This window comes from Hypanus sabinus, chromosome 9 (assembly GCF_030144855.1).
Source record: "Hypanus sabinus isolate sHypSab1 chromosome 9, sHypSab1.hap1, whole genome shotgun sequence".
In the NCBI taxonomy this organism is placed as follows: domain Eukaryota; kingdom Metazoa; phylum Chordata; class Chondrichthyes; order Myliobatiformes; family Dasyatidae; genus Hypanus; species Hypanus sabinus.
Window position 1 is genome coordinate 125,904,022 of NC_082714.1, and position 72,089 is coordinate 125,976,110.

Sequence of the window (72,089 nt, forward strand, 5' to 3'; positions counted from 1 at the left end):
AAAAAATATAATGTGTAGTGGATACAGCTCAGTCCATCACAGGTAAAGCACTCTCAACCATTAAGCAAATCTGCAGGAAACTCTGACGCAGCAAAGCAGCATCCATCATCAGGGACCCCTGCCACCCAGGTCATGTTCTCTTCTTGCTGCTGCCATCAGGAAGAATGTACTCAGGACACACACTACCAGGATCAGGAACAGTTATTACCCCTCAACTATCAGACTCTTGAACTAAAGGGGATAACCACTCAACTTCACTTGCCCTATTATTGAAATGTTCTCAGACCAAATTGAATCACTTTCAAGGACTCTTCATCAGATATTTTCAATATTTATTGCTTATTTATTTATTATTATTATTATTTCTTCCTTTTTGTATTTGCACAGCTCGATGTCTTTTGTACTCTGGTTGAACAACCAGATTGGGTGATCTTCTATTGATTCAGTTATGGTTATTATTCTATAGTTTTATTGAGTATGCCCACAACAAAATAAATCTCTGGGTTGTATATGGTGAGATATGCGTACTTTAATAATAAATTTACTTTGAACTTTTAAATTTTTACATGTTTTTCACATGTACAGTGAAAAACTTGTCTTGCATACCATTAAACATAGAAACATAGAAAAACCATAGCACAATACAGACCCTTTGGCCCACAATGCTGTGCTGAACATATACTTACTTTAGAAATTACCTAGGTTCACCCATAGCCCTCTATTTTTCTAAGCTCCATATACTTATCCAGGTGTCTCTTAAAAGACCCTATTGTAGCCACCTCCACCAGCATCACCGTCAGCCCATTCCATGGACTCAACATTCTCTGCATAAAAAGCTTACCCTGACATCTCCTCTGTATCTTCTTCCAAGCACCTTAAACCTGTGCCCTCTCATGATAGCCATTTCAGCCCTGGAAAAAATGCCCCTGACATACAATCAAAACCTCTCATTATCTTATATACCTCTATCAGGTCCCCTCTCATCCTCCGCCTCTCCAAGGAGAAGATGCCAAGTTCACTCAACCAATTCTCATAAGGCACACTCCCCAATCCAGGCAACATCCTTGTAAGTCTCTTCTGCACCCTTTCTATTGTTTCCACTGTTACATGACCACAGTTTCGATTCTTGTAAGTGTCAGGTGATTTTAGTTTCGTTTACTGAGTGTGATGTACCTGTAGTCTGGTATTGCTGGAAGCTCTTAGTTTTGATTCCTGGGACGTCATGTGATTTGCAGGGAATGCATGATTTTGTCTCTGTGAGCATCAGCTGATGACATATCCTCAATGCTGACTGTTGTGGGGAATCGAGTCGCAGTCACAAGGACAGGAGTCATTAGAGTCAAATGAAAGGGACTGAGAGTGAAGACTCCAATGAACCTAAAAGGAGTGGGTTAGTTGGCAGCACTCTGTGCATTTCGAATTGTGACCGTCATTTCGTGAAATCCATATGTGGTTCGTGGCACCACTTTTGGTTAACCCTTGCATGGTCTCGGGTGTTGTGCAGTGGCCATTCCGCTGAAAGGGACAGTCCCTGTCAGTTACGTTGGGAAATCTTGCTCTTTGTGGACTCTTTGGAGACTCTTCAGAACATTATGTCATGGGTGGGAGTAGGTGCAACTGCCACTTCACTTACCCAGCCTCAGAGCTCCGTGGACTTCAGGAAAGGTACTCTTGCTGCTACAAACATCTGCAACTGTTCCTTTGCCACTGTGAGATTGCTTCACCACTGTATTGTGTACCTCCAATATCGTTTCTCTGCTGTATTTTGAATCTCCGTTTCTTCAAGAACCACCTCTTCGCTACATTTTGAACCTAAAATTCTCTTCTCTTAACTACCCCGTGAATCACAGAAACTTTTTGAACTACCATTCTAAGATTGTGCTGGAGTAAGACTTTATAAAAAATTGTTTCTAAGTTTAGCTGTTCAGGAACTATAGCTGCATAGCACTGTTAACTTCTGTTTAAGTTAGTCGCTTGTTTAATTTTCTATGTTTCTGTGTGAGTGTTAATAAATTCCGTTCTTTTTCAATAATTTCCTGACTCCATTCCATACCTATTCTTGCTGGTTTCATAACACCACATCCTTCTTGTAGTGAGGTGACCAGAACTGAGCACAGTACTCCAAGTGGGGTCTGACCAGGGTCCTAGACAGCTGTAACATTACCTCTCGGCTCTTAAACTCAATCCCACATTTGATGAAGGCCAATGCACCGTAAGCCTTTTTAACCACAGAGTCGACCTGCGCAGCAGCTTTGGGTGTCCTATGGATTCAGAGCTCAAGATCCCTCTGATCCTCCACACTACCAAGAGTCTTACCATAGGACCATTCATAGACATCCATCATATGCATTTACTATAAGATAAACTAATAACAGAGTGTAGATTAAAGTATTACAGAGAAAATGTAGTGCAGGTAGACAATAAGGTGCAAGATTATGAAGTTTGTAGATTATGAGGTCAAGAGTCCATTTTATCACATTAAGAAACCATTCTGTAGTCAGAAGCTGTGCATTATGTTGGTGTACATGATGCTTTCAGGCTTTGTATCTTCTGCCTAATGGATGGGGGAGAAAAGAGTTTGTCTTGGGTGAGTGGGGTCTTTGATTATGCTGGTTGCTTTACCAAGGCAGTACAAAGAGTAAACCAAAGGAAGGGAGGCTGGGTTCCTTGAGTGCTGTGCTGCATCTACAAATTTCTGAAGTTTCCTGTCATCACTTGCAGAACAGTTGTCATACCAAGCCATGATAAACCTAGATAGGATTGTTGCTATAATGCATCATTAAAAATTAGTGAAGATCAAAGGGAACATGCCATATTTCTTAGTAAGTAGAGGAACTCATAAGCTTTCTTGGCAGTGGCATCATCTTAGCTGGTTCAGTTCAGGCTGTTGGTGATGTCCAGACTTTGGAACTCGAAACCCACTCAACCTTGACATCATTGATGTAAACAGGAGTGTGTGCAACACTGCTCTTCCCGAATTCAATGGCTAGCTCTTCTTTTTTATGCTGACATTGAGTGGAAAGTTGTTATCATGTCACCATGAAACTTAGCCCTCTAAGTCCTACCAGTTCTCTGACATCGTTATTTGAGATACAGTTTTATCAACAGTAGACCTGTGGATGGAGTTAGAGCAGAATATAGTCACATAGTCATGAGTGTATATAGGGAGTTGAATAGGGGGCTGGTGATGCAACTCCCTGGGCACCATTGCTGAGAACACAGTAATCATGACAGAGTTGTTGCTGCTTCAAATTCATATTCATTCATTTATCACATGCACATTGAAACATACTGTGAAGTGTATGCTTGTGTTAACAACGAACACCACCCTAAAGATGTCACGAACATTCACATGCATTCTGATGCCAAAATAGTACACCCAGAGTGTTTAGCAGAACAACACAAGCAGCAACAACAAATTCAGCTATAAATCAAATAGAAACAACAGCAAAACTAACCCCTTTCTTCACTCCTACACAGACAATCTTTCAAACCCAGGACAGACCACTGTTCAAAATCCAATTCCCCAGGCTTCTCCTTGCTGATTGTTGTCTATTCATCAGGAAGTCGAGGGTCCAGTTGCAGTTGTTGAGTCTCTGTCTTGAGTATGCTTGGCATTTTAATATTTACTGTGGAACTGTAAACAACAGTCTAACATAGGTATCTCTGCTATCCAAATACTCCAGAGATAGGTGTAGGGCCAGGGAGATGGTGTCTGCCATAGATCTGTTTTGGTGGTAGATGAATTGCAGTTGGTCAAGGCTGTCTGGAAGGCTCATGTTAATGCGTGCCATGAACATCCTCTCAAAATACTTCGTGATGCTGGATGTCAGAGCACCAGGCAGTAATCATTAAGGCACATTTCCTTGTTTATCTTTGGCTCCAGGAGGATAGTTGTCTTCTTAAAGCAGGGAGAGGTTAAAAGTATCTGTAAATGCCACCACAAGCAAATCTGCGCAGAAACTAAGGACATGCCCAGCGGCATCATCTGGGCCATATGCTTTCAATAGGATTACCCTTCATACGACTGATCTTAAAATCACAATGGTGACAATGGGTACAAGTGCATTGGAGGTTGTCAGAGTGGGTGGTGACATTCCAATTGTCCTCTGTTCAGAACGTGCATAGAATGCATGAATCTCATCAGGAACCTGTTGTCAGGCCAGCAAAGCTGCCTGACTTTATTTTGTGTTAAATATTTTCAAGTTAGACACAAGATTATTAGCGTACAGGCAGTGCCTAGATGAATAGATTATCACATACCAGCTATAACATAGTTATAACTGCATATATAGAGGAAGTTCCCTCAATGAACTCTGTCTCTGTATAACATCTGTAGTAAGAGATTCCAAAAACTTCTGGGATTTGCAATCCTTAGGAAGTCTTCTTATCATAATTGTTCCTTTTGAAAGTTTTATCTCGTGCTCTTTAGAAGTCCTTAGAACAAAAGGAAAGCTAATCTTCCTCACTGGCGATGTTGGAGAATTGCTTTCTTTATTCGAATCATAATAGGCAGCCCCACCTTTTTCTAAACAAATGAACATGGGAAATTTTAGGAACAAAAAAAAGGCTTTTTTTTGTACCATTTGATCTCCATCCACATGCATCAAGCAATGCCTTCTTTCTCTAAAATCAAATGTAAACGCTTTCTGAAAACCATTTAAAACAACAAATGACATAAATTTAATTGTGCTCCTAGAAACAGCTGCCTGAACATTCATACTTGTCAGTCATTGAAAAAATAGCATAAAAACTTTGCAACCTTATGAAAATAACATTGATGCAGCATGCCGCTACTTATGCTATGCTGCACGTAGGCACAGAACAATAGAAGTGTGTGACCTTGTTGATCTGTATCATGAGCTCCAAGAGGTGTTGAAGATACTGCAACAATAGAGAACATTATTAATTGTTGGAATTCAATGCAAATGCACTTGCCAATTAGAGAATTTGTGTCTGTGGACACTGTTGCAATGGTGACGACAGAACTTCATTTTATTCACCTCTGTCTATAGACGTGGTATATTGAATCAAAGTGCTTTACTTTACTATCTATCTGTTATTTATCTATCTCATGCTTCTCAGGTTTTGGATTTCCATCTTGTTTGATAAAATAAAAAGACTTTTGCATCACATGGAGCTAAACACTACTATATACTTTTATAGAATACGTACACAATGCTGGAAGAACTTATATACCTTTTTTCTTTCTGTGCTGCACTACAACTGAAATTCACGCAAATGCAGGAGTAACTCAGGAAGCAACTACGAGGAGAATAAAGAGTCGACATTTCATGCCAAGACTGTTCAGCAAATTATATGTGTTGCTCAAGATTTCCGCAATCTGCAGGATCCCTTGTGTTTTTCTGTCCTGGCTATTGAAGGTAATAATCATGTTTGTGTCAGGCTTGCTCCTGATGACACCTTCCAGCCTGGTCATGCAGGCATCGCCACCCAGCTAATAGGATTCACCTGACACTCATCACCTGCAGCCTTTTTAACGCAGTTCAGAATCAGAATCAGGTTTATTACTACTGGCATGTGTTGTGAAATTTGTTAACTTAGCAGCAGCAGTTCAATGCAATACATAATCTAGCAGAGGAAAAAATAATAGTAATAATAAATAAAATAAAAATACTACAAAAATAAACAAGTAAATCAATTACAGTATACGTATATTGAATAGATTAAAAAACTTGCAAAAATCAGAAATACTGTATATTAAAAGAAGTGAAGTAGTGTCCAAGAACTCATTGTCCACTTAGGAATCAGATGGCAGAAGGGAAGAAGCTGTTCCTGAATCTTTGAGTGCATGCCTTCAGGCTTCTGTACCTCCTACCTGATGGTAACAGTGAGTAAAGGGCATGCCCTGGGTGCTGGAGGCCCTTAATAATACACTTCTTTCCTGAGACACCATTCCCTGAAGATGTTCTGGGTACTTTGTAGACTAGTACCCAAGATGGAGCTGACTAGATTTACAATCCTCTGCAGCTTCTTTCAGTCCTGTACAGCAGCCCTCCTCCCCCATACCAAACAGTGATGCAGCCTGTCAGAATGCTCTCCATGGTACAACTGTAGAAGTTTTTGAGTGTATATGTTGACATACCAAATCTCTTGCACTGGAAGAAGATAGTGCCAGCAAACATCGCGACCAAGGGCAGCATCCTTCAGATGGTTCACAAAACTACTTCTTTCACTTCTGTTAAATCTTTTTAGTTCAACTGTTGTTCTGCTACTGTTTGCAGGCCGATTGAACAATCAGGCACTTTGCTGTCTCTGAGTGAGTTCCACAAGGTTTCAAGTGAAGTTTGCAGCCTCTTGCCCAAGAAGCCTGGAGATGGGTTACAGGCCCATCATCAACTCCATTTCTTGCCAATCTCAACAATTATGTCAAGGAAGATTGAAGCCAATGAGGGTGAGAGCAGAAGGAGAGTGCTTGTTCAGCACTGACTGTCTGCGGGTGACCAGTTCCTCTCTCCTTCTTGCCTGCTACTCCCAGAGAAAGGTGTCTGAGGTCTCTACTTGTCCCTGTCTCCCTCTCACCTGTTGCTCCCAGAGGAAGGTGTTGTTTATGAATGGTCTATCTCTCTCTCTCACTCGATGATGCCAGAATACATGGGCAAGGTTTAATTGACATGGTTAGTGGTTGTGTAGTTCACGTTATGATGTGTTTTTGGTTCCTGCGTGCTCTATATTTCAAAGGTTTAAAGCAACTTTATGTCAGAGAAATGTATACAATATACATCCTAAAATGCTTTTTCTTCAGAACAATCCACAAAAACAGAGGAGTGCCCCAAAGAATGAATGACAGTTAAATGTTAGAACCCCAAAGCCCCCTCCAGCTCCCCTCCCTCCCGCGTGTTAGCGGCAGCAAGCAATGATCCCCCTCCCCCCATTGGCAATAAAAGCATCGGGACCTTCCACTGAGCACTCAAGCTTGGGCAAAGCAATAGCAAAGACACAGACTTGCAGTTACCTCAAAGACTTAACGTTTCACCCAGTATATGACATACCACAGGCACTCTCTCTCCCTAATAAGGGAGAAGGAGGTGTCTCCGTTTTCCCAGTAAGCAGGGAGACATAACAAAAAACGTGTTGGTTTACAATGTTGAAAGTCCATTACATCACTTTTTTAAAGCTCTGTGACCAAAGATCTCAAAGATTAAGGGTCTCCGGGCACACAATCATAGATATTTTGAATCCCAAAACGACACATGAGTCTCCTGCCATTTCAATGGCCCTCGAACCGCCCACCTCCAGAGTCCCAAGATCCCAGGCTTCCAAATCCAATCTGCATTCTTAGGCCGAGCCCTTGGCGTGCCGAACAACAATGGCCAGTTGTTAAACCCCAAGAGTGAGTCCCATTCCTGCAAAAAGCCGAAGACAGCATGTAGCTCCGGGTCAAGGTCTTCAAAAGAACCCTGAAAGGGTAAAATCAAGATATTCAGATGGAAATAGAGCTGTTTCTGAAGATGCAAGTAAATGAGTTGCTATTTGTGTTGTGTTTAGTTTCTATTCGCTCTTGTTTTGTGCATGGCCCCCATTGCTTGTTATTTTGTGATTTATTATTAAAACTATCATTTCAAACTATCATTAAAACTATCATTTCAAACTATCATTAAAACTATCAACCTAAATCATCTCCCCTACATTTCCTGACAGTATCCCTTTTAGCCACCTTATCGACCTGTGCTGCTGATTTCAGGCTTTTCTTTAGAGCTGTAAAGCAAGGTTACTTAGGACCTCAGTACTGCTTATTCATGCAATCATTCATTGTGTATATCTTATCATTATTAGCTCCTCTGAAGTACAACATCCCACATTTTTCAGAATAAAATTTTATCTGCCATTCCTTCTTCATCTTACCAACTCATTAATATTGTCCCTTAGCTGAAGACCATCCTCTTCATTATTAACACAACCATCAATTTCTGTGTCATCAGAGAATGCCTCTTGTTTTTCACACCCAGATCTCTAGTAGATATACCTAACTGCAAGGATCTTTTACTGACCCTATTGTCCTCTGCTAGTTATTGGCTTCCAATCAAAAAAATAACCTGCAACTAGAATTTTATACCTCTCTATCACCATACTGATTTCAACTCCAGTGTGCATGGATCCCATGGGAGTTTACTTTTTGACAAAAATTCCATTTGTGATTTCAACAGAGGCCTTACTGAAGTCAACGTAGTCAATGTCAAGCACACCAGCCACATCAACTCACTTTTGGCACATAGCTACAAAAATTCTCCTCTAACACACACAGAACATGTAGTCTTAGAAACGATTGTTAATAATCAATATTAAATATATCTTTCCATAGATGCTCTCTGACTTGCTGATTTCCTCCAGCATTTTGTGTCTGTTAGATATGCCTCAATATGTCTACTGGGTGTTTTCATAGACCAATAGTAACAGGGACATCGAGGAGCAGATAGTGAGACAGATTCTGGGAAGGTGTAATAATAACAGGGCTGTTGTGGTGAGAGATTTTAATCTCCCTAGAGCAACAGGTTTAGATGGGGTGGAGTTTGTTAGCTGAGTTCAGGAAGGTTTCCTGACACAATATGTAGATAAGCTTACAAGAGGAGAGTATGCACTTGATCTGGTATTGGGAAATGAACCTGGTCAGGTGTCAGTTCTCTCAGTGGGAGAGCATTTTAGAGATACTGATCACAATTCTATCTCCTTTACCATAGCATTGGAGAGGGATAGGAACAGACAAGTTAGGAAAGTGTTTAATTGGAGTAGGGGGAAATATGACGGCATCAGGCAGGAATTTGGAAGCATAAATTGGGAACAGATGTTCTCAGGTAAATGCATCGCAGAAATGTGGCAAATGTTCAGGGGATATTTTCGTGGTATTCTGCATAGGTATGTTTCAATCAGCAAAGGAACCATGGTGTACAAAGACTGTTGAAAATCTAGTCAAGAAGAAAAGAAAAGCTTACAAAAGGTTCAAACGGCTAGGTAATGATAGAGATCTAGAAGATTATAAGGCTAGCGGGAAGGAGGTTAAGAATGAAATTAAAAGAGCTAGAAGGGGCCATGAGAAAGCCTTGGTAAGCAAGTGTAAAGAAAACTCCAAGGCATTCTACAAGTATGTGAAGAGCAAGAGGATAAGACGTGAGAGAATAGGACCAATCAAGTGTGACAGTGGAAAAGTGTGTATGGAACCGGAGGAGATAGCTGAGGTACTTAATGAATACTTTGCTTCAATATTTACTACGGAAAAGGATCTTGGCGATTATAGGGATGACTTGCAGTGGACTAAAAAGCTTGAGCATATAGACATTAAGAAAGAGGATGTGCTGGAGCTTTTGGAAAACATCAAGTTGGGTAAGTCTCTGGGACCAAACGCGATGTACCCCAGGCTACTGTGGCAGGCGAGGGAGGAGATTGCTGAGCTTTTGGTAATGATCTTTGCATCATCAATGGGGACAGGGGAGGTTCCAGAGGATTGGAGGGTTGCTGATGTTGTTCCTTTATTCAAGAAATGGAATAGAGGTAGCTCAAGAAGTTATAGACCAGTGAGTCTTACTTCAGTGGTTGGTAAGTTGATGGAAAAGATCCTGAGAGGCAGGATCTATGAACATTTGGAGAGGCATAATATGATTACATATAGCAGCATGGCTTTGTCAAAGGCAGGTCGAGCTTTATGAGCCTGAATGAATTTTTTGAGGATGTGACTAAACAAGTTGATGGAGGTAGAGCAGTAGATGTAGTGTAAATGGATTTCAGCAAGGCATTTGATAAGGTACCCAAAGCAAGGCTTATTCAGAAAGTAAGAAGGCATGGGATCCAAGGTGACATTGCTTTATGGATTCAGAGATGGCTTGCCCACTGAAGGCCAAGAGTGTTTGTAGTGGTTATAGATATATTGCATGGAGATCTATGACCAGTGTTGTGCCTTAGAGATCTGTTCTGGGACCCTTTCTCTTTGTGATTTTTATAAATGACCTTGATGAGGAAGTGGAGGGATGGGTTAGTAAATTTGTTGATGACACTAAGGTTGGGGGTGTTGTGGATAGTGTGGAGGGCTGTCAGAGGTTACAGCAGGACATCAATAGGATGCAAAACTGGGTTGAGAAGTGGCAAATGGAGTTCAACTCAGATAAGTGTGAGGTGGTTCATTTTGGTAGGTCAAACGTGATGGCAGAATGTAATATCAATAGGTTGGGGTAAAAAGTTTGTATGTTTTAAACCATTAGGTGGTATAAATTTTCTTGTATCTAATCCAGAAAGGAATATCAGGAGGGCCATACTAGATAGGAATTAGCACTTAAGATTCAGGTGAATATAAACCATAATGAAATGTTAAGGTTTAATGAAGAATTGTTTGTCATAAAAGGAAATTCAGCTTCTTGGGTACAGCTTTAGAAAGGCTGATGAATTGGGAGTTCCACTGAGACCAGAGGAATCTCTTCTATTAATGAAGATGCATTAATACAAAGAAATTATATTTGTCATTTGGTCTTGTGATCTTGAGGGCTTTGGTCTTGAGGGAGTTTGAAAATCTCGTTGATTTCACTCTATAACTTCTTGAGCTACCTCATCAACAACATTTCACTCAACGCCAGCAAACCAAAAGAGTGATTATTGACTACGGGAGGAAGAAACTGGAGATCCGCGAGCAGTCCACATTAACAGAATGGCAGTGGAGAATGTTAGTAGCTTTAAATTCCTTGGCGTTAACATAGCAGAAAGTCTGTCCTGTGATGAGCATGTAGTACCAGCACAAAGAGAATACCTAAGTCAGGATGCTGTTTATTGACTATAGCTCAGCATTTAACACCATCATTTCTATGGTGCTGATCAAGAAGCTACAGAATCTGGGCCTCTGTATCTTCCTTTGCAACTGGATCCTCAACTTCCTAACCAAAAGACCACAATCTGTATGGATTGGAAATAACATCTTCACCTCACTGACAATTAACACTGGTGCTCCTCAGGAATTTTTGCTTAGCCCACTGCTCTACCTTTTCTACACCCATAACTGAGTGGCTAGACATAACCTAAGCAGCATCTGTAAATTTGCTGATGAGACAACTATTGTTGGCTGAATTTGACAAAAGGGCATACAGGAGGGAGATATACCAATTATTTGAGTGGTGTTGCAGCAAAAACCTTGTATTCAATGTCAGCAATAACAAAATGTTGATTGTGGCCTTCCAGAAGTAGTAAGGTGTCAGTACCTCTGAGGACCTAACTAGACATAACATATTGATACAGCTATACAGAAGGCAAGGCAGCATCTATATTTCATTAGAAGCTTGAAGAGATTTGATTTCTCAACCAAAGCACTCAAACTTCTGCAAATGTACCATGGAGTGTATTCTGCATTACAGTCTGGTATGGAGGGTCTACTTATAAAATCAATCAACTCTATCATCAATACCAGCCTCCCTAGAATCTAAAACATCTTTAAGGAGCAGTGCCTTAGAAAGGTGGCATCCATCATCAATGATACCCACCACCCAGGACATGTTATTTTCACACTGTTACCATTGGGAAGGAGGTACAGAAGCCTGAAGGCACACATTCAGTGATTCGGGAACAGCTTCTTCCCCTCTGCCAGCCAATTTCCGAATGGACATAGAACCTATGAACATGATTCACTACTTCTTTATTTCTGTTATTTTGCACTACTTATTTTAACTTAACTATTTAATAGACATGTATATACTTAATGTAACTCAGTTTTTTTCTCCATATTTATTTGTAATTTATTTTATTGTACAGCTGCCATGAAGTTAAAAAATTTCATGACATAAGCTGGTGACATTAAATCTGATCCTGATTCTGAAAGAAGGCATCTATTTTCTTAGAAGTTTGTGTAGATTAGGCATGTAACCAAAAACTTTGACAAAGTTGTTTAGGTGTACAGTGGAGAGTATCCTGACTGGATGCAACAGCATGGTCTAGAAATGCCAATGGCCCGGAATGGGAAGTAGTAAACACAGCCCAGTCTGTCCTCACTATTGAATACACTTACATGGAATGCTGCCACATGAAAGCAGCAACCATCATCCAGAGCTTGTATTCTTATCACTACTTTAATCATGCAGGAGGTACAGAGGCTTTAGATCCCACACCACCAGGTCAGAAACAGATTTTACCCTACAATCATCTGGTTCCTGAACCACAGAGGATAACTTTAATCACCAGAACACTGATCTGATTCCACAACCTAGAGACAAACTTTCAAGGACTCTTTACAACTCATGTTCTCAGTGTTATTTTTCTATTTGCACAGTTTGTCTTCCTTTGCACGTTGTTTGTTTGTCAGTCTATGTTTCTGTACAGTTTTTATAAATTCTGTTGTATTGCTCTTATTTTTTTGTAAAAGCCTGCAAAAAACTGAATCCCAGGTTGGCATATGGTAACATATGTACTTTGATAATAAATTTGCTTTGAACTTTGAACTTTTGAAATGCAAGTTGTACTTGAAGAACAGCAAATAGGATTTTCACTCTTGTCAAAGGCATGGAAGAGATCCATGTATAATGCTTTAGTAATACATTGTGAACAATAGAGATTGTTAGCTGAGAGGCCATGCAATCTGATGGAGTTTAATGAATGTGGAATGAAATCATCAGCACTAAAGTGATTAGGATTGGACAATAATAGAGACATTACTGATGTGAAGCAGAAACAGAGTGAAGAGACAAAGCCCCAAGGAACCCCTGAGTTAATGGGATTGGATTTAGAGGATCAGTCATCAGCCATTGCTCAGAAAGCCTGATGTGTGAGGAAAGAGATACTTTAGCTTATTTATTTTCCATACTTACGCAAATGAAGATCCTTGCTAGAACAGAGATTCAAATTACAAGTGGCTTTTTAATCTTGTGTGTGAAACATTGGAAGTCAGATGGTTAACCTTCATCTTAGGTCATAAAATACAGTTGCTTATTTTAGTTAAAAAACAATTTGATCTTTCCAAGCTGGTTAAGAATGAATGTAAACTCTACAGGCTTGCTGTAACTAGGTTCATCAGTTGCTGGGTAATGAAACCTCAACTTAATTAATTATTAGAACATTTTAATTATTCCTGAAATTTGCTTTTTCACTCTAAATTGATAAACTATTCCATAGCTGCAGCTATTCTCACCATGAAATTTTATCCATAGCATAACTATTTCTCATAGAACTGTTTCAAATCGCATGGAAATGGATTCCAGAGCACTTTTCTAAAGTGCCACATAATCCCAAAATCAATTTTACCTAGAGTAAGTAATGCATAAAATTATTTATCAGTAAATTATTTCTTTATAATTAAGCATGTTACCTGGCCCAAATGAAAATGTTGTCCTAACCGTGCTGGAGCTGAGTACATCATACACATGACACTCAAAGAGCTCAGCAGGTCAGGCAGCATCTGTGGAAAAGAACCCTCCATGGTGTTCCCTCAAAGATGGTGCCTAATCTGCCGCATTCCTCCAGTGCTCAGTGTGTGTTGCTTCAGCTATCCACTATCTTTGTTGTGTTTGCTGATCTGATGAGACTCTGGGCCCGGAGATAGTGTAAAGCTGGGACACAGAATAAACCTTTATTCAACAAACCACACTCCACAACTACTTAAGGCCCAAAGAGCATTCAAGATGCTGTCAGGAGCAACAGAAAATCAGAGAAAGTCAGCCTGGAATTGGTTGACAGATGACCAATAGGTATTATTTGCATTTGATTTATTGTAATACCTCCCTCTTGAAAATGATTGCATATAGGATTTGAGCCGATGGTGGATTTGGATTGGGACAACTAGGTTGCACTGGCAATCAATCCATTTTCATGGTCACAGGCTGTCACGTTCTCAACAGAATGTTATTTGCACCGGGTTGGTTCAGTTGGACTGTGGATGATACGGGGGTGAGTGGATGTGGAGAATCCCATCCTCACTGCCAAGTGTTCAGTTTGTCCATTTATAACAACTGATGAGATTCTTTTTTTTTAACTTTTTTATTGCATTTTTAAATGACTACAAAGTATGAAAAAACAATGTATATAACCCTTACCCCCTCCCCTTAACCCCTCCCCCCTAACTGCCCTATAGAAAAAAAAAAGAAAGAAAGAAAGAATGCCTGGTTGTTGGAAGATCTCCACATGCTCCATGGAATTCGTATATTACACCACAAAAAATAAAAAAATTAAATCCAAATTTATCGGATCAGTGTTTCCGATGTAACCAGGAAACTGGTACTTTTTTACATTCGACATGGTCTTGCTCTAAAATTCAACCTTTTTGGACAAATTTAAGACTTTTACTGGAACAAATTACAGGAACACAATTTCCTCATAATCCAATATTATTTTTACTAGGTGATATTGAAGGGATAAAACCGAAACTCAAACTAAATAAGTATCAGAAAGAATTTATAAAAACTGATGAGGTTCTAAGCCTGGAGAAAGAATGAAGCTGGATCATGGAATAAGCCTTTATTCAGCAAAACCACTCAACCCAAATCAACAGTGCAACGAGAGCATGGCCATTTAAAGGTCCCAAAGAACATCCAAGATGTTGTCTGGAACAATGACCAATCAGAGAAAATTAACTTGGGATTGGTTGACAGCCAACCAATAGACATTGATTGCTTTCAGCTCTCTGTACAATCTACTGTCTGTGTTGTGTCTGTAACTTGGGAATTATTTATAACTAAACCAGACTAAATGTTACTATTTACGACATCATACCTTTTTTTTCAGGGAAGCTCCACATACCACTCTTTCATTTGACAATAACGTGGAAGAGTTTCAATTTCTTAGCAGTATTTCACAGTACTCCCTCAGTGGTCTCTGGGATCTGTTGGATTTTACTTTGATGTCCTTGAAGCTTCCCAAGAAGTTCTTGATGAGAATGGGCAGAGTTCAGACTGCTGCAAACTGAAATTGCTGCCAGGATGGATGGCTATGTAGTGCAGATAAGTATGTCGCTGAGGAAGTGAATTAGTGCCCTAATGAGAAAGGACATCGGTTTCTTGAATCTGTACAACACATGCCATGTCAGAGGTCTGAGGAGGCAATAGTCAGATAATTTGTTGCCACCTAACTTGCATTCACGTTGATTGAAACTCCAGATCCAGAGCTCACTCATCAGTGTTTGGTCCCTGCTCTCTTTACTCTTCTCAAAGGTAGCTCACAGCACAACCTGAGCAGTACTCCATTCATGGTGAAGAGAAGCGTAAGCAGGGTATGTTTAGTGAACGATGGTGACACAGTCTCTGCTGCTGCAGAAACATCTGGGTTCTTGTAAGCTAGTTTCTTTCTTTTGGAGAACAGTCTTGTTGTGGATAGGAATGTTGTAGATGGATAAAGGCCAAATGAGAATTCTTTGGTGGGCACAGTGGTCAGTATGGATGAATTAGGCCAAATGACCTGCTTCCATGCTGTAGGACTACATGACTCTGTGACTGCGTGATATTTCTCTGCTCAAGCCGGAGACAGATCCATCACTCTGACTGTTGAGAGTCACCAATGAGAGCCATAAGCTGCTGATAGATAACCTTCCCCTGCCTAACGAGACCAGCAGTCTGTTCCTTTTTGCAGCTCCATCAGAATACTATTTTCTAATGAGGAGATCAAACTACTCCCTGATGGCATAAACCTTTTCTTTAGAGCTTCACCTTGCTCTGGTGTGTCACCTTCCATCTGAGCTTACATGGAAGCATCAAACCCCTCTGGGCTCTCTGACTGTGTCACCTAGATGCTGTGTGACAAGATTATCATTAGCGCCTTTCAGAGAAATGTGGATGCCCTCCCGTGTGGAGCTCAATGTCTCCTAGCTCTACCCATCCTTCTTTGTGAACACAAGGATGGATTCCTCCACACTTGCTCTCACCTTGTGCTTTCAACTGGGTAGGCCCGACAATGTCATGCATGTGCTGCACTTATATCAGCCTGGTCATAAAAAACCTCCTTACTTAAACCCTCTGAGGCAGTACACATGCAAGGCCATTCTTTCCAATGTCTCCCTACACCGGGTGTTAGACTGAAGCCGGTGTTACACCAGTCTGTCAGGGGTAACTTCAGCTCATTGACGTATAATCTCTGAAATGATGCTGTGGGCTAACAGAGAAAATGAGCCTATGGTGGTGTTAATCATCATCATCCACCTTCTTCTTTCTTTTAGACTGTTTCCTCACGGTTGATGGCTGGAATATGCTGCCGGGCAAAGTGATGGAAATGGATAATGGAAACAGTGTTTAAGAGGCATCTAAGCAGATGCACAAGCACCCATGGAATTCAGGAATAATCTGTAGGTCACATGTGAACAGCTATGTAGTTTAAATTGGCATCATGGTTGGGACAGACATTGAGAGCCAAAAAGCCATGTCTTGTACTGTACTCAATGCTCTATGTTCAGTGGGGGCGGGGAGAAATGTACACCTCTCCTGCAGTGATAAAATGCAAGAAATTTTCCCCTATAATTTGTTCCCCAGACATCTTTCTGGTGTCACAGTAGCTCATGTGCAGTAGAAAGTGTTTGCATTTCCCAAATTAAACCAGACATAATGATAGAATAATAAAGCTCAGAAATAGGCCTTCCGGATAACTTGTCCATGACAGCCATAGAGCTCACCAGCTGAGTGCTATTTGCCTGCATTTGGCTCTAAGCCCCTCCTATTGATGCACTTGTTGAAATGTCTGTTAAATGTTGTCATTGTACCTGTCTCAGCCACTCTCTAGAGCTAATTCCATATACTCACCCCCTTCTCTGTGAAGAAGTTGTTCTAAGGTCTCTTTTAAATCTTTCACCTCTCAGCTTAAAGCTATGCCTCTAAAGTGATGGAGCAATATTAGTGAGCATACTTAGCAGATTATGTTTAGTTTTCCCTCTGAAAATGTTTTGTGCCTTGCTGGTCAATCAGATTAATTGTTTTTTTTCTACCATGGTGAAACACAGGCCCCTTCTCTTTTTCATTATCCTTTTTGTAGAGTGTGATATTTGCATGCAGAGTGGGTGTTTGTGTGTGTATCTGCAAATGAGAAGCAGCGCACACTTCACTATATAAGTTATGAGTTCATAGGTTTCCTGAGGACATTGCTCCTTGGTTTGGCTTTCTAATCATAGAAAAGATAACTGGAGATAACTACAACCACCTTGTGGGAGGCTCTTCATATGGATGCTCAAGTCCCCAAAGGATTCCCTTCGGCTGAATCCGGGACTTTATTCCCACTTCCTTGAAGTCTCTCCTCCTTTGCCTCCACAGAGTGTTCTGCTGTAAGCATCATGATTGCTGGATAATGCAATGAAGCAGTAGCACTGAATTAAGCCTTGTCTCATAAGGAACTTCCCAGGTCCATGATTAACACCTCTATGGTGTCAGCCACCCACCTGTTTAGAAAAGACTTTCTTTTTGTTGTTCAATTTGTGGTGATTATTTTTTATTTGCGAGGATATATCATTGGAACTAAATGCAATAATTTGCACTCAATATCAGACCAAGGAATTGATTGTGGACTTCAGGAAGGGGACATCGAGGAAACACACACCAGTCCTCATCAAGGGATCAGCAGTGGAGTGGGTGAACAGTTTCAGGTTCCTGAGCGTCAACATAACTAAAGATCCAGGCATAGCAATTTCAAAGAAGGCATGACTTTGACTATACTTTATTAGGAGTTTCAGGAGAATTGGGAGCGGTCGTTAAAGACAATCAAAAATTTCTACCGATACACTATGGAGAGCATTCTAACTAGTTGCATCACCATCAGATATGGAGGGGCCACTGCACGGGACTGGAAAAAGCTGCAGAAGGTTGTAAATTTATGCCAGCTCCACCTTGGGCACTAGCTTCCACAGCACTGAGGACACCTCCCAAATGTGATGCCTCAAATAGGCAGCACCCATCATGAAGGACCTCCATCACACAGGACATGCCCTCTTCTCATTGTTATCATCAAGAAGGATTTACAGGAGCTTGAAGACACACCATAATGTGTCAGGAACAGCTTCCACCCCTCTGCCATCAGAATTCTGAATGGAATATGAACCCACATACACTAACCATAATTTATACTTTTTATTATGTGTTGCAATGTACTGCTGCAAAACAACAAATTTCACAATGCCACCAGAGATATTAAACCTGATTCTGATTCTGTTCTGCAATAATGTTTCAGCACACTAAAAATAAGTGAAAAATAATTTCTAGTCTAACGTCATTACTGCAGGTGAAGGAACCAGATGTCTTGCAAAACATCTTCAACTGACTTTTAACTGCAGAGCAGTGTCATTCTTCCACCATAATCATTTTCTCCCTCCGCCCAGTGTGGCAAGCTGACAGTAATGGGTACTATGTATGAAATGTGACACAACTCGCAAGCATCTCGCAAAGCCACCTCCACCAACTGAACCAACAAAGGGAAGAGTCACATGGCAAAGTCACTACCTGATGATTACTCTCCAATATACCCACCATTCTGACTTGGAAAATATATCACTGTTCCTTCATCAGCACTGGACCTAATACCAGAACTATCTATGCAAGTGTTGCTGTGGGAGCCTGTTCACAAGAACTGCAAAATTTTAAGAAAGCAGTTCCCCTGCATCATCTCAAACATTACCAAGAATGTTCAATATATGAATGTGCACATTACCAATGTAAAATTAAGATTTTTTTTCTGACATTTTGTCTCTTTTTTAACTCCCAATTCTTTTCTAATGTATAATATTTCCATTTTTTTCACCATTTTATGTTTGGTTATTTTGACAGCTTTGATCATCTGCTCTCCTCATGCAGCTATACCTGAAGCCAGAAACACAAACTGTGAAGTGTGTGATTAATTGTAATAAATTATACAGACTTTCTATGCGTCTGACCTGGATAATCTACATATTTTAAATTAATGATAATTATATTTGCTGTTGGCTATGCTGTAAAATTGATGTCATCCTTGCCCTTATTGTGACATGGTATATGAAGTAGGAACCTTAAAATTGCGGAAAAGTAAAGTTTTCACTTTTGATTGTTAAGAAAACATGAACTTCACTCCTCCTGCATCTTCGATAAATTCTCTGCAAGCATTTGTTTTAAACTGGTCAATATATTTGATTTTCTTCTCTCCAGAACATGAAGAATCAGTGTTTGGCTAGATGCAAGTTAATGGAAAATAGCGGAGACCCACATGGTAAGGTCTCCTCTGATTTCCAAGTTTCCAATGTTTACTGGGCTGAATCACATGACACAAGTGGGCCTGAGCTGTGGTAGAATTGTTCAATGTAAGCAGCTTTGTGTAGTGGGTGGGGGTGGGTTCTCATCCTTCGTGGTAGCATTGGTTCTGAGTCCTGGGACAGGATCACCCGTTGAACCCTGGGAGTCCTTGGATTCTTAGTGATGATGAGTTTAGTGTTTATACCCTGAAGTTCATCAGCTAAGTTTTATCTTTTAAGGCCCCTGTGGCTTAAGGAATTGGAAGCCATTGGGCTCATGATTAGGATCAAAAGCTAAGAGGCACTAATTTTGGAAAGTTGCCTGGCATAGCCTCAGACATACAAAGTAAAATGACATCCTGCTGATTAGTGGAGTTGCCAGACGGTGACTGATACTCTACCAGAGGTAATGACATATACCCACACACAGTTTTTTTTTATTTCCAGGCTCTGCCATTGACATAAGGGTGATATTAATGCCTGATGAAGATAAGCAGATAGGGCAGGTCACAAATTCTATTAACATGTAGTGTCAGGGCTGTTACTTTAGAGCTTATCAGGTGAAATCAAGTTTGTGGGTTCATTGAGCGGGGGCAGAAGTCACTCATCAAGTAGGTTAACTATTTATATGACAAGACAGACACTAAACATTCAGAAAGCCTTTCAAGTTACAAATGCTCTAGGATGCTATAATTGCTGGAAACGTACATAATTCACAACAGCCGACATTGGGTTAAGGTTCACTTTAAGAGGCTGGTCTGTTGTGATGATGTAATTACATGAAGTTCTGTTACTGCATGACATGTTCAGTTTTTAGAGTACAGTAAATGAGTTGTTACAATTTTTCTTAAAAAGAAAACGACTCAAGTCGTTTTATTTGTGAAAACCTACATTGGTGACCCCAATGCTCTCAGATGATTCCAGAATTATTGAACATGTAGACCATGGCAGTTGATTTGAAGCTGATGGAATTTTGGGAGCAAAATGCTATTGTTTGGTTTGTACATCCAAGGCCCAATTCGCACTATGAGAAATCACCGCCAATGACAACTTTTTTTAATGTTGTAGCCTCGCTCAGCAACTCCGTGGCTGTGAGAGCGGTGAGTCTACTAGAACATCTGCCTGAACACAATAAGTCCCAATCTCTGAAAAGTCTCATTTTACTGTCTTTAGGACTGTTGGAGCCTGAGCGCTTTGCCTGGCCTCACCAATGCTAAGTCTTCGGAGCTAATGGACACATGCTGGCTCTCCTGGGAAATTACCATCCTGTTTTATTTCTAAAGAACTCTTCATGCAGAGGCCCCATATATCCCTGAAGGACTATAGGGAGCTTACTAAAATGGCTAATTGTCTTCACTCCTTCCTTCCCTGCCTCAATATGCACTGTCAGCAAGGGCTTCAACATAAGCACACGAAACAGACTACTGACGAATGCTGAGAAACAGGCTACTCCAGGTCTGTGTTTTTGGTACAAGTGTGAGGAAGGGCTGACTGCCTTGCAGCTTCAACGGTGTCAGCCCATTGGGATGTCAGAGGTCTGTGAACACCGTAGGTGCCCGTGACACCTACTGATCATTACGGACACTTCAGGGTGACACGCATGCTGCCAGCATCGCCTATCAATGTGAAGGCAAAGAGCAATGAAACCTTGCTGGAGGACACCAATAGCAGCAGGATCCAGACGTAAGGGATGCACCGAATAATACTACGCTGGGCAATGTTACACATGGGACTTTGTCCTGGCCAAAGTGGCTAGACCTCTGCTCGGTGCAGATCCCTGTGTGCCCAAGGACTGTTAGTCAATCTTAAGTACTGCCAGCTTGTGGATGTCATGGACTTTGAGTCATTACCCTTCTTCCCCAGTAAGTCCCCCACATTAATTCTGTCAAGTGCAAGCACCACCACCTGTGGGTTTACTCGACTTTTGTGTGAATTCCCATACCTCACCAAACCCACATTCTCCACTACAGTCACAAAACATGTGGTCGAGCACCATATTTCCACAGCTGGCCTGCCCGTCCATGCCTGCAAGCAGAGACTGGATCCAGAAAAGCTCGTAACTGAGAAAGCTGAGTTTGGAACGTGGAAAGACTTGCCCTTGCACGTTGGTCAAATAGCCTCTGGGCTTTGCCCCTGCATATGGTCCCTAAGTCCGATGGTGGTTGCCACCCGTATGGCGATTACCAACACCTTAATGAGCTCACCACCCCCTGGTTGTTATGCAGTCCCACAATTTCTAAACTTTACAACACATTTAGCTGGGAAGTTTATTTTTTCCCAAGTTGATCTAGTTAGAGTCTACCATCAGCATCCAGTGTGCTGGAGGACATTCCCAAAATGGCTTTTATAATCCTGTTTGGCCTCTTTGAGCTTCTGCACGTGCCATGTGGGCTGAAAAATGCAGCACAGACTTACCAATGGCTGATGGATTCTGGATTAAAAGATTTAGATTTTCCTTCTCTTTACCTGGATGATATACTTGTTGCCTGTGCATCGAAATTTGAAAACGTACCTAATCTCGGCACACTTTTGGAGCATTTAACCGTACTTACTAACCTTGCTAAATGCCTGTCAACCACTGTCTTTCTCAGCATTGCATCTCCACCGAAGGTGCAAAACCCCTCCCATTGAAAATAGTCGCTGATATGGATTTCCCACCGCCCCGCCCTGCACTACTGAAAACTACAGGGGTTTTTAGGCATGGTGAATTTCTATCACTGCCTCATTCTGCAAGCTGCCGACCTTATGCCCTCCCATATAGTGTGCTTAAAGGCAACACGTCTAATCAAGTGCTTGATTGGTCAGCACACATGACCAGGGCATTTGATGATACTGTGGTAAACTTTGTATACCTGTCTGGACACACCCCTCTGCTGACTGCTCCTGTGGCTCCTCCCACAGACCCCTGTATGAAGGTGATTGGAGGCATTGCTCCTCCCTCAGTCTCCAAGATGTCCTGGTCCCTTTTGCTGCTAATAAAAGTCTATCGTTCACCTCTCATCTCTGAGTGTTACTGATGGTGCATCAATTTTATTAGCAGCAGTTTTAAAACATGGAGAGCATTTTATGACCAGGCCAATTGGATCTCGACCCACAATCCCAGGAAGTCGGCGATGCTTTCAAACTCTGGCTAGCATGCTTCAAATCATACCTGGAGGAGATTCATGTGATTAACCCTGCCATGATGCACAGGGTTCTCCTCACCAGAGTCAGTGCTAGGGTCTACTCCATGATCAGGGACCAACTGAGCTATCAAGGTGCAATGGACACCCTCAAAAGACAGTAACTGCGGCCGGTGAACACCGTCTACGCAAGACATCGCTTAGCGACATGGCGGTAGCGGGCTGGAAAGTCGAGCGCTGAGTTTGTCCGGGCCCTACAGACACTCGTGCAGGCCTGTGACTGCAGGGGTCTGACTGCGGAACAACATGTGGAGCTCCTGGTAAGAGACGCCTTCGTTACAGGGATCAGGTCAGTGAACGTGCGCCAGCGGCTGCTGGAACACGCTGATCTTACCTTACATTTGGTGACCGAGCTGGCCGACACACTGGAAGCCGCTCTGCACGATGCTGATGCTGTCCAGGCGCGCGATCTCCCGCCGACCCGGTGGACGCTGCAGACCCCGCAACTCGCCGGCAAATCGACCTCGGCTCCTGCCAGCCGCAAGTCCATGAAGTCCCCGCAACCCGCCGGCAAGTTGACCACGGCTGCTGCTAGTCGCAAGTCCACGCAGTGTTACTTCTGCGGACTTGAAAAGCACCCTGGAAAACGCTGCCTGGCCCGAGAAGCTATCTGCTTCAGCTGCGGCAAGAAGGGCCACTTCACCCAGGCCTGTAAGTCCAAACCACAAGCGGGGTCGAGCAACACCGCATGCGAGGCATGGGGGTTGCCATCTTGGTCGCCGCCATCTTGCCTGCCTGCCTGCCTCATGAGAGGCATGGGGCGGCCATCTTTGTCGGAGCCACCTTGCCCTGCCTCCGACCCATGGGTGCTTACCGGGCACCAAGATGGCGATTCAACTCTGGCCTCCATGACCCTCGACCAAAGTGCTCCACACCAACTCGCAAGGTCAATGATAGACATCCTGGTGGAGGGGCACAGGACTAGCTGCCTGTTTGACACAGGCAGCACTGAGAGTTTTATTCACCCGGACACAGTGCAACGCTGCGGACTTGTGACACGGCCGGTAAGCCAGAGGGTCACCATGGCTTCTGGGTCGCATTCCACAGACATTCGGGGGGGGGGTGTTGTGTAGCGACACTGGTGGTGCAGGGCACAGAATATCGGGACTTTGCGTTACTGGTCATGCCTCAATTGTGTGCCCCTGTGCTATTGGGGCTTGACTTCCAGAGCCACCTGAAAAGTGCGACAATGGAGAATGACGGGCCCCTCCCACCAATCACTGTCAGAAATCCTCAGTTTTGTGGGACTTCGTCATATACCCCGCTACTGACCACACACACACACCGACCCGCACATCCCACACAGCACCATGCCAACGGCCGCGCTACTGACACCACTTGCAGCCTCTCCACTCTCAAGATCCCTCCCCCACCGCTGTTCGCCAACCTGACCCCCGACTGTAAACCTGTGGCAACTAAAAGCAGGAGGTACAGCGTGGGGGACAGGGCCTTCATTCATTCAGTTGGAGGTGCAGAGGCTGCTCGGGGAGGGGATCATTGAGCCAAGCACGTCCTTGGAGGGCCCAAGTGGTTGTTGTTCGGACCGGGCAGAAAAATAGGATGGTCGTGGACTATAGCCAGACTATCAATAGGTTCACACAGATTGATGCGTGCCCCCTACCCCGCATCGCGGATATGGTCAACCAGATAGCTCAGTACAAGGTGTACTCGACCATAGACCAGAATCCACCCGGAGGACCGCCCCTACACCGCCTTTGAGGCGGGTGGCAGGCTCTATCACTTCCTGCGCGTCCCCTTCGGTGTCACAAATGGTGTCTCTGTCTTCCAGAGGGAAATGGACCAGATAGATAGATAGATAGATACTTTATTCATCCCCAAGGGGAAATTCAACATTTTTCCAGTGTCCCATACACTTATTGTAGCAAAACTAATTACATACAGTATTTAACTCAGTATAAATATGATATGCATCTAAAATCACCCTCCCAAAACGCATTAATAAATAGCTTTTAAAAAGTTCTTAAATAGTTTACTAAAGTGCATTGAGTGGTAACTTAAGCTCAGTCCTAACCCCGGCACTTTAACATGTCTTGCTCCTGGTGGTTGAATTGTAGAGCCGAATGGCATTGGGGAGTAATGATCTCTTCATCCTGTCTGAGGAGCATTGCATTGACAGCAACCTGCCGCTGAAGCTGCTTCTCTGTCTCTGGATGGTGCTGTGCAGAGGATGTTCAGGGTTTTCCATGATTGACCGTAGTCTACTCAGCGCCCTCTGCTCTGCCACCGATGTCATACTCTCCAGTTCTGTGCCCACGACAGAGCCTGCCTTCCTTACCAGCTTATTAAGACGTGAGGCGTCCCTCTTCTTAATGCTGCCTGCCCAGCACGCCACCACAAAGAAGAGGGCGCTCTCCACAACTGGACGGCCACGTTCCCATATCTGGATAACATCACCATCTGCGGTCATGACTGGCACAAGCACGACACCAACCTCCAACGATTTTTCCAAGTGGCCAAAGCTCTTAACCTTACCTATAACAGGGACAAGTGTGTGTTCGGAACCACCCGACTTGCTATCCTTGGGTATGTCGTGGAGAAGGGAGTCATTGGCCCTGACACCTACCGTATGCGTCCCCCCTGTTGGAACTCCCTCTTCCCACCACTCTCAAAGCCCTCAGATGGTGCCTGGGCATCTTTTCCTATTATGCCCAATAGGTCCCTCACTACGCAGACTAGGCCTGCCCCCTGGTCAAGTCCACCACATTTCCCCTCTCAGCCAAGGCCTGCGTGGCCTTCTGCTGTATTAAACGGGACATTGCCAAAGCAACGATGCATGTGCTGGACAAGACCATTCCCTTCCAAGTAGAGAGTGATGCCTCCGACTTCACGCTGGCTGCTACCCTCAATCAGGCAGGAAGGCCGGTAGCATTCTTCTCTCGTACCCTTCAAGGCCCTGAAATTTGGCACTCCGCGGTGGAGAAAGAAGCCCAGGCCACAGTGGAAGCTATTAGGCACTGGAGGTACTATCTCGCTGGCAAAAGTTTCACCTTGCTGACTGACCAGCGCTCAGTTGCGTTCATGTTTAGCAACCAACAGCGGGGCAAAATCAAAAATGATAAAATTTTCAGGTGGAGAATAGAACTCTCAACCTATAACTATGACATCCTGTACCAGCCTGGAAAGCTCAATGAGCCCCCTATCCCGGGGAGCGTGTGCCAGCACGCAGCTCGACAGGCTATACGTCCTCCATGCAGATCTTTGCCACCCGGGGGTCACCCGACTTTACCATTTTGTGAAAGCCCGGAACCTGCCGTACTCCCTTGAGGTCATCAGGACGATGACCAGGGACTGCCAAGTCTGCGCTGAGTGCAAACCACACTTCTACCATCCTGAAAAGGCACAACTTATCAAGGCCACCCGCCCCTTTGAGCAACTGAGTGTCGACTTTAAGGGCCCCCTTCCCTCCACCGACCGCAATGTCTACTTTCTCAACATAATCGACGAGTAATCGCGGTTCCCCTTTGCCATCCCCTACCCCAATTCCACTGCCACGTCCATCATAAAAGCCCTGCGCCAGCTCTTCACTCTGTTCGGATATCCCTGCTATATCCACAGTGATAGAGGGTCCTCCTTTATGAGTGACGAGCTGCGCCAGTACCTGCTGGCCAGGAGTATTGCTACTAGTAGGACCATGAGCTATAATCCCTGGGGGAATGGACAGGTGGAGAGGGAGAATGCCACAGTGTGGAAGGCCACACTCTTAGCCCTTAGGTCAAAGGGATTGCCGGTCTCTCGCTGGCAGGAGGTCCTCCCTGAGGTGCTCCACTCCATCCACTCCCTGTTACGCACGTCCACCAATGCCACCCCTCATGAGTGACTCTTTTCTTTTCCCAAGAAGTCTGCCAATGGGACCACCCTACCGGCTTGGCTGACGTCCCCAGGGCCAGTGCTGCTCCAGAAACATGCGAGGAGCAATAAATACTCCCCAATGGTCGAGAGGGTTCACCTACTTCGTGTGAACCCCCAGTATGCCTACGTGGTCTTACCTGATGGGCGGGAGGACACGGTCTCCGTCTGCGACCTGGCACCCACAGGAGCACCAGACCCCTACCCCAAACACTCCATGGTGACTATGAACCCCATACCCACTGATGTATATACCCACGAGACACCGGGCACGCCAAGCCCTACACAGACTCCTCACGACACTCCCATACTGGGCGCAACGCACATGCATGAGGGATTACTGACGTCTAACGGGCTGGCACCTCAAGTCAGGCCGGAGCCAGCACAACCACCAATACCGGTACAATCACCACCGGTGCTACGTAGATCGCAGCGACAGACTCGACCACCTGATAGACTTAACCTGTAAATATACTTGTAAGAAACTTCGCCCCATGGGGACTCTCTTTTAAAACGGGGGGGGGGGGGTGTGAATGTGGTAAACTTTGTATACCTATCTGAACACACCGCTCTGCTGACTGCTCCTGTGGCTCCTCCCACAGACCCCTGTATTAAGGCGATTGGGGCACTGCTCCTCCTTCAGTCTCCAAGATGTCCTGGTCCCTTTTGCTGCTAATAAAAGCCTATCGTTCACCTCACATCTCCGAGAGTTATTGATGGTACATCAGATGCCAAGGGAGCGCTTTCTAACATGACCCTCCTGGCTCATCTGCACTCCATTGGACCCATAGCCTTTACTACTGACACTTCAGACTATGCAGTGGGTCCTGTGTACGAGCAGTTGGTCGGAGGCACGTGGCAGCCGCTCACCATTCCCCCCAAAAGGAAGTACGGCATGTCTGACTGGGAGTTTCTCAGTCTCTATCTGGCTATCCAGCATTTTCATTTTCTTCTAGATGGTTATACTTTCACAGTGTTTGTTGATTACGAATCCCTCCTGCAACAAAGGCCAAGTTATCAGACCCTTGATCTGCATACCAGCAAAGCCCCCTGGCCTACATATCTGAGTTCACAGCTTATGTTGAACATATCAAGGGGGAAAATATTGCCTTGGCTGATTGCCTCTCATAGCCAGCCGTTGAGGCCATACGTATAAGGGTTGACTATGGCAACATGGCAGTTGATCAAGCTGCTGACCCAGAGGTCCAGGCTCACTGAACAGCAGTTATGGGCCTGCGGTTGGCTGACCTTCAGTTCGGGGAAACTGGGATTTCTTTCCTGTGCAATATCTCAAGTGGTTGCCCTTGCCCCATTAGAAGCCGGAGGTAGACAGCTTTTGACTCCATACATGGCCTGTCACATCCGGGCTGGAAGGCCTCAAAGAAACTGGCTGCACTAAATATTGTGTGGCACAGCCTTGGAAAGGATGTACAGGATTGAAGTGCAGCCTGTGTTGAGTGCCAGTGGGCATAATTTAACCGTCATGTTCAGTCACCATTGGCAGGTTTTTAGGTCCCTGAACAAGAGTTTGACCATGTCAGTTTTGTCCTCTTCCCACCTCCTTCCCCACCCCTGCGTTTTCATGCACCTCCTTACCATGGTGGACTGTACATCCAGGTCGCCAGAAGATCAAGAATTTCTGACCTGTTGGACAAGCTGAAGGGCTGAGGCTCCTCCAGCACCCTCTCTTGGATCCCACTACCTACTTTACTCACAGTCACACCCTCTTGTCCCTGACCACAGACTGAATTTGAGGCAGCTAATCGAATGAGTGTGACTACCTCCTGAAACAGAGAATCCAGGTAACTCTGCCCCTTCCTGATGTAACACAGTGTTTGAAGCTCAGCTTCCAGGTCATCAACTTTGAGCCTGAGTTCCTCGAGCAGCCAAAACTTGCTGCAGATGTGGTCACCAAGAACCACCACGGGTCCACCAGCTCACACGTCATGCAGCTATAGCACATCACCTGATCCTGCAACTTCCTTACATCATTTAATTCGGTATAGTTTGGTGACTTTTTATTCAACCACTACAAAAGTTTTACCAGCTACTCGACTGTGCCTCCTCACTGAAGCCTGTTTGAACAAAGTTGGCAAACTCCGCGCTCTCCACCAGTAAGCTGTATCACAAAGGGATTTTTAGTCCCTCCCCGTTAGGCCTAAAACTTCACCACTATTCTAATTATTTGTTCACTTTTTACTTTGAAAAACATGCTAAGCACCTCTGTTACCACTAGCACTATCAAACTGCTCATGCAAAGGTGAAAAAAACAGCCACCCAAAACAAGGGATAGGCTGAAAATAAATTCCTTTGCAGCCCCTGAAAGCCAACCAAACACAAGCTATATAAACCATCACTTCCAAAATTTAAAATAGAACAAATGACTGCCACAGGCCAAACCAACCAAACCTCGTTCTCATACTCACTCACTCTCACACTCTCCCAAACAGCACGCACAGTCAGATCAGAGTTTACTACACCGGCACCAGCTCAACCCAGAAAGGATTTTGCAAGAGCTTTTTGGTGGTTTTACAGACTCAGCATTCACAATTAAAACATAAATTGATTATGTTATACAAAATTGTACAAGAAAATACAGAAGAAGAAAAAAACACATAAAGTCCTCTGTAGTGCAAAGTTGTCAAAGTGATCATAGTAACACACACAAAATGCTGAAGGAACTCAACAGGCCAGGCATGCTGCCTATGGAAAAGAGTAAAGACTCAACATTTTGGGCCGAAACCCTTCATCAGAACTCCAGGAGAGAAATGAGAGCATAAGCTACCACAAGGAAAATCTTAGAGATGAGTTACGGATTAGATTGTAGTCATTAGATTTGGGTGTCAGTTACACTACATTACACTACACGCATGCATCATCCATTTCTCTCCAATCCAATTATCCAGCCCTCTGTGCAGAAGATTAGTGGATATTAAAGAGGGTAATGGAGGGTAGAGAAGATTGGATGATTACAAAGTATTGGTTAAAAATTCCTCCCTGTGCCTTGTTTGGTGCATTGGGCAGCAATTTTGCCATGCCTTTAGCATTTATCTGTTTTACAAGGCTGAATTGCTAGCTCAACACTCAACCCAGCAAGGAAGAAGCCGGCCAGATTCGAACCTGGGACCACTTTTCTGAAGTCTGGCTGTGGAGGCTACTAAGTATTGGTGAGTGCTACCTACCCACTATACAAACACTGCCACCTTCCCGATGTGCAAATTTGTCCTTCTCCTTCTGGCCAGTTGAGATTCTCATGTTCTATGTCAAGCATCTGTCTAAATGCCTTTTAAATGTAATGATTGTCTCTGATTATACTATCTCTTCTGGCAATGCTTTCTCAATATCAAACATTCTCTGAATAAAAATAATTTTCCCCTTAGATTCCTATTCAAAGTACTTTGCCTCATCTTAAACTTATGGTCTCTTGTTTTCCCCACAATTTGCCACAAAGATGGATTATTTGTCACGTGAACCTTGTGTGCTCAGCTTTCAGGCTTGTGGGAATAAAGAGTGTCCGAAGCTGTCTCATTAAATTAAACAACTTTAATATGGAAGGATTGGGGATGTACTGGTGTTCTGAACCGTAATTAGAGCAAGAATTAATTTTGCCTCTTGGGGAAATTACTTATATATTTAAAACAGAAAGAAAATTGAAAAGGTAGTAGATTTGAACATCAGATCTTTACTTCTTAAGAGCAGAGAATGGGATATTTTCCAACATTATTTAAATTAAAATTCTAAATTTGTGGACATCTATTGAAATCAAGATTCATTTTAATCCATGCAAGCAAAAGATGTTCATTTTAAAAAGATATCAAAAAGATGCATTTTAGAAATGGACATGATATATATGATTGTAAAATTATAGTGGATTATCTAACGCTGTCGAGTCTATGGAAAATGAGGCTTGCTGGGGAAATGAAGGCCTTTATCAATGAAACGAGATTGCCGAACAGCACAAAGCGCTGCAGCTGTGAGCAGAAATCTATGCTTTTTACTGCCTCTGCAACAGATAGATCCAGGTTATGTTACATGGGCTAAATGGAAATGTGTTTAGCTGTTTCTTTCAGCAATTATGAGATTGAGAAAAGAGAAAAAAAATAGCATAAAGGCCATGTTTCCTATTCCTCTTGATCTAGGACTCATCTCATCACTTGAAAAGGCCCATTAAACTTCCTTTGAAAAAGACCCCATGCTGTATATGTGCAAGGGTTCCATCAATGATGTTCTATCATGCAGAAAAGAGCTGGCTTTGTATACTTAAACATGTACAAAAAGATTTGAGTCTGTTAGCCTCTGTCATTTCAGTCCCCATGGAGAAAAAGAACTGTGCAGCAGATTAGTGGGTGGTAGAATGGGTTATGGAGGGTAGAAAGGATTGGATTATTACGAAGTTTCAGTGGTAGGGAATCACAGGATTTAAAGATAGCATCAAGGAATGGATAGAGTTGTAGCACACTTGAAGGTAATTGTTGGAAAAGATTGAACAGGGGAGAATGTTCAAGTGGGTTGTTTCAGAGCAGACTTGGGATTTGAGAGACGATTATGAAAGGGCAGGAATCCAGGTAGATAAAATAGAATATTAAGGCATCTGTGAATGCTAACAGGTAGACAGGAGAAATGTAAATGTTCTCCAAGAAAACCATTTCAAGGAGAATTGATCTGGCAGAAGAAAGAAGGCACAGACTCTCAGCAACAGAGCAAAAAAGATGAATGTTGGGCAACTCTCACTCCTGCATTTAGGGTCTGCTCCTTTCAGTCCTCAACATTGAATATTTATCTTCACAGATGCAGATATCATTAGCAAGGCCACCTAAATGCTCCTACGAAAGTGGTACTGGGTCATACACATCAACAGGTGGAGTCTTTGTAAAGCTGTTCCCAAAATATTCATGGGTTTGGGAATTTTGAGATTTAGACTCAATTAATAATGAATGAATAGAAATGTATTTCTAAGGTACTTGACTTGGAGCGGTAGTGGTGCTCCCATGCATCCACCGTTATTGTCCTTCTTGGTTATAGATTTTGTGGGCTTGAGAGAGGTGGTTGGAAAAGCCTTGGTGTGTATTTTGTAAATGGTGCCTGCAACAAACATGGGGCACTGGTGGTGCGTGCAGATTTTTTTTATAAGCCCAGTGAGTTTCATTTCACTTGACTTCACTCCACCTGCCCAGTCACCTCTGTATGCATGGAAGACCAGTAATAAAATCCAGTTTATTTCTAATGTACTAATATCACCTTACACTTTGTGTTCAAGCTATTGATAACATCCATTGGCACAGTGCACACCTGCACCATTTAAAAGATTTTCAATGACTCCTGACAAGTCACATCCCAAAACCACAGGATCTTCAGCACTCTGATTTTCCAAATGTTTCAGATTAAAAGAGTGTCTAGTCCTGTAGTAATACTGCTATGTACAAAGACATCTCCTTTCATGACTGCATCCCCATTTATTGCCCTAATATCAGTTTTTCCCCGGCCTGGACAGGATGGCTAGTCAGAGTCTAGTATAGATAGGTCAGCCAGTTAGAATCTTCTTCCCAGGGCAGAAATGTCAAACTCTAGAAGACGGGTCTCTCTTCCCACCATCACAGACATTTACACTACACACTGCATCCACAAAGGAAGCAGCATTATGAAAGACCCCATGCACCCCTCATACAATCTCTTCTCCCTCCTGCTGCCTGGGAAAAGGCTCCGAAGTATTTGGGCTCTCACGACCAGACTATGTAACAGTTTCTTCCCCCGAGCTATCAGACTCCTCAATACCCAAAGCCTGGACTGACACCTTACTGCCCTACTGTCCTGTTTATTATTTATTGTAATGCCTGCACTGTTTTTGTGCACTTTATGCAGTCCTGTGTAGGTCTGTAGTCTAGTATAGCTTTTTCTGTGTTTTTTTTAATTATGTAGTTCAGTCTAGTTTTCTGTACTGTGTCATGTAAACCATGGTCCTGAAAAACGTTGTCTCATTTTTACTATGCACTGTACCAGCAGCTATGGTCGAACTGACAATAAAAGTTGACTTGACTTGACTTGACATACAGTATCTTTAAGCTCAGAGGGGAAAACTTTAAAAATGTATGAGGTATATATATTTTTTTACACATTGTTATGGTCCGGTCTGGAGCACGCATTCTGGGTCTTGATCCGGTCTGCGGACTCCGGACTCCGGGTCTTCTAGCCGTCCCTCCTTTCACCCTTAAGCCCAAATAGGATCACCTTGGCTTAAGGAGGTGCACCTGAGGCCTATCAGCTGCCAGGTGTATATAAGGGGCTCTGGGACGGAATCTAGTTGGGTGTTGTCCTGTTTACCTGGCTATCCTGCTTTGACCCTGGACTGAGCTCCCTTCTGATTCCTTGCCTCTGTCAGGTAAGCAGGCTGGACTGCTGTTACCCAGTGGGGGACTCTGACCCTTTCCTACCCCTTGCTTCTGATGGGTTGTGCCCTGCATCCTGCCCAGGTGTCCTGTGACCTGCACAGGCCCCTGTGTTCCTGCCCGGGAGGCTGGGCCCTGCCCAGAAGTAATGTGGCCTGTCCAGGGGGCTATCCTCCCAGCATTCCTTGTCCCATAGACCCATCTTTTAGCCTAGCCAAGGTCCTGCCTTTGCCATGAACCCCAGGATCACCTTTCCATGCCATGGTGTCCCCATCTTGTTCTATCCTTTAGCTGTTCCTGTCCTGCCCCTAGTACTTCAGTGCCTATGCCTTGCATTTGGGTCCAGTCTCCATGACCCCCTTGTGACACAGAGAATAGTGGGCTCTAGAATACACAGCCAGAAGTGGTGGTAAAAGAAGACTTGGCAGTGACTTTTAAGACTTTGGCCTCAATACCTCCTGGTGCAATTGGATTCTTGATTTCCTCACTTGTGGACAGATTGGTGTCCATATCTCCTCTGTGATCTCCATCAGCTCAGGTGCAGCACAAGGTTGTGTGCTTAGCCTCCTACTCTAATTACTTTACACTTTTGACTGTGTGGCTAAGCACAGCTTCTATGCCATGTCTGAGTTTGCTAACTTAGGTGGAAACAAAAGGTGGTGACAACCAAGCATAGAGGAGGAGGGTGAGCAACTTCAAACTCCTCAGTTATCATTTATGTGGATCTGTCCTGGGCCCAGCACAAATGCAATCACAAAAAATCCACAGCAACACCTTGGTTTCCTTAACAATTTGCTAAGATTCAATGTGACATCTAAAACTTTGACAAACTTCTATAGATTTGTGGTGGACAATATATTCAGTGACTGCATCACAGCTTGGTATGGAAACACCAATGCCCTTGAACAGAAAATCCTACAAAAAATAATGGTTACATGCAGTTCAACATGGCATAGCCCTTCTCAGCAGTGAGTGCATCTACCCTGAGGATTGCACAGGAAAGCAGAATCTATCAGCTGGGAGCTGCACCACCCAGGTGATGCTCTCTTCCCACTGCTGCCATCAGGAAGAAGGTGCAGAGCCACAGGACTCCAATCACCAGGCTCAGGAACTGTTATTACTTCCAAATCATCAGACTCCTGAAGGAGAAGGAATAAATTCAATTAACTTCACAAGCCCCATCACCAAACTATTCTGACAGCCCTTGGACTCACTTTCAAGGACTCTTTGTCTCAAGTTCTCGATATTTATTGCTTACTTTTATTGTTAGTGTGGTTTTATTTTCATTTTTGCATTTACAGTTTGTTGCCTTTTGCACATAGGCTGTCTGCCCTGCTGGCGTGAGCTTTCATTGATTCTATTATGGTTATTATTGAGTATGCCTGCAAGTGAATGAATATCAGTGTGGTATATAGTACATATATATACTTCGATAATAAATTTACTTTGAGCTTTGAACTTTAACCCTTACATACTGTTGGGGTCAAATTTAACCTGTTTTGACATTTGACAGCAGTAAAGACACCCTAAATGCCATTTTTAGCCAAAATTTGATGACTTTTCATAAAGTGGCCCAAAACATGCAAAAGTGAAAATATTTAAAAATTTTATACTTTTGTACATACAGGTGCTACAAATTTTTGTACATTGAGGCTGTTCCTGGTCAAATTTGACCTGGATCTATTGAAATGGATTTTAGCTCTCTGAAACATTAATTAGGGATTAATCACCCATTTATTAGTGTCAGATAGGCTACTTATACATTCTAAATAGATTTGTGGTTCAAAATTTGGTATAGCCACTTGTTATGAGGGATTCTTGGGCTGGGTCAAAATTGACCTGGACCATACTGTGAAGGTATAGAATATGAACAGGTTGCCTGGGTTAAATCAAGTTTAATTATCATTTAGTCCATACATACATACAGCTGAATAAGACAGCATTTCTCTGGGGCCAAGTTGCAAAATAAAATATTCAAATTAGCAGGTAAAGAAGCATATTCACTCAAAAAAACATACATATGGTCCAAGACCTTGAGTGACAATGTCCAACAATCAAAGGTACAATTTCCCAGCAGTGCAATCCAATATGTCATTTTACCACTTGAACATGGGAGGTTAGTGCCGATGGGAGAGGCCAGATCCCAGGTGAGCTCAGACACCACACTGTAAATGTTCCTGCGTCTCTCACCTTGTCTGCAGCAAGAGGCAAGCCCAAGGCTTGAGGCCTAGTTCTCTCTACATAGCTCCCTTGACGTCTGTCCCTCCACCAGACAAGGATAACAGGTTTGTGCCAACTTACATTATCACTGTCCAATAGAGTCTTGCGATCGCAAGAGAAATGTCCAAGATAATCTCCCTTGGTTGTACGGCACCAACTCCACTGTGTCCAAGTAGTGGTCATTTACATGGCCTGTGGCCAGGTCAGCTCCTCCAGACCCAAACCAGGTCCTCTGATATCCTAGCTGGCTCCTTTGACACCTCAGCCCGCTCTGCTGCTGACACCAGTGGGCAGCTCACTGATGGAGTAGCCTTAAGTCCCCAATGTTCTTGGAGCACAATTGTCTTTGGATTGTAAAAGAACAAATTTTACATATTAAAAAGTACCTTTGATTGACCCCCGAGAGGCTGCCGCTTTCTCATGCATAGCTATCTTACCAGAAGTTAAGTGACCTTCAGACAAACAGATGGACATGCAGGAAATGGAGGGATAGGGGCCATGTGCAGGCAGATATACTTAGCTGAATTTAGCATCATAGCCAGTACAGATGTCATGGTCTACAGGGTTTGTCCCTGCACAGTACTGTTCTATGTTCCATGTACTCATTAATTCTTCCCTGCTAATCAGCATCATATCACAATTTATAGAAATTTGGCACCACTCTGAGTAATACCACAGGGGATTTGTTTCATGCACCTGTGACTCAGTGTCTGGGATCCTGTTCCAACTCATTTACTACAAATCCACAGAAGTCCTTTTTTTTCCCCATTAAAAAAAATCTCCAAATTGTAGAGTTTCTCTGCTTCCTCATTTTCCTTGGCTTCAGTTTAACTGTTTCATTTTACAAATGTTGTGCTGCAGATGTCTTGCACCCATTTTGATTTTCACATCAGCTAAGCAAAATAAGTAATTTTTTCATGAGTCAGAAGGCAAATATTTACCCATCTTAAACAAGACAGCATTTACCTTCAATCTTGAAATAATTGTCCCTGGACAAAATTGACAACATTGTAATCATCAACCCTTATTCAAACTTGTCCCTGAACAAATTGACAGAGTTAAGATAAAAATAGTTAGATCTATGGAAAAATAATTGGATCCTTGTATTTTAAATATTAAAAATAATTCAGATGTCAAGCTGACTAGGTTATTTAACATATAAATATGCAGTCAATGAAAGAGAAATATATTAATGATCAGGTTATAACATTCTGCTCTGTACATATTGATGACTATTCCCAAATGAACACCATTTAAATCCATATACATATTGCTCCTTAATTTGTGGACATTTTCTTCCTCTGTTCATCTCCTAATTCAAAATTTGGAAACAGCAGGACTGATGTCAAAAGAACCTTGGAAATTTAACTGGGTGGCAGCAATATCATTTCTTCATTTTATACTGCTCATATAATTGAAGATGTTTAATTGAAAATTGTAGCATTTTTACACACGAATGAAAATACACATATTTTAAAAGGTTTACAAAGAAGATTTCTGGGCAGTGGCTCTCTAAATATTATTTTCCTGCCATGATCATTAAACTGACATGCACTACCACATCATTGAATAGATTCTTTGGATAACTCCCCCATCATGATCTAACATTCCATATCATGTCACCAAGGAAAAGAGAAAAATGTCTATGAATAATATGCTTAGAATATGTGTGAAATATATTCATTGCAAGGTCACCAGCATGAATTTTCATCCTTACTTTCAAAGATATAATTATATTACAAACAATTAAATTATAAATTGATCCTCTAACAAACATAATTTGCAATACACATTTTACCATTTTTTGTTTTAAATGTCGTTCTGGACTATACCCACAGTGACCCCTGTGATCTAAGAGCTGTTGTCTGCAATGTTCTATTGGGAGTTTGAATATTAGTAATTTACTTTTGTATAATATTACAAATTTGCAAACTAATTGCACAATTTGGGACCTCATAAGAATAGCCATAGAAGAGAGAACTTTTGTACATCCTTTTTGGAACCTAACAAATCATTTCACAATACTGCAAACACTATTGGAAAACAAGAAACTATAATAATTTGCATAAATAAATTCCCACCAAGCAAAATACTTCTACTGAATAAGACTTTCAATTCAGACTTTTTAAATGGACAAAAAAAGTCCCCATAATTTGTTGAAATATTAGAAACAGAGTTTTCCACATGACATGTTTAAAATTGTTCTTTTAATCAGCGTAACCAAAGTGAAATAGTTAGTTATATATTTCATATAGTGTTTATTGAATCTTCCTTTGCATCATATAATATACTGGCTATGAACCACAGAGGAATCTTCTAAATACAGTCAATACATCATGTAGGCATGACTTCCATGGACTGAATGGCATCCGTTAGTCTCATGACACCATGGATCTCTGCCTGGAAATTCAGTGAGTGCGCTTTTCTTCAGCAGCAAGCCTCAGCTTCTCTTCTCTTTTTAGACCTCTGCGTAGTTCCAGCCTCCAGCGAGAGCGATCGCTTGCAATGTCCTCCCATCTCTCGATGTCCATGTTCAGTGACTTCATGTCTCTCTTGCAGACATCTTTGAAAAGAAGATGGGGCCGCCCTTGTGCTCTCTTGCTGGAGGCCAATTCCCCATACAGCAGGTCCTTCGGGATCCTCCTGTCTGACATGAGGTATACGTGGCCCAGCCAGTGGAGACAGCGTTGTTGGAGCAGGGTGAAGAGGCTGGGTACCTGGGCATGATGGCTTTCTGGATCTCCTCGTACACTCCACGGTTGTTGCCTGTGTCAAATGATGACTGGATGCTTTCACATAGTTGTAGCCGGCAGTCATTTGCACAGCGTCTGGCTCCAAGGTTGTCATGCCGAGGAGTGGTAGTGGAGACAAGCTCCCACTACCTAAAAGTGCTCCTCACGGCATGCGCCTCAAATAGCCTCTGACAACCAAGTCCAACTCTTGGCCTTCTCACGTGGCTTAGCCTCTAAGCCCAGCAGAACCATCTCTACTGACAGGAGAAGGGGTGAAGACGGGTTCTGGTGCCTTAAAACTGGTGCTTTGGGTTGATGGAGCTTGTCAGCCTGGGAAGGCAGTCCATCTAAGAGAGGGAAGACTCTGATTTCAAACCTACGCTGCCTTGCGGCCATACCAACTCATGGGAAAGGCTTCGGGAGTAAACCCTGAGGACAAATCTGGAGCTGGAGTCCCTAAGGCAGTTTGACCATAGAACCATAGAACCATAGAACATTACAGCACAGAAACAGCCTTTTGACCCTTCTTGGCTGTGCCAAACCATTTTTCTGCCTAGTCCCACTGATCTGCACCCAGGCCATATCCCTCCAAACCCCTCTCATCCATGTACCTGTTCAAGTTTTTCTTAAATGTCAAAAGTGAGCCGGCATTCACCACTTCATCTGGCAGCTCATTCCACACTCCCACCACTCTCTGTGTGAAGAAGCCCCCCCCCCAATGTTCCCTTTAAACTTTTCCCCCTTCACTCTTAACCCATGACCTCTGTTTTTTATCTCCCCTGGCCTCAGTGGAAAAAGCCTGCTTGCATTCACTCTATCTATACCCATCGTAATTTTATACACCTCTTTCAAATCACCCCTCATTCTTCTACATTCCAGGGAATAAAGTCTTAACCTATTCAATCTTTCTCTGTAACTCAGTTTCTCAAGTCCCGGCAACATCCTTGTAAACCTTCTCTGCACTCTTTCAACCTTATTAATATCCTTCCTGTAATTAGGTGACCAAAACTGCAAACAATACTCCAAATTCGGTTTCACCAATGTCTTATAGAACCTCACCATTACATTCCAACTCTTATACTCAATACTTTGATTTATAAAGGCCAATGTACCAAAAGCTCTCTTTACAACCCTATTTACTTGTGACGCCACTTTTAGGGAATTATGTATCTGTTCTCCCAGATCCCTCTGTTCTACTGCACTCCTCAGTGCCCTACCACTTACCTTGTATGTTCTACTTTGGTTTGACCTTCCGAAGTGCAATACCTCACACTTGTCCACATTAAACTCCATCTGCCATTTTTCTACCCATTCCTCCAACTGGTCCAAATCCCTCTGCGAGCTTTGAAAACCTTCCTCACTGTCCACTACACCTCCAATCTTTGTATCATCAGCAAATTTGCTGATCCAATTTGCCACATTATCATCCAGATCATTGATATAGATGACAAATAACAATGGACCCAGCACTGATCCCTGGGGCACACCACTAGTCACAGGCCTCCACTCAGAGTAGCAATCCTCCACTACCACTCTCTGGCTTCTTCCATTGAACCAATGTCTAATCCAATTTACTACCTCTCCGTGTATACCTAGCGACTGAATCTTCCTAACTAACCTCCCATGTGGGACCTTGTCAAAGGCCTTACTAAAGTCCATGTATACAACATCCACTGCCTTCCCTTCATCCACTTTCCTGGTAACCTCCTCAAAAAACTCTAATAGTTTGGTTAAACATGACCTACCACGCACAAAGCCATGCTGAGTATTTCTAATAAGTCCCTGTCTACCCAAAAACTTGTAGATCCTATCTCTTAGTATTCTTTCCAATAATTTACCTACTACCGATGTCAAACTTACCGGCCTATAATTTCCCGGCTTACTTTTCGAGCCTTTTTTAAACAGCGGAACTACATGAGCTATCCTCCAGTCCTCTGGCACCTGACCCGTAGATATTAACATTTTAAATATTTCTGCCAGGGCCCCTACAATTTCAACACTAGTCTCCTTTAAGGTCCGAGGGAATACCCTGTCAGGTCCTAACTGACGTTGCCTTCAACTTCATTCTGGCAACTCCTGAGACATTACTGGTGCCAAGCTGTATCAGCCATTGCTCTTCCCTTGGACAATAACCAAGGGGAGACTTGCTGCGTGGGCAACTGCCAGTCTTCCATACAACCTCACCCAGGCCTGCACCCTGGAGAGGACACTCCAGCGTCACCTCATCGTGACGGCACAACACGGAAAGGAGCAGTCTGCTGGTTATAAGCCTGCACTCGACTGGCGTAGAGCAAGGCACCAGGGGTTGCTTTCGATGGAGGGAGAGACCATCATGTCTCACTAGATAGCTACCGCCCGCCTCAAGCTGGGCAGCCCCCAGCCAATTAGGTGCTGTCCTGCCACATTCCGCCAGCTCCAATGGGTGCTTAGGGCTTAGGGACACAAGTAACCCAAACTGTGGACTGTAAACACTGCAGCAGGCACAACAAGAAGACAAAGGAAGACGCCAGCACTCAGACTAGGATGCTGAAATATACGGACCATGATCACTCGTTTACTCGTTTACTCGTTGACCTTCGGGAGATCCGCTAGACACGCAAGACAGCAGTGATTAACAATGAACTGCTGAGACTCCAAGTGGACATTGCAACGCTCCAAGAGACTCATCTCGCAGAATCAGGAACCCTGCGCGAGAGAGACTATACCTTCTTCTGGCAGGGGAAGGGCTTAGACAAGACCAGAGAGGGTGGTGTCGGCTTTGCCGTGAAGAACTCGCAGCTGAAGATGGTAGAGCCAAGGGAGAGAGGGACAGGGAGGATTTTCTCACTTCCACTCCACACATCCAATGGGCCTGTCAACCTTGTCAGCATCTATGCCCCAACTCTCTACCCTACACAATACACAAAGGACGAGTTCTACAACCAGCATTGAATGATGATACAGGAGATCCCAAGTCAGGAACAGTTGCTGCTGCTTGGTGACTTCAATACCAGAGTGTGCGCCGACCACGACTCCTGGCCAAGCTGCCTGGGGCAGTATGGGATTGGCAGCATGAATGACAACGGGCAACAATAGCTCGAGCTTTGCATGCTTCATGAATTGCTTACTTCCAGACCAAAGCGCAACACAAAGTGTGTTGGCAACATTCCCGCTCCAAACACTGGCACCAGCTAGACCTGATAATCACAAGACACCGTCACCTGAGAAACGTGGTCATGACTCGCTTTTCAGAGTGCCGACTGTGACACGGATCACTCTCTGGTTTGCTGCAAGATTGACTTAGGCCAAAGAAGATGCACTACGCCAAGCCTCCAGGCAAGCAGCACATCGATGCCAGTAAGACACAATGCCCAGACAAAGTGGCGGAGTTCATTACGTCACTGGAGGATGCTCTCCTTGCAGACCCACCAGAAGGAGATGCTCAGCAGAGATGGGACTCTCAGCACTGCGCTCAAGGTCTTCAGGAAGAAATGGGGCAAGACACAGGACTGGTTTGAAGCCAGCTCAAGTAAGCTTACAGCTGTCATCGAGGTAAAGCGCATTGCACTACTGCAGCTCAAATGCCAGCCTACCCAGGCAACACTGCAAGTGCTAAGGACAGCAAGGATTACTTCCATTAAAAAAAAATTAAATTTACTTCCTTGGTTCCACTTGTGTTCTGCTTTGGCCACAGCCAAGTTTTCAGTGGGGGATAATTCAGATAGATAGCATTTTAAATTTTGCAATATTCAATGACTTTAGTCACAAGTAAAAAGATCAAAATTAAATTCTTAGCAATACGTAAATTATTATTTCCACACTGTAAAAATTTCAACTCAAGTATTGAAGTGGGGCAAATTTTGCAGTTAGCAACAAGTATGATCAGCTTGCCTCCAACCTCAATAAAAACTGCTAAATTAATTCTGGTGACCATCTCATAAGGGAACTTTTGGAAATTGCCAAGAACTTTCTCTGTTTCACAGTCCAGCTGGATCTTTTGCATTTAAAGGAACTTTAAAGTGATTGGTTAAAATAAGTTCCTCCTCCAAAATTTGAATGCCTGTCAGCTAAGTCATTAGTCCAGACAATTTGTAGGACTGAAGTCTGGAATGTCATTAAAGCTTTCAAAATCATTAATAAAATCAAAGATGATTTAAATATTTTAAGTGCACAAATTGCAATAATGTTAAAAAATTAAATCTTCATTTAACCCTTCAAAACACTTTCAAATACTTCTGTCATCAAACTCTTGCCTGAATATATTGCAGTAAATACCCTTCCATGAAATAATTAAGGAAAATTACCCTTGAGCTTCCTTGGTGTGGCATTCTGTGGCAAGTGAAACATTTTACAAATAGCTCTTACAGCAAAGAAATGCTTGAGGTTTCCATATTCTTGGGCACATATTGGTGTGATTGCTGGCAGTTTCCCTAAAATTCTCAGCTACAAAGAGTTCTCAACAGCCTTAACTGCATGAAGTAATGGGGGAAAATATACTTTATTTTTGCTTTTATGCTCCTTCTTTACCATGTTTTGCTTAGTTATTCTATCTGTTACGTTTATCCAGTTATGATATATGGTTCAGAATGTTGGACAATATTTAGTAACATGAGGAAACTAACTGAAGCAGCAGAGATGTGGTTGTTTTGAGGAGGATGCAAAGAATATCATGGACGAAACAAATATCTAATAAGGATATCATGAACAGAGCAAGCACAAAAAGAGAAATAATGTATGAGATCATGAAAAGGCAACGTAACTTCATTGGACATGTGATTAGGAAAGAGGAGTTAGAATGCATGGTAATTATGGGAAAATTCAAAGGGAAGAAAGCAAGAGGAAGGCAAAGACAAATGATGATGGAGACAGCAGCCAGAGAACTGGAAATGAATACCAATGAATTGATCCACTTCACCCGAAACAGGAGTATGTGGACCATGGCAGTCAAAGCTCAAACTGGGCATGGCCCCTGATGATGATGATGATTCTATCTGAATATTTAATTTCCATTTAAGCAAGGTGAAAGCATGTTCCCATAATCCCATTCTTCCACACTGAATAAAACTGATTGCAAATTATTTAAAGAGCCATTTTTTTTTCTATTTGTCTGTTTTCTGTTTTCTCATTAATTTGTAAGGTATTTTGCTTTCCCAGTGATCACTGGTTGGTCAAGGAAACTTGAAGGGCCTTTGTAGCGTTAATATAGAATCGATGGTATCTTTAAATTTCCGAAACTTTGACTGGAAATTCAGGAAATGTATCTGGCTGAATACCTGGGTAAATTCAACAAGCTCATCGAAAGAAACATTAGACCATAGGATGATGCACAGCAGATTTACTAATTTGTTTTATGCTTGCAACCTAACAAGCAAGGGGTAAAAACTAAAATGATACCATTAACACAAGGCCTGATCATATTAGTGGAGAAATTATGTGAAGATAAAAAGGATTGAGATGAATCACCTTATTATTTGATTTGATGAGTAAATTGGAAAATGCTAATTTTACCAGATTTTGAGCTTCCAACTTGATGACAGAGACATAAAATTATCAGAAGAGTGAAAGGAAGTTGAAATTTTGCTCAGGAATTTGTTGGAACTAGGAATGGCTGAGCAGTAGAAGTGCATCATAATTGTTAAAAAGAAAATGGATAAAATACTTGAAAACTAAAATATTAAAGTTCTACGGTAGGCTAAATAAACAAGATAAAGTGCTGCTTTTTGCAGAGTTTCTGTGGAAACAAATTGTGTTTAGCGTTTTATTCATTCAGCTGTGTGCTTTTGAGCTTATGATAATATACCATCCTTGAGAAGTATGTTAGGTGTATTTTCTGAATTCTTTTTATTGTAAATTGGCTCGGTCCTGAAATCCTATATTCAGTGTAACTGCAGAATACATTCAGTTATGTAACTGCTAAATAGAATTTGAATATTGCAAGCACACAAAAGAATGGTAATATAGGTAGTAATTAACAGTAATAACAGATTTCTCTTGTTCTGTAATGACTGTAAAGTTCATGATTTAAAAACACAATGGTACAAATGAATTTGCAGAGCCTTTTCTCTCTGGTACAAGAAAAATGTAATACAACAATTTGTGCTCTTTTTATTGTGTGGATATTGCTGGCCTGGTGTGGGAAATATTGATTTGAAATTGAATTTAGAATTGGAGAAATTGTTATCCTTGCTTCTTGAATCACTTGTTCAAAAATGATTTAAAGCCAATTCCATTCAGACAACATTACCAGCAAACCTTCGGGTCAGCTTAAAGTAATGATTTTCAAAGTGCGATAGACTCTGTGAATAATGACACAATCTCATGTGCCCAGAAGATAATGTCAGCTAACAAAAATAAGAAGTAGTCCTTGCAAAGAACAACTTCTTGTTCAAAGTGTATGGAACAGCCAGCTGGAACAAGCCCCGGACAGTGGACAAGAAGAGAAAACAAATATCTTAGTTTTTTCCAGGTGGTGGAAGAAGTGGAGGTTGTCTTTTACTGAATTATCTCTTTCTGAATTGAAGTTATTGAAATTATGCAATGAAGGCCCTACTGATAATCTGATCATCAGAGATTATTTTCGAGTAAGAAGTTATTTGTAGGAAACTCCTTGATAAGGTAAGAGGGTCACCAAGGAGTAGTCTGTCTCAGCAAGCTGAGCAATCTGAGCCTTGTGCCTGACCTGAACTGTCTACAATTGGCGTGAAATGGCCTGATTCAGCAAAAAGCAAAGGAATGACATTTGAGGCATGGTCTTGTTTAGGAGAAAAGTGGTGCCACTGGAAGTCTGTGGCCAGAGCCAACCGGGGTGGATACACATGGCCTAATGAACCAGAACCAAAAGAATTGAAGAATGATAGCAGGGAACTGACCAGAGAAAAGAATAACAATGAACATTTTCAGTGATAGAGCAATGAGACAAGAACTCTGGAGACTGAATATTGTTATGATCCCAGCCCCCTCCTTTGTGAGAATCGCAAGAGCACCCATCGAAGGGGTGGGGGGGGGGTCAGTAGACCCAGTAGGAGAGAGAGAGAGAGAAATGTGCTAAATTGCACGTCCCACCCGGGATGCAGAATAAGACGACAGCGACTATTGTCTCATGGAGACCACATGAAAAGCCCTCGGGCAAGGTGGGCTGGTTGAGAGAGAGATTGCATCATCCCAACCTGATTGACACCTGCGACCCCATGAGGAAGTATAAAGGAGAGTCTCAGGGGGACTGCCCCCTCAGATGCACCAAGAAGACATGAGAGAGTGATCCCGCAGCAGCGGGAAGCCATTTTGAAGGAAGCCACGTGCGTTAGATTCCGGGATTGGAATTTGTGGCTGGAATCACAAAAAACCACTTTTAACTAACATCGGGGAGAGGAAACCAACGCTCCCCCCATCCCCGATTTCACGGAAGCCTCATCAAGACTCGGCAAGTTCTTTCTCTTCTCCCCAATCTCTCTCTCTCTCGGTCGCTCCACGTGAATCCCAGCGATTTTCAAAGGGCTGAGGCCTGCAGATTTCTGAGTGACTTTTATATTTCCAACGGACAATCTATTAACCCCTAGACAACCGTAGAGCTCACTTCTTAATGATGATTATTACTATACCCGCGCTTTAGATTGAGTGTTGACGATGTGCACTATCTGAATGTATGTATTAACCTTACTTTTGTGTCCCTTTATAAATAAAAACGTTTGAAAATAGTGACATCAGACTTCAAAGGACCTCTCTGTCTTTGCTGGTAAGTTATCCAGTTATGGGATACGTGACAATATCATAATGGAGATGCTCATGACTGCCTCAAGGAAAAGAAGGATCAATTGTTTAGCCAATGAAGAACATTTATTCCAGTATTTTAAGTGGGAGAAGAAGTTTAGATGAATACCAATAATAAAGGAGTATAGCCCTCAAGAATTGTTGACCTGGGGTCAACATAAATTACAGGGAAATTTGTATTAGATATAATAATGTTGATCCAGTAAAGTTGCGAGTTTGAATTAATTAGGATTTATGCGGACATTTATCTAACCTAAGTTAGGTGTTGACCAAGGTGTCATGGTCCCGATCATTAACTCCCTATCTTGCTCCTAATTTTCTTTGATTATGCCATGGTCCTAGCCGCCCTTGGTCTCACATTGCACTGGATTTCATTACGGGACTACCACCTTCACATGGGAACACTACCGTACTCACCGTGGTGGACCACTTCTCCAAAGCTGTGTACTTCATGGCCCTTCCCAAACTCCTTACAGCTCGTGAAACAGCCGAACTTCTCATCCATCACGTCTTCCGCCTTCACAGGATTCCCTTGGATATTACTTCTGACCAGGGCCGCCAATTCATCTCTCAACTTTGGAGATCTTTTTGTCAAGCTTTTGGAGCCTCAGTAAATCTGTTGTCCAGCTTTCATCCACAGACGACCGGGCAAACAGAGCGAGCTAACCAGGATTTGGAAACAGCACTGTGCTGCATAACTGCCAACAACCCATCTGCCTGGCGCACCCATCTCGCTTGGGTAGAGTACGCCCACAATCCTTTGGTCAGCACCACTACTGGAATGTCTCCCTTTTAATGCTCCCTTGGTTACCAACCCCCACTGTTCTCCACTCATGAAGATGATATTGCTGTGCCTTCTGTTCAGGCCCATCTCCACCGGTGCCACAAGATCTGGAAAGACACATGCGCGGCCCTGTTCCGCTCAGCCGACCGCAACCGGAGGATTGCCGACTGCCATCGGATTCCTGCACCTAATTATCGGCATGGGCAGAAGGTTTGGCTCTCTTCTAAAGACATCCCCATCAAGACCAAGCCTGGGAAACCCGACCCCTGCTTCCTGGGACCATTCGCGTTTGAGAGTATTATCAACCCCTCGACTGTCCAACTCAAACTGTCCAAATCTATGCACATCCATCCTACATTCCACATTTCCCAATTGAAGCTGGTATCTGTCAGCCCTTTATGCCCTCCTGCCAAACACCCTTCATCCACCCAGGTCATTGACGACACCCAGCATACACCGTCCAGCGATTACTGGATGTTTGCCGTTGGGGAAGGGGCCTCTAATACCTGGTCAATTGGGAGGGATATGGCCTGGAGGAATGCTTCTGGATTCCCATCTGCTTCATCTTGGACCCTTCCCTCATCCATGATTTCCATTGGGAAAACCGGACAAGCCTGGTGGATCACCTGGAGACTCCTGTTCAGGGTGGAGGGGTACTATCATGGTCCCAATCGTTAATTCCCTATCTTGCTCCTAATTTTCTTTGATTATACCATGGGCTCAATCATTATTTTCCCAAATTGCTTCCAATTCTCTTTAATGATGGTGCACCTGGATTCCATCAAAGACTCAGTATAAGAACCTGTATGTCACAACCACTAGTTGCCAGTTTGTTGTTCTTTTCTCCTGTGAGTACACTATGTTTCCTGGTCACTTAGAACCATTTGTTCTAAGTTTCGCTCCCATTTCAAGGTTAACCTATGAGTCAAGGCTCCACGTCAGGTCTCTGAGTCAAAGCTCTGTGACAAGGTTCCATATCAGGGCTCTGTGTCAAGATCCCTCCTGCTTGCTATTCGACGTTCACACCCATGTAAACATCCAAACTCAATCTCCATGCATGTGTCTTGCACTTGGGTTCGTTGCAGTCACTCGCTGCAATACAAGGTAAAGACGAGCACATTCAGTAATATAAATTATGACCTCAGTGATATGGTGTGAATATAAAGAAAGGCAAAGTTTGAAGGGTAACAATTGTGGATGGGTCAAAGGATTGAGCCAAATGAGCAAAGGACATTTTTGTGGTCAGAAAATCTAGAAATTCAGAAAAAATGTATTTTACACAGGTTCTGACAAATTTAGAAACACAGAAACCTGACAGCACAATACATGCCCTTCAGCCAACAAAGCCATCCCAAAGGCAACATGAGTGAATCTGCAGATGCTGGAAATAAATAAAAACACAAAATGCTGGCAGAACTCAGCAGGCCAGACAGCATCTATGGGAGGAGGTAGTGACGATGTTTCTGGCTGAAACCCTTCATCAGGAGTCAGGTTTCGGCCCGAAATGTCGTCACTACCTCCTCCCATAGATGCTGTCTGGCCTGCTGAGTTCTGCCAGCATCTTGTGTTTTTATTAAGCTGTCCCAAACATGTCCTTACCTTAGAAATTACAGAGAGTTACACATAGCTCTCTATTTTTCTAAGCTCCATGTACTTATTCAGGAGTCTCTTAAAAGATCATATTGATCCTGCTTTCACCGTTGCTGACAGCTCACTCCATGCTCTCACCACTCCCTGTGTTTAAAAAAAACACTTACCCCAGACATCTCCTCTGTACCTACTTCCAAGCACCTTAAAACTGTGCCCTCTCATGCTAGCCATTTCAGCCCTGGGAAAACACCTCTGACTATGCAAGCGATCAATGCCTCTCATCATCTTGTACACTTGTGTCAGGTCACTTCTCAACCTCCATCGCTCCAACAAAAAAAGGCTAAGTTCACTCAACCTATTCTCATAAGGCATACTCCCCAACAGGCAACATCCTTGTAAATCTCCTCTGCTCCCTTTCTATCCTTCCTGTAGTGAGGTGACCAGAACTGAGCACAGTACTCCAAGTGGGGTCTGACCAATGTCCTATATAGCTGCAACATTACTTCTTGGTTCTTAAGCTCAATCCCACGATTGATGCCGGCCAATACCTTCTTAACCACACAGTCAACATGCGCAGCAGCTTTGAGTGTCCTACAGACTCAGACCTGAGATCCTCTGAGCCTCCACACTGCCAACAGTCTTACCATTAATACTATATTCTGCCATCATATTTGACCTACCAACTACTGCTTGAAGCTGGGTGTAGAAGAGATCTTTTTCTTCTTCCTCTGTGTTGTTAGTTGGGACGTAGCACAGGATAATGGATACCTTCTGGAATCTGGACTCGAACCTGGCTGTGATGATATGGTCGGACTCTGGTTCCCATTCTATCAAACTTCTGGCTGCCTCTTTGGACGACATCAGGGCCACACCAGCCTCATGCAGGTCTTCCTCTTCTTTGCCGGAGTAGAGGAGAGTTTCTCCCATCTGCAGTTTGGTCTCACCAAAAGTATTCCACCTTGCTTCGCACTTGCCCAGAAGTGTGAGGTGGTATTGGTTCATTTCCTTTACTGCCTGTGCGCACCTACCTGTCTCCCAAAGCGATCTCACATTCCATGTTCCAGTTAGGATAGATTTCTTCTGTGAGAGCAGCTTTGGAGCCTCCATTATGGTTTTCCTTGGGTGAAGGAGGGTTGTCAGCCCTGCAGCTTCCTGACAGATTTGGTTGCAGCACCTCATCAGCCTCTTGAATGGGGCCCTGCTTTTCCCGAGATCTGGGTTAATGGTTGACAATCTGTTGACGGTTTCTGTAACAATTGCTTGTTTTACATGAACGGGTTGTTAGCCCATTGCACAACCCCCAACCTGGAGGACCAGGGGTTTTCTGTCGGGGTCACCTTCCCCTAGACGATGACATTTCCATGCTAACAATGGCATTTCCATGCTAACGAGCTCCACCTGACCGGGTTTGAAATCAGAGTTTACCCTCTCCTAGATAGGCTGCCATCCAAGGCTAACGAGTCCTATCTACCCGGGTTTGGAATCGGAGTTCCTTCTCCTAGGCTATGTTGGTTCATGTCACCTTCTTCCATATTATCCGGTGCACCCCTCACATGAGGGATCCCCCATCCACCACCCAGGGGACGCGCCTCAATGCCGTATAGCCCCAGAGCTTCCATACTGCCAACAGTCTTACCATTAATACTATATTCTGCCATCATATTTGACCTACCAAAATGAAACACTTCACACTTATCTGGGTTGAACTCCATCTGCCATTTCTCAACCCAGTTTTGCATCCTATCAATGTCCCGCTGTAACCTCTGACATCCCTCCATATTATCCACAGCACCCCCAACCTTTGTGTCATCAGCAAATTTATTAACCCACTCCTCCACTTCCTCATTCAGGTCATGTATAAAAATCACAAAGAGTAGGGGTCACAGAACAGATCCCTGAAGCACACCACTGGTCACTGACCTCCATGCAGAATATGACCAGTCTACAACTACTCTTTGCCTTCTGTGGGCAAGCCAGTCCTGGATCCACAAAGCAATGTCCCCTTGGATCCTATGCCTCCTTACTTTCTCAATAAGCCTTGCATGGGGTACCTTATCAAATGCCTTGCTGAAATCCATTTACACAACATCTACTGCTCTACCTTCATCAATGTACTTAGTCACATCTAAAAAAAAATTCAGTCAGGTTCGTAAGGTACGACTTGCCCTTGACAAAGCCATGCTGACTACTCCTAATTATATTATGCTTCTCCAAATGCTCATAAATCCTGCCTGTCAAGATCTTCTCTATTGACTTACCAACCACTGAAGTAAGACTCACTGGTCAATAATTTCTGGGCTATCTCTACTCCCTTTCTTGAATAAGGGAACAAAATCCACAACCCTCTAATCCTCCAGAACCTCTCCCAACCCTATTGATGATGCAAAGATCATCGCCAGAGGCTCAGCAATCTCTTCCCTCGCCTCTCACGGTAGTTTGGAATACATCTCATCCAGTCCCGGCAACTTATCGAACTTGATGCTTTCCAAAAGCTCCAGTACATCCTCTTCCTTAATAGCTACATAATCAAGCTTTGCAGTCTGTTGTAAGTCATCCCTATAGTCGCCAAGATCCTTTTCTGTAGTGAATACTGAAGCAATGTATTCATTACATAGCTCTGAAATCTCCTCCGGTTCTATACACATTTTTCTACTGTCATACTTGATTGGTCCTATTCTCTTACAGCTTATCCTCTTGTTCTTCACATGCTTGTAGAATGCCTTGGAGTTATCCTTATTCCTGTCCACCAAGGCCCTCTCATGGCCCCTTCTGAATCTCCTAACTTCATTATTAAGCTCCTTCTCTCTAGCCTTATAATCTTCTAGATTGCTATCATTTTTTGCACTTTCCTAAGCTCTTCTTTTCTTTTTGACTAGATTTACAACAGCCTTTGTACACCACGGTTCCTGTACCCTACCGTCCTTTCCCTGTCTCTTTGGAACATACCTGTGCAGAACTCCACACAAATATCCCCTGAACATTTGCCACATTTCTTCTATACTTTTCTGCCTGTGAACACCTGTTGCCAATTTATGTATCCAAGTTCCTGCCTGATAGCCTGTATTTCCCCTTACTCCAATTAAACACTTTCTTAACTTGTCTGTTCCTATCTCTCTCCAAAACTATGGTAAAGGAGATAGAATTGTGATCACTATCTCTAAAATGCTCTCCCACTGAGAGATCTGACTCCTGACCAGGTTCGTTTCCCAATACCAGATCAAGCACTGCCTCTCCTCTTGTAGGCTTATCTACTCATTGTGTCAGGAAACCTTCTTGATCACACCTAACAAATTCCACCCATGAAAAGTGTAAGATATATATATTAGTGACTTAAATTAATGAAAAAATTTAGAACTGAGTTATCTTGGCTGATATCTGTGGGTGCTGTCACCAAGCATAACCATGCTGATAGGGAGCTGGACCCACTATAGGACATCCTAATAAGCAGAGGACTGCTACTAAATGGGGTCTCTTGAAAAGGGAAGTGACTGGTGTTGTGTCTGCAGTGGTGAGGAGGGCGCTTCAGGCAGGAGTGAGTAGGATGGGAAAACCTTTAAAAGTTACTTAAACAGAAGAGGAAGTCAGGAAAATAAAGGGACACAGTGAGGGAATGGCCTGCCATCTCAGAGAGAGCACATTCCAATCAATGTATCAGGGAAAACGCTGAAGTGAAAAACCCTATTCCTGAAGGGATGGGTCCAAGTTCCATTGTATCCCTATGGATGAAGGATATTTATGCTAGGGCCAGACTTGACACAGTTTCTCAGGTTATTCTGCTGTGCAGATCCTTCTACAGCCAGTATTTGACACCACTCAGTGCCCTAAAGCTCTGGGACCTTAGAACTGATACTTAGTACTTATAGGCTTGAGTTCGAAGAGTAATGTAAGTTGTTCATTCGATGCATTTGCATCTGCTCCTTTATGCCATTTGCAGAGTGAGGGGCCATTTGATCTGATATTATGAAATTCCTCTCCATTGAGTTTGATTCCAACAATACTGCAAAGGTCTTGGTTATTACTGATCACTACACCTTACATGCTCAGGCCCTCCCTACAAAGGATCAGAGGGCATCCACCATGGCCAAAGTGTTATGCGGAAAAGTATTTCATTCATTATTGCCTTCCCAGATGAATGCACAGTGATCAGGGAAGGGATTTTGGGAGTAAGCTCATACATGAGTTATTGAGCATGCTTGGAAACGAGAAGTAGAGGACTATGCCTTATCACCTGCAAGGTGATCCCCAGCCTGAGAGGTTCAACTGGACGATGCTAGACATGCTCAGGACCCTGGAGATCAGCAAGAAGAACAAATGGAGTCAGCATATTGGGTATCTGGCCCACTGCTACAACTGAACACAGAATGAAGCTACAGGATACTCGCCACATTATTTGAGGTTTGAGCATGAAGCAAGGTTGCCTGTTGACCTCTGTTTTTGGGACTGCTGGAGAAGATTTGCCTCAGAAGACCTATCATAAGAATGTGTCTGACATGAGGAGGGAACTGGAAAGGCTTATGAATTAGCAGATGTCTCTGCTACTATGCAGAATCAAGAAAGTAAGAAGAGATATGTTCAAAAGATTAGGTTCCCCAGCTGATGCCTGGAGACAGAGTTCTCATAAGGAATTTGATGCTACCAGGGAAACATAAGTTAGCTAACTAATGGGTAGCTATGCCTTGTGTAAAGGAGATTCTGATGTCAAATATGCTAGTTTTCCGGGTGAAACCAGAAGATGGGAAAGGACCCATCAAAATTGTCCATCAGAATCACCTTCTACCTCTGGGATGAGGTACATGTTGATCCAGAACCTGTTCTTAGTAGGAAGACTCTGAATTAACGTGGGAGAACAGGAAGACAAGCAGTGGAGAGACCTGAAGGGGACTTAACCACTTAATGTGGTACAGAGGTGAGTAAATAGAGGTGTGGTGTATGTTACTCAATGCAAACACCACAATAATTGAGGAAGAGATTCCCAAATCTCCCCACGCTGATGCAGCTGAAATGGTGGGTAGGGTGGGGGAGTAGCAATGGACGGACAGGCTTGCAGCTGAACAACAAAGGAAGATTGGGCTCTAAAGTAACTAGGAATAAAACTGAGCTGAGTCAAGGAATGGGGGATCTGAGTTGCTGGAAGGCATGAATAATGGACCGGGGGAGGCTTCTCCACATTGGCAGGAAAAATCCCAAGGAGTGTCTGCAACTGAAGCAGTAGATAATGGGATAAGGAGGTCTCAAAGAATCAGGAAATGCCCTTGATGGGGTGGCCTACGTCACACTGGGGGAACAGAGTGCTGTGCCTATCCCCCTAGTGAGATATGTCATTACCATTTACAAATGGATTGGAGATCCTGACGTCATGAAATTCCTTTGAAAATTGTGTTATTAATGAGGGAATGATAAATTTCAAAGTCATGAGGACATGACAATTTCTGGAGGGGAAAAAAGTATAACACCATGGTTCACAATTTTACTGCTATGCTGTAGGTATTTCACTTTAGCAATTCTGTAAGAGCAGTCTGTTCTGCTTTCACCCTGTTTGGGTTACCATTAATTAAAAATAAAGAAATCTAAGGACTGTGTGTCATCCAATTAGGAACTAGGAGAAGGTTGCAGAGAATGCTGGGGGAGATATTTTGTGACGGACATTAAGGTTGGTCTTTGGCTTTGTTCGGCGGGAGAGAGGAGAGAAGACACTGGAGAGAAATAGCAGTAGGATTCATTCCGATGAGAAAACACAAATTGCTGGAGCTGAGGGTGTGGAGGTATACCAAGGATCAGCGACTATGGCTTTTGGATGATTTGATCTCCAACCTGTGCATATTTGACTTTTTAATTATAATGGGCCCTTTTTGATTTTTACTTTCTTTACTTTACTAACTCTTTGGTTAAGTTAACGTTCATAAATACAGTTTCTTTATAATTCTGTGCAGTGTACGGTCTGTTATTTCATGCTGATGGACAATTGTAGGGGGCAGTAAATCACACAGAATTCCACACAAACCGAGATGTGGATGAGGAGGATATCCTGATGTTATGGATTTGTCAGGACCACAAAGTTGTATATACCTTAGACATATGAAGCCCGAAAAAGGTGGGTTTCTCACCATGGAGTCCAGTAGCTTGTTAGCGAGGGGTAGAGATGCCCAGTTAAAAGGGGGTTCAGCAGGATAACAGAACTGTGGCTGACAAGGGAAGACAAAACATGCATAAAAGCGAAAGAGAGGGCATATAATAAAGCAAAATTTAGTCAGAAGTTGGAGGATTGGGAAGCTTTTAAAAGCCAACAGATGGCAACAAAAAAAGACATAAAGAAGTAAAAACTGGAATACAAAGGTAAGATAGCCAATAATATTAAAGAGGATACCAAAAGTTTTTTTTTCAGAAACATAAATTGTAAAAGAGAGGTGAGAATAGATATCAGACTACTGGAAAATGATGCTGGAGCGGTAGAAATATATGACAAGAAATGGCGGACGAACTGAATAAATATTTTGCATCAGTCTTCACTGAAGAAAACACTAGCACAATGCCAGAAGTTCAAGTGAGTCAGGGGGCAGAAGTGAGTGAAGTGGTCATTACTAGGGAGAAGGTTCTTGAGAAATTAAAGGTCTGAAGATAGATAAGTCGCGGGTGTACATCCCAAGGTTCTGAAAGAGAAGCCTGAAGAAATTGTGGTGGCATTAGTAATGATCTTTCAAGAATAAATGGATTCTGAAATGGCTCCAGAAGACTGGAAAATTCCAAATGTCACTCCACTTTCAAGAAGGGAGCAAGGCAGAAGGAAGACAATTATAGGCCAGTTTGTTTGATCTCAGTGGTTGGGAAGATGTTGGAGCCAATTGTTAACAATGAGGTCTCAGGGTACTTGGAGGCACACGATAAAATAGACTACAATCAGCATGATTTCCTCAAGGGAAAATCTTGCCTGACAAATCTGTTGGAATTCTTTGAAGAAATAACAAACAGGATAGACAAAGGAGAATCAGTGGATGCTGTGTACTTGGATTTTCAGAAGGCCTTTGAGAAGGTTCCTCGTATGAGCTGTTTAACAAGCTACAAGTCTCTGATATTGCAGGAGAGATTCCAGCATGGATACAGCACTGGCTGATTGGCAGGATGCAAGGAATTCAGAATAAAGGAAGCCTTTTCAGGTTGGCTGCCAGTGACCTGTGGTGTTTCACAGGGGTTTGTGTTGGGACTGTTTCTATTTATTTTATATGTCAATGATCTGGATGATGGAATTGATGGCTTTGTGGCCAAGTTTGCAGATGATACAAAGATAGGTGGAGGGGCAGGTAGTTTCCAGGAAGTTGAGAGCCTAGAGAAGGAATCAGACAAATTAGAAAAGGCAAAGAAGTAGCAGATGAAATACATTTTCAGGAAGTGTATGGTCATACACTTTGGTAGAAGAAATAAAAGGGTAGACTATTGTCTAAATGGAGAGAAAATTCTGAAAAAAAGAGGTGCAAAGGGACTTGAGAGTCTGCATGCAGGTTGAGTTGGTAAGGCAGGCAAATGCAATGTTGGCATTCATTTCAAGAGGACTAGAATATAAAAGCAAGAATGTAATGTTGAAACTTTATAAAGCACTTGTGAAGCCTCACTTGAAGTATTTTGAGCAGTTTTGGACCTCCTACTCTAGAAAGGAAGAGCTGACATTGGAGAGGGTTCAAAGGAGGGTTCAAAATGATTCCTGGGTTGAAAGGCTTGTCATATGAGGAGCACTTGATAGCTCTGTGCCTGTACTCACAGGATTTCAGAAAAATGAGATGTGACCTCATTAGAACCTATTGAATATATAAAGGCTTCAACAGTGGATGTGGAGAGGATGACTCCTGTGGTAGGGAAGTTTAAGTTTAGAGGACACAGCATCAAAATACAGGGGTGTCCTTTTAGAACAGGGATGAGGAGGAATTTCTTTAGCCAGAAAGTGGTGAATCTATGGAATTTATTGCCAGAGGGTGGCTGTGGAGGCCAATTCAATTAGTATATTTAAAGCAGTGGTTGATAGATTCTTAATTAGTCAGGGTACGAAAGAATGCAAAAAGAAGGCAGGAGATTGGATCTGAGAGTAAAAGTGGGTCAGCCATGATGAACTGGCACAGCAGACTCAATGGGCCATATGGTCTAATTCTGCTCCTCTGTCTTAAGGTCTTCTGGTCTTAATAAGGGTTTAATGGCTCATGTTTGAAAATACATCATCAGGGTACTTCCTCATATTTTATAGTTTGGCATTAGTGGCCTACTTAGTGCAGGGTCTGCTGACCCATTGAATTCAAAGAGGATGGTAGAACTGAAATAAATGTTAATTAATATTTATTAAAACTTATGGTTTGTTTAATGGCTTTAATTATTCAAAGTGTTGGTATGTATGTTTAGTTGATTCATTTTAATTTTCAATAAGTTCTGATATTGTATTTCAATTTTAATTGTTTTTGTAAATGTCATGCAAGAGTAAACAACCTTGGAATTCCAAATCAATTAAGGTAAGTTAGGGATTGTGCATAGCAGCGCCATGTCAGCAAGATCTATGCCATCAAATATTTGGATCAACACATATAAATGAGTGAAAGGAATATTTTATATATATATACACAAAAATATTTATTTTATATAGAACTTTAAAAAAATACTATTATGAATGTTATTAATAAGTAATTCAAAGGTCCATCTCTACCTGCTGAAATTAATGACTTCAGATTCCCTGACAAAGGCATCATCATCATTATGTGCTGTGTCGTATGATGTGCCCGATCATGGTCTTCCATCTGCCTTTAATCTGAAACTCTTCAAATTTTTTTCCCTATTCATGACCATGATTCTTCTTGGCTATTTTTTCTTCAGAAGCATTTTGCCATTGCCTTCTTTTGGGCAATGTCTTTACAAGATGGATGACCTCAGACAATTTCAATACTTTTCAGAGGTTGTCAGCTTGGCGTCAGTGGTTGCAGAACCAACACAATGGAATACCACAGCAAAGGTTATTGATATCAGCTTTTCTTATGAAAGGATATATGAACAAAGTGTATAAACTCTTGAATATGATGGAGTATTAAAGATCATCTAGAGTGACTCAGTGGAATTTAAGATTTGTCTGGCCGAAACAAATCCTCAGAAATTTCAAAGGTACTGTACTGATTTAAAAGTGTTTTCTGTCTGTTTTTAATGTAGATCAATATGTTTGACTATTGGACATTATACTTCGAGATCTAAGCAATAAATGGAAATAGAATTCTCTTTGCTAAGATTGAAAACACAAAAAAACTAAAATTGATTTTATTTGATGTGTGCAAAAATTAAAGCTTGTTTGAAAAGTAAGTAACAGAGATGTTTATGTTATTTATATTTCAAAATGCCATAATATTATTTCTAACACAGGGCTAAACCTATTTGTTATCATTGCCTGTAAACTGAAAGGTTTAGTAAAAGAATAACAAAAGAAGCTTATATTTCCAAGACTTGCTTGCAACTTAAGAGGAAGCTGTTACTTCAGCGCCATCAAATACACACACTTTTAATAAAATTGGATTAAAACCATTTTAGTTTTTTTTGTCTTTCTTGGTCTCGTGAGCCCTGCCAATCAATACTGATGTGGAGCAATATTATTGCTCCAAATGACTGGAAATTACATCCAGGGGCTGATTTTCTTTTTCAGTCAAGGAAGACTCACAGCTCTGAAGATTAGCATCAGTTATATAAATCAGGTAATATGTCATCATGTCATGAAAATACCGCAGCACCAGTATAAGATTAATGTTAATGGTGGTCCAGGACTGTATTTGTTGTCTGATAGTTGAGGGCTGTAGAGCTGCAACTTCACCGGCAACAAAAAGCCAATGTTCATGGCATTTGCTTTGATAGCTCATACCTAGTATTTACTTATTATCTCCATGGCAACTGTGAGTGTTAAATCTGCTTAAGAAATTTCTTTTGGACCCTTTCAGATGGTGGCAATATTTTTGTCACATGAAAGAAATGTGGCTCTGTTACAAAAAGTGTAAAAAAAATGTAATTTTAGATTTATTTATTACATGGGTAAATATCATGGAGTGATGAGTAGTGTGGCAATAAAGCAGATTGTCGGTTAGTTATGAATTATCAGCATGCTATCTATTGCACTGACTCTGCTGAGGAGATTCAGCTTGGTGCATTCATGGTGTACCACGTGAGAATGATGAGATAAACAGTGCTGCCCATATGAAAGATAGATGTGGAATGTAGATCAAAACTCATTTAACATTTGATGACCTTTTAACATTTTCTCAACAAATGGTACTACAATATTTCCTTAGGCACTTAGAAATGTCCCAAACCTATTGCGCTTGTGCATTTTTTTAGAGTATGTGCTAAGGCTGCTCCTAGCTTCTCCATACTCTGCATTAGCTGGAGAAGGGCACAGACATAGAGCAAAAAAAACATGTTTGTCAGGCAAACCAGTGAACCAGTAGCTGGAGATGTCAGCATCAGTATCAGTTGTATTAACAGGCTTCTCAGTTCCTTCATAAACATTAAAAATGGGTGTTGACCTTTATAACAGGAGTGTGTTCTCTCATGTAGCGCAGAGCATTGTCACTGAAAGTTTACAGAGTGAATCACCAATGGCTACGATGTTGAAGAGATTGCTGGGAGTCACTGTACAGTTTTTAGGCAAGGATACCAGCACAAGTACTGAGACAGACATCACTTCATTGGAACTTCTGGGTCACAGTTGAGAAGGCATAGCGAGAGTCTTCATGTAAGAGAGGATCTAACAATAGCTAATGTGCACAGGGTGGAAAATGCCAGAAGAGAAATTTCATGGTCTGGCTCCAGTGTCAGAGAAAGTTTAATGACCGTGCACATCTTTTCATGGTTAGTGAATCCAAAAACAAATCCAGACTCTCAGCAATTGATGACAGCATCCACAGAGTTTCTACTTGCAAACCTCAGGCATTACTAATACTTCCAGCTATTCTGCCCACTACAGCAGCAGTATAATACAAACACTTTGCTCCACAGTCATACTTTTCCCTTTCCAGACAAGATTATCCATACTCATAGGCCTTAGATGCAGAATGTCCACATCATCCACAGACATGATCATTGGTCATTTTCCAGAGAACCAATGGCAGGTCAGGTAAGAGGTCAATAAGGCCAAATGTTTGCTCCAAAATTATCAACCACCCAATATTCTGATTCCCTTCATTCCACATCTCTTTTCCCTAAAAAAGATTCAAACAGCTCAAGCTTCATCCTCTCATCTCCTCTTACGTAGACCAAAAATCTGATTTTTTTAGTTACAGATAGAGAAGTAATAATATGACTGCTCTTTTACAGAGAGCTACCATTCAGAAGATAAAAAGGACTTACACACTGTGTCGCAGTCCAGTGTCCACCAGCTCCCTCCCTGGCACTTCTGTATAATTTAGAGATGGGATCTGTTTGTAAACCTAGATAAACTGCACCCTGGAGAAGAGGAGTAATTGGGGATGTTGTGGATAGTGTGGAGGGCTGTCAGAGGTTACAACGATACATCAGTAGGATGCAGAACTGGGCTGAGAAGTGGGAGATGGAGTTCAACCCAGATAAATGTGAGGTGGTTAATTTTGGTAGGTCCAATTTGAAGACAGAATATAATATAAATAGTGAGACTCTTGTCAGTGTGGAGGATCTGAGAGATCTTGGAGTCTGTGTCAATAGGACACTCAAAGCTGCTGCTCGCGTTGACAGTATTGTTAAGAAGGCATATTGTGTTGGTGTTCTTCAACCATGGGATTGAGTTCAACAGCTGTGAGGTAATGTTACAGCTATAGAACACCTTGGTCAGACCCCACTTGGAGCACTGTTTTCAATTCTGGTCACCTCACATCAGGAAGAATGTGGACGCTATAGGGAGATTGTAGGGGAGATTTACAAGGATGTTGCCTGGATTGGGGGACATAATTTATGTGAATAGATTGAGTGAACTTGGACTTTTCTCCTTGGAGTGATGAAAGCTGAGCATTGACCTGATAGAGGTGTATAAGATGATGAGGGGTATTGAGCATGGGGATACCTAGAGGCTTTTTCCCAGGGCTAAAATGGCTAACATGAGGGGGCATAGTTTTAAGGTACTTGGAAATAGGTACCAAGGGGATGTCAGGGTTAAGTTTTTCACACAGAGTGGTGGGTGCATGGAATGCTCTGCCAGCAGCGGATACAATAGGGTCTTTTAAGAGCCTCTTAGGCAGGTACCTGGAGCTAAGAAAAATAGAGGGTTCTGCGCTAGGGAAATTCTAGGCAGTCTCTAGAGTAGGTTACATGGTTGGCACAACTTTGTGGGCCGAACGGCCTGTAATGTGCTGTGGATTTCTATGTTCTATGTTCTTTGTTCATATGAGATCACAAGTTAGTGGAAGATCCAAAGATTGGGATAGTTTCAGAATCCAGTAAAGGAAGACCCAAAAATCAAGAAAGATAAAAGAAGCTATGAGAAATTCGAAATGATAATAAGAGCTTCTTTAAACACTTTAAAAGGAGGGAAACATGGGCGCATCAGAAAATAAAGCTGATGAAATATTTTTGACAGTTACCATATAACAGAGGAGTTAAATGTATATATTAAGTCAGTCTTTAAGATAAAGAATACTGTACATGTCCCACTAATAATATGAACATGGCTGAACGAATTAAATACCAGCACGAGGACAACAGAATCAGAATCAGAATTAATGGCCTTAATCCTGATAAGTCAGGTTACTGAGATAACAAATGCATCAGGTGTAATCTTCCATGGTTACATGGTCGCCACAACATTGTGGACTGAAGGGCCTGTAATGTAGTGCAACTTTCTACGCTCTATGTTCTAGTTATGTGTGTCACTTCCTGGGGTGAGCTTCTGCACTGGTTCTTCTCCCGGCCAGTTAGATGACGACTTTTCTAGGACAGAGTACAAACACGAAGACTGACAAGCATCTGTGCTGTCTGAGAAGCTGAGTGAGATATCTAGAAGTATAGAGAAATGAATTCCAATTTGCACACTACTTTGTCAGGTGTCTGGATCAGCTTTACTGCTTTGGGAAAGTAACTGTTTCTGATTCTGGCAGTCCTGGTGAGGAAGCTACATATAATAAATGCAGTAGATACTGCAGATGTTGAAAATCCAGAGAAGTACACACAAAATGCTGTAGGAACTCTTCAGGTAAGGCAGCATCTATGGAAATTAACAAACAGTCAACAATTCAGCCGAGACACTCTATACAGGTGTCCGCAGTTTATGAAAGTTCACTTTACGCCACTTCACTTTTACGAAAGACCTACATTAGTACCTGTTTTTGCTAATCGAAAGAAATCCGGAGGATTTTCGCTTTTACGATAAAAGGCACCCGCTTTAAACTTGTGTTTACCCCAAGAAAGACTACCATGACCGTGAAGTCTTGCACAGGCAGGTGTGCGCACATGCGTTTACGTGCCGATTTTTTTTCTACAAATCGGCTTTGGCTAAACCTTCCCGATTCTCATAAGTGAAACTACACTGTACATACATTATTTCTACTTTATATAGCTGTGTATTTATCATATCATTCCTGCTTTTATTATAAGTTAGTGTTATTTGAGGTTTTTATGTGCTATTTGGTATGATTTGGTAGTTTATGTTCTAGGTCTGGGAACGCTCAAAAATTTTTCCCATATAAATTAATGGTAATTGCTTCTTCACTTTATGCCATTTTGGCTTACGAAAGGTTTCATAGGAACACTCTACTTTTGGATAGCGGGGGGAACCTGTACTGGAAATGAAGGAGATCAGTGCCAGAATTTGAAGGTGTGAGAGCGGAAGGAGGAGAAGCTCGAATGTGATAAGTGAAGCCATGTGGGTGGGGAAGGAGGATAAACTAAGAAGTTGGGAGGTAATTGGTGGAAAAGACAAAAGACTGGAAAAGAAGGAATCCAATAGGACAGGAGAGTGGACTATGGGAGAAAGGGAAGGAGGAGGGCACTAGGGGGAGGTGATAGGTAGGTGAGGAGAAGAGCCAAAATGGGGAACTAAAGAAGAAAGACTGGAGAGGGGAAAATACCGGAATTTGGAGAAATCAATGTTCATGTCATCAGGTTGAAGGCTACCTAGAGGTGTTGTTTGTGGGAGGGGCCTCATCATAGCAGAAGAGGAGGTCATAGATCAACATGTTAGAATGGAAATGGGGATAGGAATTAAAATGTATGGCCTCTGGGAAATTCTACTTTTCGCAGATAGTGCAGATGCTCACCAAATCAAATCAAATCAAGGTTAAATGTCATTCAAGCCATACATGGATACAGAAGAATAAGGCAGCATTCTTCTGGGGCCAAGGTGCAAAAACATGCACACACATTCAAAATAACGAGAAAGGCAAAAAAAAAGAACATAGTCACGAACGAAAACACATTTTTAGTTCATGACCGTGAGTGACAAATCCCACAAATTGATGGTTCCCAGCAGCCCAGCAAATAATTCTATCGATCCAACACTAGAGAGCAGTACCAATGAGCGAGGCTACCCCCAACAGAGCCCAGATGCCATGCTACAATGCTAGCCTGCAGCTTGAGGCCTAATCCTTGCCACTTCTCTCAACACCAAACAAGGGTCCAGGCCTGCCGCAATCAATGCCCATGTCCAACAGGGTCTTGCAATCACAAAAGATACATCCAAGACAGTCACTCACGGTTTCACTACGTTCTCCCTTTGCATGAACTCCAGTTCCTTCGATTAGACGGCAGAAGCATTGTCTGCACCCAGGTCAACTCTTCCAAATCCAAACTGTCACTTCCTGCTACCCAATGGCCCGACTTGAACCCCGTGGCCCAATGGCCCGATGGCCCAACTCAAATCCCTTGGCAAAACGGCTCAACTTGGATCCTTCAGTCTGACGGCCCCACCCAATTCTCTTGGACTAATGGGCAATTCACCTTCTCTGACCCGCTGGCTGGCTACTCCAAATAATGAGCAGCTCACTGATGCAGTAAATCTGCTGTACACACAGTTCTTGGACTCAAGAATAGTCCTACTATCTATAAAAACACATTTAACAAAGAAAAAAGCACCTTTGGTTGGCCCTGAGATGCCACTGAGTGTATACATGCCCCCGTCTTACTGGAATAAAATAGTCCCCTAATTTACCTCAGATTTGGTGTGGGAAACCATGGGCAAATATTTCTGAGTGGGGTCCTTTTCAAGGGGTAATTAAGAGGTAGGGTCTGAGACATGCAGCCTAGCCTCAGCAAAATAGAGGTCAGTTTGCCACACTACAATATAAGTTATAGGAGCGGAATTAAGCCATTTGACCCATTGAGTCTGTTCTGCCATTTCATCATAGATGATCCATTTTCCCTCTTGACCCCATTCTTTTGCCTTCTCCCCATATGGCTTCATGCCCAGACCAATGAAGAATCTGTTCATTTTACTTTCTGCTAAACGAGTCCTTCTGACCCTATGAGCCACACCATCCAGCAATCCCCCAATTTAATCCTGGCCTAATCACAGGGTAAATTAGAATGACCAATTAACCTATCAATTGGTACATCTTTGGACTGTGGCAGGAAACAGGAGCACCCATAGGAAAGAACCACATTTCATAGGGAGAACATACAAACTCCTTACAGGCAGCAGTGGGAATCAAACCTTGTTCACTGGTAAAGCATTGTCCTAACTATTATGCCATCTTTGCCTTAGCTATACCCAAACACTTGACCACCACAGTCAACTGTGGCAATGAATTCTACAGATTCATTCACTCAGCACCCCCTTTTGTCATTGGGTTTGATGGTGAAGTTGTTATTGATGCAGAGAGAGCAGAGGACCATGCATTCTGAGGGTGTAAGGTTCAGAGAGACCATTGGAGAATGTTTGAAGAACTCATTGGCAATTAGAGATGAAAAGATTGAGACAAGGCAGCAAACCAGAGCAGGGTGTCCAAGAAAAGGAGGAGGGTTGGAGATGTGAGATGTGAAGGGTTGGCTTATTTGGCTGTCAGAAGTCTCTTCTGTTGTGTCGCTCATTGAGTGGCCCATTCAAAGAATGCAGCAGCTTTTTCCCATTGGTGGCCTTGCACACCATGGTACCGATTTCTGGTTACAGGCACCTCAGGGATATAAGAGTAGCACATGCGAGAAACTCGGGCTCTTTTCTTTGTCTCCAGGGCCCGCTTCAGGCTGAAGTCGCAACCAGCACTGAATGATCATTGGGACAGAGCATTGCAGACCCCTCTCCCCATGTTTTGTAGTTAAATACTGTTCCTAGCATACTCAGTTTTGTAATTTTATAAGTTGGGAGACTTAATGGAATTCCTATTAAGTTAAAAGGGCTACTGAGTATTTAGTGTTGTGGTTTTGTGTAGTTTAGGTTAGCTTAGATGAGCTGTTGTTTAGCTAGATGTCTGGTTTAGTGTTTCATTGTTTGTTTATAAATAAATAGTTAACATGTTCACTTGCAATCCGTGTCTTCTGTTTCACTCACTAAATTCACAAATCTGTTCTCACGTTACAATTAGTGTAGTCAGCAGAATCAATGGTTGGACAGAAGGCGAGTGGCTTTAGACTGATGAATTACAGAACCCCGCCCCCGCGTGAACAGAGCAGAGTTCTGGGGTGGACCTACAACAGTGCAGGATTTGGGAGTCTCACCATCCTACTGGTGGATGCGGGGGCGCCAATAGATTAGTTAGTCAGCATCCGTTGACTGCTCATCTCAACGGATGCTGCCCGACTTGCTGAGTTCATCCAGCTTTTTTGTATGTGTTGATTTGACCACAGCATTTGCAGTATACTTTGTATTTAATAGATTAGTTAGACCAGTTGGACTCCCATGAGGTGGAAATCGGACACCACAACAATATGCAAGGGGGCTGGTGATGCCTGGCTGGATTATGAGGATGAGGAAGAGAGGGTAGAGTGGAATCCTATGAATCACCCGCAGAATAATCACATTGGCTCTCAAAGTTCAATGTTCAAAGTTGAAAGTAAATTTTATTATCAAACTACTTATATGTCACCATATGTAACCCTGTGATTTATTTTCATGTGAATATACTCAGAAAATCTATAGAATAGTAACTACAGCAAGATCAACCAGAGTGCAGAAGACAATAAGCTGTGGAAATGCAAGTATAAATATATAGCAATAAATAACAAGGACATGAGATAACAAGATAAAAAGTTATTAAAGTGAGATCATTGGTTGAGGGGAAAATATTAATGATGGGGCAAGTGAGTATAGTTATCCCCTTTCATTCAAGAGCTTGATGATTGAGGGGTAACAATTGTTTTTAAACCTGGTGATGCAAGTCCTGAGGCTATTGTACCTTTTACCTGATGGCAGCAGTGAGAGGAGGGAATGGACTGGCTGGTGGGGAGCTCTAATGACTTATGCTGCTTTCCTACAACACCATTTCATGTAGATGTGTTCAATGGTTGAGAGGGCTTTACTGATAATGTATTGGACCAAATCTATTACCTTTTATTGGATTTTCTGTTCAAAGTCATTGGTGTTACCATACCAAACCATGATGCAGCCAGTCTTTACACTCTCCACTACACATCTATCAAAGTTTATCAAAGTTTTAGATGTCATGCCAAATCTCTTCAAACTCCTAAGGAAGTAGGAGCAATTGCACAGATTCTCTGAAATAGTGACACCTGGGACTTTAAGGATGCTAACCTCGCCACCACTGATCCTCTGATGAGAACTGACTCATTGACTTCTGGTTTCCCTCTCCTGAAGTCTATATTCAGTTCCTTGGTCTTTCTGACACTGAGTGAAAGGTTATTGTAATGACATCACTCCATCACATTTTTAGTCTCCCTCCTATATGCTGATTTATTATCTCCTTTGATTCAGCACACAACAGTGGTGTCAACAGCAACTTGAATATGACATTGGAGCTGTGCTTAGCCACACAGTCAGAGGTGTAAGGTGATTAGAGCAGGAGGCTAAACATACAGCCTTCTTGTGCACCTGAGCTGATGGAGATCATGGAGGAGATGTAGTTGCCAATTCAAATTGACTGGGGTCTGCAAGCAAGGAAATTCACGATCCAATTGATAAAGAAGGTATTGAGCCCAAGGTTTTGGAGCTTATTGATTAGTTTCAAGGGGGTGATGGTGTGAATCTTTACTGTCCAGATGTTCCAAGATTGAGTGATGAGCCAATGAGCTGGCATCTGCTTTGGACCTATTGCTCAAGTAGGCAAACTGGAGCAGATCCAAGTCACTTCTCAGGCAGGAGCTGATATGTTTCCTCAGCAGCCTCTCAAAACACTTCTTTACTTTGGAGGTAAGTGCTATTGGATGATAGTCATTGAGACAGGTTACCACACTCTTCTTGGGCACCGGTTAAATTGAAGCATCCTTGAAGGTGGATACAACACTCTGCAGAAATGAGAGGTTTAAGATCTCAGTGAACACACCAGCCAAGTTTGTCAGCACAGATCTTTAGTACATGGCCAAGTACTCCATGTGGTCTGGATGCTTTCCGTCAATTCACCCCCCCTAAAAGCACCTCACACATTGGCTTCAGATATGGAGATCAAAGGATCATCAAGAGATGTAGGGGTTCATGATGGTTCCTCCATGTTCCGGTAGTCAAATAAGTATAGAAGGCATTGAGCTTATCTGGAAGCGAAGCCCTGTTGTCTCCATGTTACTTGATTTAACTTTGTAGGATGTGATAACATTCAAGCCCTGCAACAACTGTCAAGCATCCCTTATTGATTCGAGTTTGGTCTGGAATCTCTAGTTTTCCCATGATCTGGCTTTCCAGACATCTTCCACTCCCTCCCTGTAGGTCATCTGATGATTATTTGTGATGAGCCCTACCACTGTTGGGTCATCGTAGAACTTGACAATGTGATTACTCAGTGCTTGGCCATGTGGTCCTTTGTGAGCAAAGTGTCCAGCAGTGGGCTCAGCACATAGCCCTGGGTGGGGGGAGGCACCTGTGTTGAGGATGATGGGTGGGAGGAGCAATTGTGCATCTTGACTATCTGGGGTCTGTTGTTTAGGAAGTCCAACACCCAGTTGGTGTATTTAGACCGAGGAGTCGGAGATTGCTCACCAAGGTCTGTGGGACAACAGTGTTGTATGTCAAACTGAAATCCAGAAACAGCATTATGGCATAAGGGTCCTTGTTTGCTTCGATTGTCAGGGCCAGGTGCATGACAGATGTTATGGCATTTATTGCAGAGAAGTTCTGTCAGTCAGCATATTGGTGAGTGTCCTGCGTGGCAGTAATGGAGTTTTGAATGTGTGCCATTAGCAGCAATTCAAAGCCCTTCATGATGATTGGCATCAGTGCCACAGGGTGGTAGTCATTTCATTTTGAAGGTGTTGACTCTTTTGCGAGAGGGATGATGGTGGCTGGTTTGAAGCATGTACTGATAGCAGCCTGGATGAGTGAAAGATAGATATCTGTAAAGATATCAGTAAGCTGGTGTGCAGCCTTATGAGGATTGACGTCTCTTATTTGCGGCTGTTACATACAGTGCCTACCCATCTGGAAGGGCTAAAGCTTTCAAAGACTCAAAGATTCAAGACACATTTATTATCAAAGTATGTATGCAGTATACAGCCCTGAGGTTTGACTTCCCACTGACAGTCACAAAACAAAGAAAACCTTGGAACACATTTAAAGAAAACCACCAAACACACAAATTGAAAAAAAAAGAACAAATTGCGCAAATGGCAAAAAAATAGCAAAGAACACGGAATACAAAACATTAACTCACGTTGCCATTGAAAGAGTCCAGACATATTCAGTTCAGTTTAGTTCAGTTCAATCCAGCACTGCGGCACTCACTATCACCAGGCTGCAGCGCCAGTCCACACTGATAAAAACCACACAAAACAGCAACAAAAGAAGAAGTAACCAGAAAGCAGAGACACATCATAACATGAACAACAGAGTCAAATTCACAAACCGCGTCAACTAAACCTTGCCCAAGCCCAGGCCAACCTGGAAAAAGAGAGAGAGAGAGAGAGAGAGAGAGAGAGAGAGAGAGACCAGTCATACACAGGCACCTTCCTCCAGGAGCAGCAAGTGAGAAGGAGAGACAGACTGGTCACACACGCTGAACACCTGCCTGCCTTCTGCTCTCATCCTTGTTTACTTCAATCTTCGTTGATGTTTTAACCCTTACATACTGTTCGGGTCATATTTGACTCGTTTTGACATTTGACAGCAGTAAAAACACCCCAAATGCCTTTTTTTTTGCTGAAATTTGATGACTTTTCCTAAAATGACCAAAAATGTGCAAAAATGAAAATACTTAAAATTTTTATACTTTTGTACAGGTGCTACAAATTTTTGTACATTGATTGAGGCTGTTCCAGGTCAAATTTGACCTGTATCTATTGAAATGGATTTTAGCTCTCTGAAACATTAATTAGGGATTAATCACCCATTTATTAGTGTCAGATAGGCTATTTATACATTCTAAATAGATTTGTGGTTCAAAATTTGGTATAGACACTTGTTATGAAGGGATTCTTGGGCTGGGTTAAAATTGACCCAGACCATACTGTGAAGGTATAGAATATGAACAGGTTGCCTGGGTTAATTGGCAGGATCAATGAGAAATGGAATGGATCACGGGCTGGTGCCCCATCTCCAGGCTTTGTGGCCTCCAGGCCACACAATTTGTGCGAAAATTCACTGAAGTCCCTCAGAGACAACAAAATGCCAGATTGCTCAACTGGCCTGAAAACGTACTACTAAAATATAGATTACAGGCTCCGAAAGTAGCAGAACCACATTTGAAAGAAAAAAATGAAGTAATCAAGGTGAAAGGCAGATATGATTTATGGAAGACAATTTCAAGGGGGAAGAGACAATTTCAAATGAGGTTGAAGGTGACATCGGATGCACGGCAACTCTGGCAGGACTTGCAAGATATTACTTCCTACAAAGCGAAACTCAATAGTTAAGTCAAATCAAGTCAATTCAAGTCACTTTTATTGACACTTCAACCATAACTGCTGGTACAGTGCATAGTAAAAATGAGACAACGTTTTTCTGGACCATGATGCTACATGACACTGTACAAAAAACTAGTCTAAACTACGCAATAAAAAATAACACAGAGAAAGCTACACTAGACTACAGACCTACACAGCATGAGTGGCAGTGTTGCTTCACTACCAGATGAACTCAACGCTTTCTATGCATGCTTTGAAAGGGAGAATACAACTACATCTGTGAAGGTCCCTGCTGCACCTAATGACCCTTTGACCTTTGTCCCAGAGGCTGATGTTAGACTGTCTTTGAAGAGAGTGAACCCACACATGGCGGAAGGTCCCAATGGAGTACCTGGTAAGGTCAGAGAACCTGTGCCAACCAACTAGCGGGAGTACTCAAGGATATTTTCAGCCCCTCACTGCTATGGTGGAAGATCTCACTTGCTTCAAAAAGGCAATATTAATACCAGTGCCTAAGAAGAATAATGTGGGCTGCCTTAATGACTATCGCCTGATAGCACTCAAACGAAATGCTTTGAGAAGTTGGCCATGACTAGACAGAACTCCTGCCTCAGCAAGGACCTAGACACATTGCAATTTGCCTATCGCCACAATAGGTCAATGGCAGATGTAATCTCAATGGTTCCCACATGGCTTTAGACCACCTGGTCAAACACAAACTCTTATGTCAGAATGCTGTTCGCTGACTATAGCTCAGCATTTAATACCATCATTCCCACAATCCTGACTGAGAAGTTGCAGAACCTGGGCCTCTGTACCTCCCTCTGTAATTGGATCCTTGACCTCCTAAATGGAAGATCACAATCTGTGCGGACTGGTGATAGCATATACCCCTCGCTGACGATCACCACTAGCACATCACAGGTGTGTGTGCTTAGCCCACTGCTGTACTCTCTATATCCATATGACTGTGTGGCTAGGCAAAGCTCAAATATCATCTATAAATTTGCTTACAATACAACCATTGTTGGTAGAATCTCAGGTAATGATGAGAGGGTGTACATGAGTGAGATATGCCAACTAGTGGAGTGGTGCTGCAGCAACAACCCGGCACTCAATGTCAATAAGATGAAGGAGCTGATTGTGGACCTCAGGAAGGGTAAGGTGAAAGAACACATATAAATCCTCATAGAGGGATCAGAAGTGGAGAGAGTGAGCAGCTTCAAGTTTCTGGATGTCAAGACCTCTGAGGATCTAACCTGGTCCCAACAGATCAATGTAGTTATAAAGAAGGCAAGACAGCAGCTATATTTTATTAGGAGTTTGAAAAGATATGACATATCAACAAATACACTAAAAGAATTCTATAGTTGTACCATGAAGAGCATTCTGACAGGCTGCATCGCTGTCTGGTATGGAGAGGCTACTGCACAGGACCAAAAGAAGCTGCAGAAGGTTGTAAATCTAGTCAACTCCATCTTGGACACTAGCCTACAAAGTACCCAGGATATCTTTAGTCAGTGGTGGCCTAGAAAGGTAGCATCCATTATTAAGGACCTCCAGCACCCAGGTCATGCTCTTTTCTCACTGTAACTATCAGGTGGGAGGTACAGAAGCCTGAAGGCACACACTCAGCGATTCAGGAACAGTTTCTTTCCCTCTGCTGTCTGATTCCTAAATGGAATTTGAAGCTTTGGACACTACCTCACTTTTTTTAATATACAGTATTTTTGTTTTTGCACATTTTTAATAACCTATTCAATATATGTAATTGATTTACTTGTTTATTTATTATAATGTTCTATTTTATTTATTGTTTTTTCTCTCTCTCTGCTAGATTATGTATTGCATTGAACTGCTGCTGCTAAATTAAAAAAATTCATGTCACATGCTGGTGATAATAAACCTGATTCTGATTCTGAGTCATCGCTTCTACAGTCACCACTGTGTTCCCTTGTGTAGTCAGTAATACCCAGCCACATACACTGGGGATTGTTATTGAACAGGTGTTACTGAATTTTTTTGTGCGTAGATGGTCGTTCCCCTTTTCCAAAAGACATAGGAGCAGAATTAGGCCACCTGGCCCATCAAGTTTGCAATCATGGCTGATCCTTTTTATTCTCTCCTCCTTAACCCCAGTTCCTGGCCTTCTCCCGGAAACCTTTGATGCCATGTTCAATGAAGAACCTATCAGTGTCTGCCTTAAATACACCCAGCGACCTGGCCTCCACAGCTGCCTGTGGCAACAAATTCCACAAATTCACCACCCTCTTGCTAAAGAATTTTCTCCACACTTCTGTTTTGAAAGGGCACCCCTTTATCCTGAGGCTGTGCCCCCTTGTCCTAGACTCTCCCTCCATGGGAAACACTTTCCACATCTCCTCTGTCCAAGCCTTTCAACATACAAAATGTTTCAATGAGATCCCCCCTCATCCTTCTGAGTTCCTGAGAGTACAGATGCAAAGCCATCAAATGTTCCTCGTATGATAACCAACGTCAGTACATCTTTTCTAAGATGAGGAGCCCAAAACTCTTCACAATACTCAAGGTGAGGTCTCACCAGTGCCTTGTAAAGCCTCAGCATCACATCCTTGTTCTTGTACTCTAAACCTCTTGAAATGAATGCTAACATGACATTTGCCTTCCTCACCTTCGACTCAACCTGCAAGTTAACCTTTGGGATTTTCTACACAAGGACTCCCAAGTCCCTTTTTCCTGGATTTTCTTCCCCATTTAGAAAATACTCCATACATTTATTTCTACTACCAAAATGCATGACCAAACATTTTCCAACATTGTATTTCATTTGCCACCTTCTTACCCATTCTCCGAATCTGTCTAAGTCCATCTACATCCTACTTGTTTCCTCAACACTATTTGTCCCTCCGCCAATCTTCATAACATCTGAAAACGTGGCAATAAAGTAATTTATTCCATCATCTAAATCATTTATATACAGCTTAAAAAGAAGTGGTGCCAACACTGACCCCAGCGGAACACCACTAGGCACTAGCAACCAACCAGAAAAGGATCCATTTAGACCCAGTCGCTGCCTCCTACCAATCAGCCAATGCACTAACCATTTTAGTAACTTTCCTGTAATACCATGGACTCTTAACTTGGTTAGCAGCCTCATGTGTGGCACCTTGTCAAAGGCCTTCTGAAGGTCCAAATATACAACATCCACTGCATCCCCTTTATCTATCCTACTTGTAATCTCGAAGAACTCCAACAGGTTCATCAGGCAGGATTTTCCCTGAAGGAAACCATGCTGAATTTGTACTAACTTGTCCTGTGTCACCAAGTACTCCATCACCTCATTCTAAGCAATTGACTCTAACATCTTCCCAACCACTGAGGTCAGGCTAACTATAATTTCCTTTCTGCTGTCTCCCTCCTTTCTTAAAGAGTGGAGTGACATTTGCAATTTTCTAGTCCTCTGGCACCACGCCAGAGTCCAATGATTTCTGAAAGATCATTTCTTGTACCACCACAATCTCTAACGCTACCTATTTGAGAACCCTAGGATGCAGTTCATCT